The 72,089-nt window shown below is 35.6% G+C and overlaps 5 protein-coding genes and 1 pseudogene across 6 annotated transcripts in view; 3 read left to right on the forward strand and 3 right to left on the reverse strand.

The window, feature by feature from the left end:
* Window positions 1–19,186: 19,186 nt before the first annotated feature.
* Window positions 19,187–22,165, forward strand: LOC113301419 (cysteine and histidine-rich domain-containing protein RAR1-like). The gene is made up of 6 exons (XM_026550202.1): window positions 19,187–19,444; window positions 20,415–20,417; window positions 20,545–20,627; window positions 21,070–21,218; window positions 21,463–21,692; window positions 21,805–22,165. Exons 1-6 carry the CDS (start codon window positions 19,346–19,348, stop codon window positions 21,898–21,900), a joined length of 660 nt encoding a protein of 219 aa, XP_026405987.1. The 5' UTR covers window positions 19,187–19,345; the 3' UTR covers window positions 21,901–22,165.
* Window positions 22,166–22,857: 692 nt separating this feature from the next.
* On the forward strand, window positions 22,858–24,325 carry LOC113301164 (annotated as a pseudogene).
* Window positions 24,326–24,518: 193 nt separating this feature from the next.
* LOC113301165 (agamous-like MADS-box protein AGL61) lies at window positions 24,519–25,369 on the reverse strand. The gene has a single exon (XM_026549931.1). It carries the CDS (start codon window positions 25,360–25,362, stop codon window positions 24,634–24,636), a length of 729 nt encoding a protein of 242 aa, XP_026405716.1. The 5' UTR covers window positions 25,363–25,369; the 3' UTR covers window positions 24,519–24,633.
* A 653-nt stretch (window positions 25,370–26,022) lies between these two features.
* On the reverse strand, window positions 26,023–27,192 carry LOC113305316 (FACT complex subunit SPT16-like). The gene is made up of 2 exons (XM_026554377.1): window positions 26,371–27,192; window positions 26,023–26,253 (listed from the first exon to the last, which is right to left on the reverse strand). Exons 1-2 carry the CDS (start codon window positions 27,190–27,192, stop codon window positions 26,023–26,025), a joined length of 1,053 nt encoding a protein of 350 aa, XP_026410162.1.
* A 37,266-nt stretch (window positions 27,193–64,458) lies between these two features.
* On the forward strand, window positions 64,459–67,409 carry LOC113304666 (heat shock protein 83-like). The gene is made up of 3 exons (XM_026553806.1): window positions 64,459–64,862; window positions 65,268–65,548; window positions 65,639–67,409. Exons 1-3 carry the CDS (start codon window positions 64,577–64,579, stop codon window positions 67,193–67,195), a joined length of 2,124 nt encoding a protein of 707 aa, XP_026409591.1. The 5' UTR covers window positions 64,459–64,576; the 3' UTR covers window positions 67,196–67,409.
* A 1,209-nt stretch (window positions 67,410–68,618) lies between these two features.
* Window positions 68,619–72,089, reverse strand: part of LOC113301621 (ankyrin-2-like) — a 7,882-nt gene continuing 4,411 nt past the window's right edge. Inside the window, exons 9-13 of one of the 2 annotated variants that reach the window (XM_026550404.1) lie at window positions 71,734–71,889; window positions 70,696–70,794; window positions 69,600–69,770; window positions 69,435–69,514; window positions 68,619–68,931 (exon numbers count right to left, since the gene is read on the reverse strand). In XM_026550404.1, coding sequence (XP_026406189.1) covers window positions 68,886–68,931; window positions 69,435–69,514; window positions 69,600–69,770; window positions 70,696–70,794; window positions 71,734–71,889 — 552 coding nt within the window. In that variant the 3' untranslated portion in view covers window positions 68,619–68,885. Of the gene's footprint in view, window positions 68,932–69,434; window positions 69,515–69,599; window positions 69,771–70,695; window positions 70,798–71,733; window positions 71,890–72,089 lie in introns of both variants that reach the window. The other variant, XM_026550402.1, reaches the window with a different exon arrangement.

A 72,089-nucleotide genomic window follows, 5' to 3' on the forward strand; every position in this document is an offset into this window, starting at 1 on the left:
GATAAGTTTAAGTCTCCATATACCTTTTAGTCGATGAAGTTCCACCAGTTCCTTGAGTTGTTCTTCGTCTTTGTATGATGATCGCCATGGAGTCTTGAGCTCAACTACACTTTCTATCCTAGTCTGAGACTTAGCTATAAGTAGACTAGAAATCAAGACTTATAGTTTTGATCACTAACATTGACAAACATGCTAGAGATAGCAACGCATGCGAGTTCGACCGAGCAGTGCTCTAACAATCTCCCCCTTTGTCAATTTTAGTGACAAAACTATCAATACATACGGAATACAAAAATAGATAAATAAACTTTTGTAGCTTCTTTTCCACATGCCTGATCTTCTTGGTTCTTCAACATTACTCGAAATCTTCGTCACTTCCAAGTACTCCAATGATCCCAAAGGTTATAAGTTTAGTATCATCGTTGTTGAAAATACGTATCCATAACAATGAGAAAACAAGAATTCTCAACCATTGTTACACAGTGTCATAGTATTATTACACAACATCAAAGTTCAATTGTATCACAACTTCTACAACAATATTATGGTGATATGTATCACTCCCCCTTAGTCCCATCTCACATGGAAACCACTCCCCCTTACATAATGATCCGAAAACCATATGTATTTGTAGTGTGAACTACACATTAATTATCCCCCTTTTTGTCAATAAAATTGGAAAAGATACGAAAACCAGTGGGATCCTAATGAAATTTCCATAGAGATATTTCATGACCAAAAGAAAGCACATATCAACTTTTTAGATGAAATCATATAACCGAAGCTAAATGCTTTCATCAAGGAATTCATAAAGATACAAGATAACCCTATATAATATTCCAAAAACGCACTCCCCACAAAGATTTGGCAATTAAGCACAAGTTCAATTAAGAACTCTCCCCAATAAAATGTCATTCCCGAAAGAACAACAAGAGCGACCTTACTTTCATAAGAAAAGAAGGATTTCTTTGGACATAACTAGTCACATACGAATATGAATTTGAATCCAAAAAATACTCAATTAAATTAACCACAAGTAGACTCATGATTAATTTAATCGGAAATGCTCAACATAAGAGAATTTACGGATCCGGACAGTATATACATAAAATATGGATCAGGGAAGATCAATACTACGTAATAGACAAGGATTCATTCTATTTTCCATCACTATTTGCCCAATGACATACAATATAAATAATCCTCATAAGCAAAAGTTTATCCTATCTTCCATCAATATTTTCATAATGACATATAATAGGCTTAAAACTTTTGTAATGTCAAAAGTTCATTCATTCTTTTATCAATACATGCATATCGACATATGAAAGACTTAACTTTTGACAAGGTATGGAACAATCATAGTTCACGGACGCAAACACACATATCCCATAATAAATTTGCAATATATAAAACCATAAATATTAGTACTGCAAAAATCATATTCCAAACAACTTTTAGAATTTAAACAAATAAACCTAAAAACATGAAGATGAAAACGTTGGACATAGCTATGTGTAATCACAATAATGGCTATTCCAAAAAAAAAAACTAATTGTTCTTCCTAAAAACACAAGAATAAAATTCTCATAAGAAGATTTACTAGGCAAGATAAAATCAACAAGCTAAAAAACAAAGTAGACTCCTATGCCAAAGTCGAACACGAACTGAAGTCAAATAGACAATTCGAGATCCTTACGAGCCTTGAGGTCTTTGAGCTTGTGATTGACATCATATACTGCTTCTTCAGAGAAGATATCCTCATTGAGAAAATCTTTAACATGTGTCTTTACGAGACCAAGTTCAGAAGTAAACTTTTTCAACTCAGTTCTTAACACATCAAGACTCTTCAAAGTTTCAATAAGCTGCAGTTTTGCTTCCTCAAAATATTTAAGAAAATCATGAACCACTTCAACAGAAACCATATCCTCATTCTCAACATCCTGATGTGTATAGGCATAGTAACATGAGGCATGAGGATGATCATCTTCTACTAGGGTTCTTTTATTCCTTCCCTTGGATACGACACCAATACCTTTGTCAAGAAACCCTTTTGCAAAACCGCTAGAGTTAGAAGAAGACACTATTGACAGACCACCAAAAAAAAACCACAGTATGCGTACGAGACTCAAGGGTTTTGGTATTTAAATGGTTTCTTAGGGAAGGAACTTTTAAGGTTTCTAAAAATTGATTCGTGACAGTAACACAGGTACTCGTATGAACACAATCTTAACCCAACAACAAAGGTACGCAACCGGTCGTATTTTTACGACAAGACATAATTTCTGCTATGTGAAAATTATCACAAGATTTTTGGCTCAATAAATTTTATATCTCAGTAGAGAAACAATTTTAGAGCACAAGAGTAGCATGCAACATAGTTGCAAAGAAAAATTTCTTCGAAAATGAGAAGGAAAAACAAAGAACCTCATTAGACACAGCTAATACTTAAGCAAAGTTGTCTGCCGACAATAGTTTAGTTACAAACGATAAGAAAATAACTCAACTAAACAGAAAACAATTTTAACAGAAGTATACCTGATTATTAACACAACTTACCCAACAAGATTTTTATGAGTAAGTTCTCAACCCTTGTGATTAATTAGCACAAGAATGAGCTCTCATCTCATTAGATGAACGAAGTTCATGGTTGAGTTTCTTTTTCCTTTCAAGTCTAGGAAAAAATCTCTTTTGATGTGAAAAATTATCATAAAACTTACTGTCATCAAAATATGAGACATAGTTTAAGTTCTTACCTGAAGAATTTTGACTTGAGGAGGTTGACAACCTGTTGACAATTTTTTTATAGCCTTCAATTATCTCCTTCAGGTTATTTCTCATATCATCATTTTTGCTCCTTTCTCCTGAGATTTTGTTCACATCAAAGGTAATGTTATCTCCTCTTTTAACAGAAGAAAAGACTTGATCTTTCCTTAGACGATTTTTATTAAGACGTATGTTCTTCTTTTGAGCATTCGAGGAACTGATTGAACTGAATTTCCTGGTAGCATACACATTGTAAGTACGAAAACCAATTGGTTTAGACATACGAATGTCAGTTACACCTTTAAGAATTAAGTCTAAGGTGTGTTGAAGTTGAACAATGAAATTGTTATTCAACCTAGAGTTTCTCTTTAGCTTAACAAGCCCTTTTGAATCACAAAAGAGACATACTTTCTTATCATGAGGGTGATTATAAGGTTTCGTCTTAACATCATTGTTTGAAGATTTCTACCTCCCATTTGATGTGCAACATCCTTGATTAATGGAGATTGCAGGCACATCCTTTTTAATAGGAAGGGATTCCGGTTTTACTTCCGAAACTAGAGCTCTTTTGGTTTCAAGAAAAGTAGATGGTATAGAGGAATTTTTGAAACATCCTTAAATTGAGAGTTTATTCAAGCAATGTTCAATTTCCAAAATATCCTTTTCAAGGCATGCCTCAAGTGGGATACTTGAAGACTGAACTTCAGCGTTTTTGGAATTGCAGTCTCTTACTACACCAAGAAGAACATTGACATAGTTTTTCAACCGATTAAATCTATCAGCTTGGATTCTAAAAAGATTTAGAATCAGTTCACTTTCTTCAGCTGTTTCCCTTTCATTAATAGAGATAGACTCTTTTGAAGGGTAATCGGTATAACACATGTCAGTGTCTGTCTGTCTCGTCAGAACACGTAGTTCGTCTATATTTGAGATTGACGAATATTTTTCTTTAATAGATACAGTCGAGACAGGACTTTATTTCTGGTGATGCGTTTATCAGAGATAATACTCTTGTCCATAGAGTCAGATCGCTACAAACACATACTTGTAAGGTCTTTAAACGTGTTTGCCTGCTCTGATACCAATTGAAAAGGCGGGGGTCTAACAACCACACCCAATATTTCGATTAGCAATCTGTATGGACTAACTCCAATATATTTTTAAGAGAATCAACTAGACAATCAGACTCAATCTTAATAAAAGTATATCAAAGAGTTATATCTCACTTTCTCGATTCAATACTTACTCAAACAAATAGAAATCTGCGAGTCTAATTGAATACAAGAGAAATCAATTGAACGGTACCAAAGACCAATGTTCAAGGATCAATCAATTTCAATCAACAATCAAAGGTTGGATTTCCCAGTTGACCTATTCAACACATAACCTGTGATATTTCAATTATATAACAAACTATAACGCGGAAAAGGAATAACACATACACCAGAAGTTTTGTTAACGAGGAAACCGCAAATGCAGAAAAACCTCGGGACCTAGTCCAGATGGAAAACACACTGTATTAAGCCGCTATAGACACTAGCCTACTACAACTAACTTCGGTATGGACTGTAGTTGAACCCCAATCAATCTCACACTGATCTAAGGTATGCGCTCCTTACGTCTCTGATCCCATCAGGATACTACGCACTTGATTCCCTTAGATGATCTCACCCAAAACTAAGAGTTGTTATGACCCAAAGTCGAAGACTTTAATAAACAAATCTATATCACACAAAAGAGTCTACAGTAATAGATAAATTTGTCTCCCACAGAAATACCTACGAGTTTTTGTTCCGTCTTTTGATAAATCAAGGTGAACAGGAACCAATTGATAACCCGGACATATACTCCCGAAGAACAACCTAGAATTATCAATCACCTCACAATAATCTTAATCGACTAGCGAAATAAGATATTGCGGAACCACAAACGATAAGACGAAGATGTTTGTGACTTCTTTTATATTTTGCCTATCAGAGAAATCAATCTCAAACCAATCTTACGATTGTACTTAGTACGATAGAAAGAGCAAGATCAGATCACACAACTACAAGAAAAGTATTATCGGTCTGGCTTCACAATCCCAATGAAGTCTTCAAGTCGTTAACCTACAGGGTCTCGATAGAAAACTAAGGTTAAAGGAGAATCGACTCTATCTAATACAACTAGTATCACACAAGAGGTGTGGGGATTAGGTTTCCCAGTTGCTAGAGTTCTCCTTTATATAGTCTTTCAAATCAGAGTTTGCAATCAATGTTAGATTAGTAACAAAGCATTCAACGTTCACCGTTACATGAAAACCTGATTAGATTCAAGCTAATATCTTTCAACCGTTAGATTGAAACTTAGATTGTTATACACAAATGGAATGCACATTTATTTAGGTTTGTGTAACCGTAACCAAACGTGTACATTTAGTTGGTCAACAATAGTTAACCAAATGGTTAGCTATATGAACACTTTCATATCAACCATATTCTTTTTTACCATAACTAGTTCAAATGACTCAAATGAACTAGTTAGAGATTGTTCAATTACTTAGATCTTATAGAAGTATACAAGACACAATCGAAGCAAAAACAATTTGATTCACTCGTATCGATTCATGAACTTTATAGCGACGGTTTGTAAACTTTCATTCCTTAGTTTATATAAGTTTAAGTTCACGAATAATCGTTTTTATAAAATAACCAACTTAAGTACGCATATTGGTACGCGGACTTAAGTACCCGAAATAAGTTTGTTTTTAGTTCACAAACTCCAGCAGAAATTCAAGGGATGTAAACTTCCGACAGTATCCGGACTTGGTACGCGGACTCTAGTTCCGGTTTTCCTGAGCAGCAAAGTACGCATACTTTGTTTCAAGGAATAAGGACTTATACACGTATGAGTTACCACACAATGTTTATATCCAACCATGGTTATATAATCTAAACTCTCATTTCAATCATTAAAACATTCTTAGAGGACGTTATGTAGTTGTTGTTCACACACTATTTTCCGTCAAAGCAATTTTCAAGTAATTGAAACTTAATATGACTTTCGTCACTAGTAAAGATGAACTTGGCCAAAGCGAAAGCTTACCAACACATATTTCGAGAAATAGATAAGCGAGATAAACTCGACTCGAAATAGCAAATGTGTATAATCAAAGTCTATATAGCAAAACGACTTTTGTCTCAAGATAGGAGATAGAGTAGATAGACTTTTGAGTGATAGATAAGTTCAAGTCTCCACATACCTTTTAGTCGATGAAGTTCCACCAGTTCCTTGAGTAGTTCATCGTCTTTGTATGATGATCGCCATGGAGTCTTGAGATCAACTACACTTTGTATCCTAGTCCGAGACTTAGCTATAAGTAGACTAGAAATCAAGACTTATAGTTTTGATCACTAACATTGAAAAATATGCTTGAGATACCAACGCATGCGAGTTCGACCGAGCAGTGCTCTTCTGCACTAGTTCATGACGGGAGTCATCTTTGCACATTTGAAAATAGGTACACAGTTCTTTATCCTCATCATTCAGCGCTCCGAAGACATTCGCCTCTTCATACGAATGACTGTCGTGAATCGGCAACCCTGTAAGAGCGACTACGTCTTCTAAAACGATAGTGGTTTCCCCCATGCTATGTGGAGAGTATGCACAGAAGGATCCCAACGGCAGAAAAGTCGTGTTATATCACGAATGCACCTATGTACTTCCCGCTTAAGAAACGAATCTATGGCTTCGTTAATACCTGCCTGGCGGAGAGTAATCACATGACCTGTATTAGAGAGTATGCAAGAGGCCCAATGCGGCCACACCGGGTAAGTTTTCGATTTAGATCGAACGTCGATGGAAGGAAGATCGTAGTCGCCCCGATGGATAGCCATCCGCTGCACGATTTTAAATGCAAAGGCATCTATGGTCTCTGACTCGGGGCGCAAAATCCATCCAGGAGCGGAAGGGTAAGGAAGTACAGACGGGTTCAGAAGGCGAGAGGCTAGGATGTCATCTAGAGGGAAAACATGTTTACCATCGCGGAACTCTCTTATACTTAGGGCGCACTTTAAGGAAGGACCACTCGTAAGTTCAACAATAGTGTATGACTTACCGTCCGCCGGGGTGGGTAAGTTGATCGCGTCCCGATCGGAATACTCGTTCTCGTCAGGGTTCTCATTCCTGGGCTGGTCGGATTTAATAGACTCCTCGGATGAAGAACTACTGGAAGAGCTACTAGACATGGCGAGTGTACGGGTGTGTTAGAAGAAAAGAAGAAAAGCCAAGACTGAAAAGAAAACAAACTGGCAGTCCTATATATAGAGGGTCTTGAGGTTTGGACGTGGCAGTTATGCATGAGGAATGATAACCGTCAGGAAGTGGAAAGAGAAAATCTAGCACGACGGAGGAGTTGGAATGTCGCCCACGACGGCTAACCTGACAAAAGGAAAAAATCCACCACGACTATGGATCGTGGGAAAAGGCGCTCAAAAAGGGTTCTTTGACTATCGGGTCATTTGGAAATTGACCCAATAGTCAGGGGACTAATGTTGATACATGAAAAATATTACCCCTTTAGCCAGGCTAGTGTGCGCTCAAAGAGGAGGCAAGTCCAACATGAGACATGGGGACTTAGGGCTAAAGCCCAAGTCCACCAAGAAAGTGTCTATTAGATGGAAAGGACAAGGGAGGAATTAATAGGAAAGAAGGAGGTTTCATTAGAGAAGGAATGACATTAGCAGTAACTAAAGAAGTTTAGGACACATGGCATGATGTCATAAAAGGAAGGGGCTTTTGGAAAGTCTATATAAAGAAGGACAAGGTACAATGGAAATACAACTCTCTCTCTTACTATTATTAGAAAAGGTGAGGTCATTTGGTTAGCTAGGACGGGTAGAACCTAACGAGAATTTGGGTATTAACAAATAACAAATATATAACATCCTCTAAGAATGTTTCAATGATTGAAATGAGAGTTTAGAATATATAACCAATGTTGGATATAAGGTTTATGTGGCAACAAATACATGTATAAGTCCTTATTTCTTGAACCAAAGTATGCGTACTTTGTTGATCAAGAAAACCGGAACAAGAGTCCGCGAATCTAGTCCGCGAACTTTCGGAGGTTCTCATCCCGAGAAAATCTGCTGGAGTTTGTAGACTCCTTCCGGGAACTTATACTTATATAAACTAAGGAATGCAATTTGTAAAGCGTGGCTATAAAGTTCATGAATTGATTCGAGTGAATCAAATCGTTTTTGCTTCGATTGTGTCTTGTATACTTCTATAAGATCTAAGCAATTAAACAACTCTGTAACTAGTTCATTTGAGTCATTTGAAATAGTTATGGTGAAGAAGAATATGGTTGATATGAAAGTGCTCATATGGCTAACCATTTGGTTAAGTATTGTTGAACCAACAAATGTATATATTTGGGTACGGTTACACAAACCTAAAACGTGCATTTCATATATGTGTAACAAGCTAAGTTTTCGATCTAACGGTTGAAAGATATTAACTTGAATCTAATCAGGTTTTCATCTAACGGTGAATACTAAATGCTTTGTTACCAAGCTAACATTGATTGCAAACCCTGATTTGAAAGACTATATAAGGGAGAACTCTAGCAACTGGGAAACCTAATCCCCAACACCTCCTGTGTGATACTAGTTGTATAAGCTAGAGTTGATTCTCCTTTAACCTTAGGTTTCTTCTTAAAAAATAGGTTAATGGATTGAAGACTTCATTGGGACTGTGAATCCAGACCGATATTACTTTTTCTTAGTTGTGTGATCTGATCTTGCATTTTCTATCGTAAGAGTACAATCGCAAAGATTGACTTGAGATTGATATCTCCGATAGGCAAGATATAAAAATAATCACAAACATCTTTGTCTCATCGTTTGTGATTCCGTAATATCTTCTTTCGCCGCGTCGATTAAGATTATTGTGACGTGATTGATAATACTGAGATGTTCTTCGAGAATATAAGTCTGCTTTATCAATTGGTTCCTATTCACCTTGATTTATCAAAATACGGAACAAAACTCGTAGGTATTTCTGTGGGACACAAATTTATCTATTACCGTAGACTTTTCTGTGTGATACATATTTTTTTATTAAAGTCTTCGACTTTGGGTCGTAGCAACTCTTAGTTGTGGGTGAGATCAGCTAAGGGAATCAAGTACGTAGCATCCTGCTGGGATCAGAAACGTAGGAGCATAACTGTACCTTGGATCAGTGTGAGATTGATTGGGTTTCAACTACAGTCCAGACCGAAGTTAGTTTAGTAGGCTAGCGTCTGTAGCGGCTTAATACAGTGTGTGTTCAATCTGGACTAGGTCCGGGGTTTTTCTGCATTTGTGGTTTCCTCGTTAACAAAATTCTGGTGTCTGTATTATTTCTTTTCCGCATTATACTTTTTTATATAATTTAAATATCACAGGTTGTGCGTTTGAATCAATCAATTAGAATATCCAACCTTTGGTTGTTGATTTACATTAATTGATACTTGAACATTGGTCTTTGGTACCGTTCAAGTGATTTCTCTTGTATTCAATTAGACTCGCAGATTTTTATTTGCTTGAGTAAGAATTGAATCGAGAAAGAGAGATATAACTCTTTGATATACTTTATCAATATTGAGTCTAATTGATTCTCTTGAAAGTATATTGGAGTTAGTCCATACAGATTGCTAAGCGTAATATTGAGTGTGGTTGTTGTACCCCCGCTTTTTCAGTACTGATTTCAGCTGAAGTTTGGATGTGTGACAGTATGCGTACCCGTTTGCGTACTGTCGAACACATTCTAAGTACGGCTACTTAGGTATGCATACCCGTTTCATACTTGAGTGAGTTATGTTTTAAAATCGGTTATGTCATGAACCAATACATTAATGAAATAAGAAATGCAATCTTTTGCGAACCGTGGCTATAATGTTGATGAATCGATTCGAGTGAATAAAACCAATTTTGTTTTAATTGTGTCTTGTATACTTCTATGATAATATAAACAATTGAACAACTCTAGAACTAGTTTCATTTGAGTCATTTGAGCTAGTTGTGGTTAAGATGAATAAGGTTGATATGAAAGTGTTCATATGGCTAACTTCGGTTAACTATTGTTGATCCAACAAGGTGTACACATTTAGGTACGGTTACTCATATATAAATGAAGGTAGATTTCATTTGTGTGTAACAAGTTAAGTTCGATCTAACGGTTGAAAGATATTAGCTTGAGTCTAATCAGGTTTTCATCTAACGGTGAATATTGAATGCTTTGTTACCGAGGTAACATTGATTGCATGATTCGAAAACTATATAAGGGAGAACTCTAGCAACTGGGAAACTTAATCCCCACTCCTCATGTGTGATACTAGTGGCGACTAGAGTCGATTATCCTTTAACCTTAGGGTTTTTTCAAAAACCTTGTAGGTTAACGACTTGAAGACTTCATTGGGATTGTGAAGCCAGACCCAATTATTTTCTCTGTAGTTGCGTGTTCTGATGTTTCCCTGTTGGATCGCATTGAGTACTATCTTTTATAAGATTTGCTCGAGATTTATCTCCGATAGGCAAGATAAAAAGAAGTCACAAACATCTTCGTCTCATCTTTTGTGATTCAACAATATCTTGTTTCGCTTCCATACGATTAAGATTATTGTGAGGTGATTGAGAATACTATACTATTCTTCGGGAATATAAGTCCGGCTTATCAATTAGTTCCTGTGCACCTTGATTTATTAAAAGACGAAGCAAAACTTATAGGTATTTCTGTTGGAGACAGATTTATCTATCTCAATAGACTTTATTGTGTGAGACAGATTTTCTTATCAAGTCTTCGACTTTGGGTCATAGCAACTTTTAGTTGTAGGTGAGATCAGTTAAGGGAATCAAGTGCGTAGAATCCTGCTGGGGTTCAGATACGTAAGGAGCGCAATTGTACCTTGATCAGTGTGAGATTGATTAGGGCTCAACTATATTCCAGTCTGAAGTTCATTGGTAGTAGGCTAGTGTTTGTAGCGTCTTAATACAGTGTGGTGTTCAAAGATGGACTAGGTCTCGGGGTTTTTCTTCATTTGCGGTTTCCTCGTTAACAATTTCTGGTGTATGTGTTATTTCTTTTCCGCATTATGTTTGTTTATATAATTGAAATATCACAGGTTGTGCGTTAAGTTCAATCAGTTCTTGAATCCGGCCTTTGGATTGTTGATTGAATTGATTGACACTTGGATATTGGTTTGTGATACCGCCCAAGTTATTTATCTTATATTCAATCAGGCTCACAAATTCCTATTTGTTTGATTGCGGATTGAATTGAAAAATTGAGATATTGCTCTTGGATATACTTTTCTAAAGATTGAGTATGACTGTCTAGTTGATTCTCTTGAAAGTATATTGGAGATTGTCCATACGGATTGCTAAGCGAAATATTGGGTGTGGTTGTTAGACCCCCGCTTTTTCAATTGGTATCATAGCAGTCAAACACGTTCAAGACCTCATAAGTCTGTGTTTGTAGCGATCTGACTCTATAGACAGAAGTTTTATCTCTATAAACGTACCACCAGTCTTCGATGGTTCAAATTACTTATGGTGGAAAATTACTATGCGTGCTTTCTTCAAGCGCGTGATTTTCAATCATGGGTTTATATAGATAATAGCTATGATCCTCCGGAAGTTACAGATAGCGATGTAACCACTCCAAAGGATATTGGTAAATATGATGCTGCCGAGATTCTTGCTGCAAAGAAAAATTCTGACGGATTAAATGCTATCATCCATGCCATTACCCCAGATCTTCAGCATCATGTGATTACTTGCACTAAGTCTAAAGAAGCCTGGGATATCTTAGAAACTTTATTCGAAGGGAATACCTCTGAAAAGGAAGCTAGACTTCAAAACCTGAATTCTGATTGGGAAAACCTTCATATGGCTGATGAAGATTCATTTGATGAGTTTAATCACAAAGTGTCTGAAATTGTTAATGCGTCTTTTGCATTGGGTAAGACTATTCCTGAAAAGGAAATTGTGATGAAAATTCTCTGATCGTTACCAGCTAAATACGATTCTAAAAAGCATGCTATCGTTGAAGGAAATAACCTTAACACTCTATCAAGAAATACCTTGGTTGGGAAGTTAAAGATCTTTGATCATGAGCATACATCCAAATCAAGAAAGGATATTGCTTTCAAAGAACAAAAGAACACTAAATTACTTGATAAAAGTGAAAGTGTTGGCTTCTCTGAAGATGATCCTTATGAGACTGATTCATCGGATGAAGATCTTAACAAGTCAGTCTCTTTGATCACAAGACAGTTTAGAGATCTTCTGTTGAAGAGAAGTAAACGGTTCACTAGAGATAAACCTAATTCACCAGTTAAACCTCATAATCGTGTTCCTTCTAAAAACAGGGATACTGACGATACTAATGACGAGGATATTCCCCAGTGCTTTAAGTGTAAAGGGTTTGGTCATTTTGCGAATGAGTGTCTGAATCGTAGAAAATACATTGGGAAAAAGGTATTGCCGCAACTCTTGATGAAATGTCTGATTACTATGATTCTAATAAAGACGAAAATTCAAGTGTTGCACTCCTTTGCTAAAATATTGGTTTTGATAACTGTAGCAATACATACATCAATCTTGATATTCTTTCGGAATAAACCTCAACCATTCTGGAAGAAAAAATGGATTTCTCTGCGTCTGTTGGAAATTCTACTTGTAATTCTTCGGGTTCCACCATGTGTCTAGCAGCTTACACAACTGTGGCATCTGAACCATCCTCGTTGTTTACATGTTCTTATTGTACTCTCAAGGGTCAGGAACTCTCAAAATATTTCAAGTACAAACATAACATAATGTATGTCAACAAACTTCAACGAAGAGCAAATCGATTAGCAAACAAGCTCAAACGTGTTCAGAAATCATCAGAGGTATGTAAATCCATCTCTTCTCCCAAGAATTTTATTTCCAAGGAAAAGACTATACCACTAAATAAAAGAAATATGGTGTAAACAGTCTGTTAAACATAGTTTTAAGAATTCCGTTCAAGAAGGTTATGGTGGACAGTTTATTGTTCACCCCAGCAAAACTTAATTGTGTTGTTGGTGTATCTTGTCTCATGTCCTGGTTCAAAAGAGACAATATTTTGCACAATTCAGGCTTTAGAATTTTTTTATTTTATTGTTTTCGCCTGTTTGGAATTCTTCCATCTTTTTATATCTAATTGGTATTGAAAAGGGTTTCCCCGTTAGTTTCATAAAAGAGGGTTAATATCGATAATTCTGCCTTCTCTAGGGTTGTGAGTTGTGCGTACGTGAATTTTTTGTTGTTTAAAGGTTCTGTAACCCTACATTACTTTTCATACTCTGAAAATCTCTTTTTATCACAAGATAGCTTGTTGAGTCTGATTTGTGATTTCCTCCCACAATCTCATTCTTGAATGGAGACTCCAAGCATTATGTCTTCTGATTGAAAAGATGTTAATGTGATTGTTAAGCCATCAATCATGAAGGAAAAAGATAAATCTCCCTTTACCTCAAACTTTGAAAAGAAAAAGAAGGAATGTGAGGAAACCAAGAGTTGTTCCTTCAAATTCCCAGAAGTTTTCTGGTGTTCTTGAAGAGTTTAAGGAAACAAGAAATGAGATCCAGCAAATAAAGGCAATTGTTTTGAGGACTCACGAAATTCAGAAGGCCCTGGTTCGGCATCAATCTAGAAGGTTTGTTGGAATTGACTCTTATCTTCATGAACCTTATGTTCCCATGTTTGTTGACGACAAGGAGTTCGGGGACGATAAATATTTTTTTAAAGGTCTCAATGACTAGGAAACTTCTTATGAGAATGTATTCTTCTGTTTTAAGAAGGATAACTAGGGTTTGGAATAGCAATTATTGTGAGTACACATAGCTATTACTAACGATTTTTTATCTTGCAATGTTTTTAGATTTATTTATTTAAATTCTAAAGTTTTTGTGGAAGAATATTTTGCTGTATTAGTCTTTATTGGTTTTATATATTGCAAATTGTTATGGAATATGTGTGTTTACGTCCGTGAACTATGATTGCCCATACATGCTCAAAAGTTAAGTCTATCATATGTCTTTGTGCAAATATTGATGGAAGATAGAATGAACTTTTAACTCCAAAGATTAAGTCTATTATATGTCATTGTGCAAATAGTGATGAAAAATAGAATGAAAATTTGATTATTCCGCAGTATTGGTCTTTCCCTGATCCACATCTTTGTGAATCTACTGTGTTGTTCCGTAAGTTTTCTTATGTTGAGCATGGACAATTGTTTTAATCATTTTCTTTGTGGTTAATTCAATTGAGATTTTTGGATACGAATTCATGTTTCATGTGATTTGATTATGTCCAAAGAAATCCTTCTTTTCTTGTAAAAGTAAGGTCGCTCTTATTATTTTTTCGGGAATGACATTTTATGGAGAAGAGTTCTTATTTGTACTTGTGCTTAATTGCCAAATCTTTGTGGGGAGTGCGGATATGAAATATTGTAGGAGTTTTCTTGTATCTTTATAAACTCCTTGATAAATGCATTTAGTTTCGACTATATGATGGCATCTAAACAAAGTTGATATGTTATCTTTGGGTCATGAAGTATCTCTATGGAAATTTCATTAGGATCCCACTAGTTTTCGTACCTTTGCCAATTTTTGTTGACAAAAGGGGGGAGAATTAACGTGTAGTTCACACCACAAATACATACGGTTTACGGATCATTATGTAAGGGGGAGTGGTTTTCATTGTGAGATAAAGTATTGACTAAGGGGGAGTGATACATATCACCATAGTATTGTTGTCAAAGTTATGGTACAATTGAACTTTGATGATGTGTAATAATACTATGATATTGTATAACAATGATTGAGAGAAACTGTTTTCTCATTGTTATGGCTATGGATCTTCAACATCTATGATGCTGAGTTGAACACGTTCAAAATCACTGGAGTACTTGGAAGTGACGAAGATTTCGAGTAATGTTGAAAAACCAAGGAGATCAAGCATTTAGATGAGAAGCTACAAAGTTTTATTTATTTTGTAATCCATATGTATTGATAGTTTTGCCACTAAAATTGACAAAATCGGAGATGGTTAGAGCACTGCTCGGTCGAACTCGCAAGCGTTGCTATCTCAAGCTTGTTTGTCAAGTTTAGTGATCAAAACTATAAGTCTTGATTTCTAGTCTACTTATAGCGATGTCTCAGACTAGGATAGATTGTGTAGTTGAGCTTTAGAATTCACGACGTTCGATCAATTGAAGACGAAGAACTACTAATGAGAGCTTGTGGAACTTCATCAACAAAAGGTATGTGGAGACTGAAACTTATCTATCACTCAGAAAGTCTATTTCTACTCTATCTCCTTCTTGAGACAAATTACTACTCCCTCCGTTTCTGGAAAAGTTTTAGCTTCACTTTTTCAATTTGGCCTATTTTTAGGCTAAAATGGAAAAGTGAAGGTAACACTTTTCCAGAAACGGAGGTAGTATATAGTATTTGATTTATACACATTTGATATTTCGAGATGAGTTTAACTCGCTTACATATTTCTCGAAATATGTGTTGGTAAGCTTTCGCTTTAACCAACTTCATCTTATATTCTTGACGAAAGTCAAAAGATTATCATATGAAAATCGCCTAGTAACATCTTATATGATTTTTATGAGACAGTCATTTGATGTAGACTCGGAATGTTTCGTATTGATCATTCGCTCACTTGAAAATTGCTTTGAAGCTAATAGTTTATGTGAGACAGCTATTGTCGTCTTCTAAGAATGTTTCAATGATTGAAATGGAGTTTAGAACATTTACCTTAATTGGATTATTATAGACATAGTATGCGTACTTGCATATATGTTGATCCAAGACCGGTGTAGTATGCATACCCGTATGCGTATTGGCAAGGTCAGGTGAAGTCTGGGAGCCTTGGTATGCGTACCCGTATGCATACTGGCGAACTCAGTTGAAGTCCGTCAACTTTGGTACGCGTACCCGTATGCGTACTGGTTTCAACTGAAGTTTGGATGTGTGACAGTATGCGTACCCGTTTGGGTACTGTCGAACACAATCCAAGTCTGGCTACTTAGGTATGCGTACCCGTTTGCATACTTGAGTGAGTTATGTTCTAAAATCGGTTATGTCATGAACCAATACATTAATGAAATAAGGAATGCAATCTTTTTCAAACCGTGGCTATAATATTCATGAATGGATTCAAGTGAATCAAATTGATTTTGTTTCAATAGTGTCTTGTATACTTCTATGAGAATATAAAAAATTGAACAACTCTAGAACTAGTTTCATTTGAGTCATTTGAACTAGTTGTGGTTAATATGAATAAGGTTGATATGAAAGTGTTCATATGGCGAACTTCGGTTAACTATTGTTGAGCCAACAAGGTGTACACGTTTAGGTACGATTACTCATATCTAAGTGAAGGTACATTTCATTTGTGTGTAACAAGATAAGTTCGATATAACGGTTGAAATATATTAGCTTGAGTCTAATCAGGTTTTTATCTAACTGTTAATATTGAATTCTTTGTTACCAAGGTAACATTGATTGCAAACCCTGATTTGAAAAATATATAAGGGAAAACTCTAGCAACTGAAAAACCTAATCCCCACACCTCATGTGTGATTCTAGTTGCGACTAGAGTCGATTCTCCTTTAACCTTAGGTTGTTTTTCAAAAACCCTGTAAGTTAACGAGTTGAAGACTTCATTGGGATTGTGAAACTAGACCCAACTATGTTCGTTGTAGTTGCGTGTTATGATTTTCCCTTTTCTATCATATTGAGTATTATCTTCTATAAGATTTTCTCGAGATTGATCTCCAATAGGAAAGATAAAAAGAAGTCACAAACATCTTCGTCTCATCGTTTGTGACCACAATATCTTGTTTCGCTTCCATATGATTAAGATTATTATGAGGTGATTGATAATACTATGCTGTTCTTCAGGAATATAAGTCCAGTTTATCAATTGGTTCCTGTGCACCTTGATTTATCAAAAGACGAAGAAAAACTTATAGGTATTTCTGTGGGAGACAGATTTATCTATCTCAATAGACTTTTCTGTGTCAGACAAATTTGCTTATCAAGTCTTCGACTTTGGGTCGTAGCAACTCTTAGTTGTGCGTGAGATCAGCTAAGGGAATCAAGTGCGTAGAATCCTGCTAGGGTTCAGAGACGTAAGGAGTGCAACTGTACCTTGATCAGTGTGACATTGATTAGGGCTCAACTATATTCCAGTCTGAAGTTCATTAGTAGTAGGCTAGTGTCTATAGCGGCTTAATACAGTGTGGTTTTCAAAGATGTACTAGGTCCCGATATTTTTCTGCATTTGCGGTTTCCTCGTTAACAAATTTCTGGTGTCTGTGTTATTTTTTTTTCGCATTATATTTGTTTATATAATTGAAATATTACAGGTTGTTCGTTATGTTCAATCAGTTCTTGAATCCGGCCTTTGGGTTGTTGATTGAATTGATTGACACTTGGATATTGGTTTATGATACCATCCAAGTTATTTATCTTATATTCAATCAGGCTCGCAAATTCCTATTTGTTTGATTGCGGATTGAATTGAAAAATTGAGATATAAACTCTTTGGTATACTTTTCTAAAATATTGAGTCTCACTGTCTAGTTGATTCTCTTGAAAGTATATTGGAGTTTTTCCATACATATTGCTAAACGAAATACTGGGTGTGGTTGTTAGACCCCCGCCTTTCAGACATATCTAACTTTATAGCCATCAACCATTTTTTCTTAATTTTATTTTTTTCATTGTATCTACCCATTTATGAGATAATACTATATTATCAGAATTTGACGACCTTGCAGAAAAGCTGCTTGGAACAAACTTATTATTTTGTTCAAAATGGGCCTTAAACGATTGGTTATAATTTTCGAAACAATTTTGTAGGAGGTGTTACATAGGCTTATAGGTCTAAATTCTGAAGCATTCCTAGGACAAGTAACTTTTAGGTTATGGATATTCTCCTTTTATGACATCACAATTGCCACAAAAATGTTAGCACACAACCAGACTTTGCATTACCACCAAGGTAAATGAATTCAAGAGAGATAACTTTAATCTTCCGTCCAACTGTATACAATGAGACACCTTCGACTCTATCGCATATTACCTGGTTACCATTACAGTCTTTGGGTCATCTTCTTCTGTTAAACACACTTAATAATAACCTGAGCGCAAATCCAACTTGGTGAAGTACTTAGTCTTGGCTAATCTATCGAACAAGTCCACCTGTTTTGAGAATGGAGTTGGAACTAGTTTCCACAATGGGTTTTGGCACCCCATTAGGAGACCGATTTATTGGTCGGATGCAGTTTGCTTGGAAATCATTTGTCCAAACAAGGAATTGAATGTTTCATATTCAATGATGGAAAGGAGATTGGTTAATCCTGAGTGTTGCCATACCGACCACTGTAATACCTCTTATTAGCTTCAGGTGGACGACTATGATGAAAACTATGGTGATCGGGTTATGTAGAAGGCTAGCAATAGTGATGAGTTTATATTGAAGGATACTTATAGAGATTTATCTGGAGCTATGGTGGATGTATACTAGACTAAGATGGTTTGGTTTAAACATCATATACCGAGACACTCTTTTATATGTAGGTTAGCTTGTCATAGAAATTTGAAAGTTAAAGATAAATTGCAGAGATGGGGCTGGTTGAGAATGAAAACTATGTGTTGTTTTTAAATAGTTTTCCTATCATGTGTAGAAGGAAATAAATAAAAGATTTTTCAATTTTGAAAGAAAGAGTCCAGAGGGGTTGGGTTTTTTGATTTTTGATTTTTTTTGATATTAGACTCAAGTGTATTGCTTCTTATTTTTCAGATGCTGACATGCATCATATCATAAGCTTTCTAGACATATGGGGAATAAATTGCGGTCACAAGAAGGATATTAAAAAGGAGTGGGCACCAAGTACATCACCAACTTTTTTGTTCGACAAAAATAGAACTTTGCGATTTCTATCTATTTTGCCCGAAAGATATTATGAGAACCTCGATAACAGAAAAACAAGATCAAAATACACTAAATATCAAGGTAAAGATAGTTGTACCTGACTTCACGAATCCCCAAAGCGAAGTATTTTAGTCGTAGACATTATTATGTTTATCAGAGGAAACCTGGATCAATAGATAATGACTCTAACAATCAACTAGGACACAAAGTGTCAGTGATTAAATTTCCCAATGGAAAGAGCTTCTCCATTTTTGCTTAAAATTCAAACTAAGATAACTTAAAAATTAAACAAACACTTTCTCTGTTTACTTGAATGGCCCGGTTACGGACCATGGATTGGTAAGCCCTTTTTGAATTTTGGTGACCCCCTAACTATCATGAAAAACAGTTTTTTTTCTTTTCTTTTCCTTTTCTTTTCTTTTTTTCATTTTGTGGAAGGTTGAAAAACAATCCTCGGTATACAGTACAAAACTTTATTTTTCCCAAACACTAGACTGTTGCCTCAATTTAAAGCAGAAGAAGTAGAAAAAGGAAGAGACTAGAATTTTGTAGAGAAAGCAGAGAGAGAGACGGAGAGAATGGAGAAGGGATCTAAGGTGAGATGTCAGAGAATAGGGTGTGATGCAATGTTCACTGAGGATCAAAATACTGAAGATTCTTGTACATATCATGCATCTGTAAGTATCTCTCTTTGATCATCATCATCTCTCTGTATTTCTGTTGTTATGATTCAGAATTGGGGGATTTTTAGTTGCCCTAACTTATTAAACCCGTTGCCCCATAATTGTAATTCAAACAGTAGGATAATTTAGATGTTTTCTGTTTTTAGGGTAGTTTCATGAGAATTTGAGAAACTGGCTGGCCCAGAGTTCAAAACTAAAAGAGCAATTTTAGTTAAGATTGAAATTACATAGCATTGACTTTGCAGTAAATTGTTTTGTAAACAAATTGGAATTTTATAGTAAGGGATGAATGAGTTAGTAAAGCTGGATGTTAGGGGGAGATTGAACTTCGTATTTTTGTTTACATCAGTTTCAGTTTAGAATGAGTTTTCAAGTCTGTTTGTTCGTTTGATTATGCCGCTTTTTTGAGTAGCACTATTGTTGCTACACATTAAGGGTGTACCCAGATTTATCTCACTGATTTTGCATCACGTAGTGGAGGGTTTTTTTCTCTTTTTGCAAAGATGAGGGGTTTTTTTTCCATTACATGACCATCACATACGATTCCTCGTTTTATTATTCTTCTTATAGTCCTCTGCAAACGAGCTTGGAGTGAACACTTGGAACTCACTAGATATCATAGTTCGCTTTCTAATTAAATCCGCTGCATAATTCGCTTCACATACGTGTTATATATGAAAGGACTCTTACTTCTCCCTAAGATTTGAAATATTATTCCATATACTCTTCAAATTTCATGGAGTAGCTGCTTGGCTAGCATTAAGGAGGTACACAACTGATTTAGAATCTGTTCGAATACATATTGTAGTATAATTGAAGCCCCTACCAAGCTCCGATTATGGACACACAGAAACTTTGGAGCTTTCTTATCATGATTTCCCTTTCTGTTTGTTTTACTGATATTCAACTTTGTTTTCCCATGTGTTGGTGTCACCTCAACGGAATCTATTGCATCAATCTAAAGGGGGTAAGTTCACATTATAATACATTCAATTCTCTAGAACAAGTTCATTCTTTTTGCAAGTTTTTCAAGTGGCTTCTATGTTTTATATTTTGATTCCTCGAACTCAATCTTAAGCTATTATGTTATGCAGCCAATATTTCACGATGGTACGAAAGAGTGGAGCTGCTGCAAGCAAAGGAGTCACGATTTCAGCTTATTTTTAGCGCTTCCAGGGTAAGGAATATTCGGCAATAACAATTTGCTTTAATTTGGAATTTAGTATTTCACTTGGTGTAACCTAGTATAGTACAGCCTATTCGCATGAGATGCGCCCATTCGTTCAAGTATCTCAAACGTGCAGTGGATGGTTGCAACTTGCAACCAGTTATGAAATGTGATAAGATGTATGATTTGTTGTTCTTCCTTTGAAAACACAGATATAAATGTACGCCTCCTTAGATACCCCCGCCATATAGAGTTTAGTCGGACTGTCCTCTTACAATGACCATACAAAACAATGTTTATGCCTTTCTCCAGTGTGCGCCCAGGCTCTCATGAGTCTCATTCCAATTGAGCTTCTGAAGCGGCTTAGGCCTATGTGTGCCTACTTAATTTTAGTTAGTATTATGTTAAATTAATTATTCAGGCTGCTCAGGATTTTCATGTATTAATGAAGATGCAAGACAGGTAAGCATACAACGGAAAAACCCGTGATTGTAAAAGCTGCACCGAAGAAGCCAGTTCCCTTTGTTGCTCCAGCAAGCACTACCTCATCAAAGCTGGATTGTTCAAGATGCCGACAGGGCTTCTTTTGCTCAGAACATGGTAATCTATATTTTAGCTCAGTTTGTTAATTTATTTACCACAGTAATGATGAAAGGCTTTTCGTGTGTTATAAATGTGGTAATTATGCTGAAAGTTTGAATTCGTCAAGCTTTTAATCTGGTTAATGATAAAAGTTCATTTTCTCTGTTATTAGCCAATTTCGCGTTTCTGATCCGCATATTTCAATACCTGAACCCAAACTGGCTCTCAAACATTGTTTTTTCCTTGTATTTTATTTGAGTAGGTTCACAAGCTAAAGCAAACACAACTATGCCTACTTCTCCTATCCTCCCCAAGTGCAGTACCGACGTTCAGGAAGTCACACCCCCTCCTGCAAAAAAGATAATCAACATTAATGAACCTCAGACTTGCAGGAACAAAGGATGTGGCAGAACCTTCAAAGAAAAGGACAACAGTGATGATGCATGTAGTTACCACCCTGGTCCTGCCGTTTTCCACGACAGGATGAGAGGGGTAAGAAATCTATTTATTCTTTTCCTTTCGATTTCATCGTCTCTCATATACATTGTGGTTACTCCAGCTGCATTGGCATATGCCTCACATTGTCTACCCATGATTTTTGCAGTGGAAATGCTGCGATGTTCATGTGAAGGAGTTCGATGAGTTCATGGAAATACCTCCATGTACAAAGGGGTGGCATAGTTCAGATCCAATTTCTTAACAGGCATTCACGCAGAGATGATTCGTGAACAAGAAGATATTGTAAGTTTATCTCTTGATTTAGATTAATTATAGGTCGAGGTTGCAGTTCCTGCTGGCGCTTATAGAGGATAATCCATCTATGTCGTGTCTAATTGTATTTCACGAGCTTTCCTATCTTCTAATTTTTTTTAAGAGAAGTTTATAAAATTATGAGGGTTGGTTATTTGAAATGTGGACAATTACTTTTAAACTACATTGGAAAGAAATACACAACATCTAAGATAAGTCGGAATGTGCAAATTGAGTTAAACAAATGAGTGGGCCTTGAGTGAACAAGTCTAGCTCATAATGTCGTGCAGTAGAAGAGTAAAGGTGCTGCTCGAGTCTGCTAGAGATGTCATTGCAATAAAAATAGAGTTGCGCAATTCTACTTTTGGTAAAGTGGAATCGAAGAAATTCATGCAACTTCAAAGAAATACTAGGTCACCAGATGTATATGCTACGACAAGTAACAAATTTAACAAACTTCCATTACAAGTAGCAACAATTGGAAAACAAGATGATGTAAGACTAAGCAACAACTTGTTATATTACAGTTGTAAAGGCTATAAATTCTCACACTATGATAAGATGAAGCAGTGGCAGATGAGCAGCAATGGCTTTTACAGGATACAACAGCTTCTTCTCGTATTATGATTATTATCACCCAATCTTTTTAGTAGTTCTGGCAGTTATAGCCTCTTTCACCATTTCTGGTCTTGTCCCCCACACTGTCCATGTTTTTGTTGAAAAATCATTGGTGAAAGTAAAGAAGATGGAGCTACATGGCTGAACTTGCTCAGATTTCCGTTCGTCCTCATCAAAACCAACTTTCCAAATGCCCAATTCACATTCAAACCGCAACAAATGGCCTATTTCTCTAGTATTTTAGTAGTATCCTTATCAATTATTAAATTCGAAACTCTGAGCTCACATAAGTTGTCTTGTATGTATTGACTTGGCCTTGTTTAGTTTTGGTGCAAGTTCATTTCTTCTCCATCCTCCCTTTGTTCGTTCTCTTATTCTCAGCATTTGACTTAGATATGATGAATACGGAAGTAGAAGTGATAATTGTTGGTGCTGGTCCATCGGGATTAGCAACATCAGTATGTTTAAACCATCTTTCAGTACCAAACATAGTCTTAGAAAGAGAGGACTGTTTAGCTTCACTGTGGGCGAAGAAATCTTACGATCGTCTTCATCTTCATAAACCCAAACACCTCTCAGAGTTACCTTACATGCCGTTTCCTGCCAATTATCCAACTTACATGTCCAAGGACCAATTTATCATCTACTTGGAGGACTACGCTGCCCGTTTCAAGGTAAATCCATTCTACAACCGACTAGTTGAATTTGCAGCTTTTGATGAATCCACCAAGAAATGGTGTTTGAAAGTCAGGAACCCGGATTCCGACTCTGAAGGGTACGTATGTAGGTTTTTGGTGGTGGCTGCGGGACAAAATTCCGACGCGTATGTACCGGAGATCAAAGGCTTGGATAGTTTCAGAGGTGAAGTTATTCACTCCATAGAGTACAAGTCTGGGGAGAGGTATGCCAACAAAAATGTTATGGTTGGTGGTGCTGGAAATTCCGGTATGGAGATTGCTCTTGATTTATCAAGTTTTGGTGCCAAGACATCAATCGTTGTGCGTAGCCCGGTATGTAATTCATTTTCCGTTGGTTAGACAATATTATGTGCTTGTAAATGTTTCTTATTCAGCTATTGCAATCCATATTTACTGACTTTACCGGTTGATGTGAACTTGAAGATTCACATAATCAACAGAAATATGTCTCTTATAGGATTTACGTTACTGAAGTATTTTCCAATCAACTTACTGGATTGGTTACTCTTCTTTGCCGATCTTGTAATATTTGGCGACACAACCAAGTACGGAATTGCAAGACCCAAAGAAGGTGTCCTGCTGATTCAGGTACCAATTTCTGTGTGTTGCGTGGGTTTATATGTTATCCTTGAACTAAATATTGAAGCGTTTTCTTTTTTGTCCTTGACAACAATGCTAAAGGTTTTGCCACCGATAAAACGTGTAACCGGAGACTGCGTGGAATTTGCAAATGAGAAATCGCATCAATTTGATGTCATAGTTTTTGCAACAGGGTTTAGGAGATCAGCAAATAAGTGGCTCAAGGTAATGTAAACTGGATTTGGATTCTGCATTTTAAAGAACGTCGCATAATCTCCAGGAGAAAAACTAAAAATTAATTTCTGTTTCTTTCTTTCAAAGGATGGGGAATACATTTTGAATGAAAATGGAAGCGCACACTTTTCAAACAGTTGGAAGGGGGAAAATGGTAGCGAAAAGAGGGTTGTTTGCCATCGCAGAAGATGCAAGGAATGTAGCTAATGATATCAAGACCCAATTGTGAAGCAGGCGCCCTTATACCATTACAGATACCCTCAATGATGTCTTGTCTGAATTTTCATTCTGTCACTGTACATCTCCGGCGAGGATACTTCCGATGTCTAGCGGACAGCTGTTGTGCCAGCCAGATATAACAGCTAACATCGGAAGATCAACCGGAATTAGCCTCGCCGGAGAAGGAGCAGCAATTGTAACAATTCAATACACTCAGTTTTCAGCACACAAAATACTAAAGGTTAAAAATTTAACCTAAAAATCCCAACTACGAGATAATTGAATTTCAATACATACAATTTCTCAAAAATAAATCCATCCCTACATAATCAGTACTAGTAGTACTCATCAGAAAACATGTCCGCAGTGATTTCTTGATCAGTTGAAGTTGTAGTCCCAAAATCATACTCTTGAGAATCAAAACCAAAGACTAAATCATTAACCATCTCTTCATTCAGATAATCATTATCAACAATTTCATCATTACCAGCCGGTAATTCCATCAACGCAAGTGACTTATCTTCATACGAAGATGAAGAAGAAGCTGTGTTACTGTTCATCTTCAAGTCATTAGATCTCTGTGCGACGCACTTCTGGAGTTGTTCCATATCACTTTTCATCTGTTTTAATTCATCCAAACTCAATCCATCAACATATGTATCCCACCAAGATTTATCATTGCAAACCCCCAAATCACAATTTATCAGAGACTCCATGAAAACCCCTCTTTTCTTCTCAGCTTCTAATTCTTTTTCAACTTCCATATACCTCCCCTGTTCTGGATCGTCATGATCTTTCTGATGAATTTCAGATGCTTCACCATTAACAAATCGATCGAGTAGGAGACCACGATTCCCACAAACATATGGTTTTCCGGCAGGAGAAAAAGCAATCAGTGCAACTTGTGCACCGGTTAAAACAGATAATTCAGTTGCCTTCTTGAACAAACCCTTTCGTCTTTTGGAGAATGTAACTTGTAATCTTGATTTGTCTTTTATTTTTTCAATCTTAATCCTCTTACGACCATCACCTCCTTTTTTCTGTTTCTTCATCTCAATCATCATCACTTGATTCATCATCATCTCCTTAATTCAGAACAGAACAGAGCGTTAACCAGCAAATACAAGTAGGGAGTAGTACATGGAACATCTACCTTATATAGAAACTCATATGCCGAAAAAAGGAAACCCAAAAAATAGCCGTTAAGAATTGCTAGAATTAGAAAACACGGTAATGAAAAAACAAAGGGAATTTTAAACCCTTAATAGAACTGAGAATAGAAGTTGATCAAAAGTGTCCAGTGGAGAAGTGGTAATTGCTGGTGCTGGCCCATCAGGAATAGCCAAACACCTCTCAGAGTCACCTTCCTGTCATTTCCTGCCAATTTATCCAACAAACATGTCCAAGGACCAAGTACCAATTTACCGCTTACTTGGAAAACTGTGCAGCCTGTTTCAAAGTAAATCCATTAAACAACCTCCAAAAAATGCAACATACTTTGCTCCAAATGTCGGGGCTGCTATAGTTCCTAACACATCTGGCCGCCCAACAAGTGCAAACTTGCAATTCATACGAGATTCACAAAAACAGTCTTAAATACTAAAAATTGACTTCAGATTGGCATATAAATGAGTAAATCAGCATAAAGTAAGTAATTGTTAAACAATGATAAACTACAACTATTTAAAGTAAAAATGTAAAATACGGATGACCTTTTATGCTCCTCATGTTTCACTCTCCTCTTCTGCGCTATCTGATCCACACTTATCAAACAACTTCTCCCATGGGAATTCCTCTTTGTCTTCCCCGAACTCAGATTCTTCTGATTCGTAGGAGTCGGAAGAAAGTGCAGCAGCAGCACTAGACTCAAGGTCAACAGACCTCCAGCAACCTTCTTCGATGAAACCCTGAGGGTTCCTTCTAATACCTTCAAGTATGTCGTTCCAGTTATGCTCCTTCTCATTCTCATAGTATTTGACACTTAATATGCCAAACCACTCTTAGATGACAGCGACCGATGTTGAGGGAATTGAGTTGATTTGGAACACATTACGTGTGAAGTCCTTCAATACGATTGTCATATCGATTTCCCCGAGCCGAAGATGTGCCAAATTAACAAACTCGATCTCTGTCAGTGCAACCACAAAGAAAGGTGTTTTTACGATCCCAGCTAGGCAAAACGTTGTCAGGGCGAAGACTCCAGATGACCCATGAAATTCGTTCTTCTTACGTGGTAATTCAAATGGAAGGATATGTGACTTCCACTTAGCTTCAACTTTTTTGACAAACTTATGGAAATCTTCGTTGTATTCTTTGTATTTCCCAATCTTATCTAAATCATCAGCGGATTTCTTCTGTCCCACAACGGTCTCCACCAACTGGAATTGGATATCATTTGCTTGTAGAGTCCCCTCCACATTGATGGGTACGTGCAAGTTAAAGTGCAAGAGAGGCGGCATCCACTCGTCCTTAGATCGGAAAAATGCATGCTTTACATTATTATAAATAAAATCTATCTGCACAGGGGGACTGGATATTGTATATCGGAACCCATTTACATGGGCTTCAAGAGTAGCGCTGTTGGTCATTTTCTCTTGCTCTTCTACAGAGTAACGAAGTGCTACGTCAGTTAACTTCGTAATCTCAGAATTTTGTGTTTCCAACTGCAGGTCCTCTTTGTATGAGAATGGCAGAGTGGGAGATTTTTTAGCACAACGCTCTTCCTCTTCCTTAGGGATATAAACCCCCCATTCAGGATAATATTCTTTGTAGAAGAGCTGACCCTGCTCCAGCCTCTTGGAAGTTGCATAATTTACAACCCTACCCAGTTTTGCCTGCTCATACCTACGGACCTCCTCCTGATACATCTCTGGGTTGTCAGAGTGGCGAACCATTGCGTTTATTTGTGCTGGACATCGTCTACGACATCGTTTCATATGCTTGCGGAAGTTCTTAAGTTAGATAGCAGCATTATCTTTAGTTCCTTCCGAGGATTCATGCACATTAGCCATCGAGTAGAAAGGGTAAACCAAATCTCTGTCTGGAATCAAAAATGAAAAGGAAAATAAAAATTCTTATGCAATTTGAACAAAAAAACATTTCATGAATCTTTTGCAGGAATAAGAGAAAAAACAATTTAAGAGTAAAGATTCAAACTTTATGAGACATCAAGCATAATTACGGCTCCTTTCGGCAACGATACAAGTATAGAGATTAACTTATTAAACTTTATCAGACTACTATTAAATCATATATTGTGACATTCAACTTTAGCAGTGAATTTTCTTATTAATCGCAAATGCAAATACACATTGGTTGATGTACATTATTATCCATTAAAAACTAAATCTCCTTCTGGAAACAAATTGCAGAGAGTTTCAAACACCTAAATCGATTCATAAGGAAATGAAGGGGATCTTCATTCTTGGATATTTCTCCCCGCCAAGTTGGATCCTTTTTGTATGGGCTTATGGAAACATTAGATGGGCTTATCCCATGATCTACCAGCTAGTTAGTTAGAGGATGTCCTAATTACCCTTTCATCTTTAAAAACCTAATGACCAAAACTTAATTGTACTTTGCTTCTTCTTCCCCTCCTCCTCTTGTTAGTCAATTTCTTTTTTCAATTGAAAACCATTTCATCGTCTTCGACAAACCTCAATTATGGTTGCATGAGTACATGTTCTTTTTCTTTTCCTCTTTTTAACCAAATCAATTTAGATTCGGCAAACCCATATTTTTCTTCTTCTCTTTTTTGTGTTTGAAATGGGTCAAATTGGTTGAAATCGTAGAAAATATTATGGTTGCAAATTCACTTATCATTACGTGTTTTAAATCCTAACCGTAAAAGCTAAAAACAACATACAAAAACATTAACGGTTGGTTATATAACAACCGAACATACAATCAAAATCATATTTCAAGAGTTTAACCCTGAAAAGCTTGAACTCATAAATTTTCTCTTTGCACTAAAATCATACGACATAGTCTCATAAGATATAATGATAAACGTCGTGAGTAAATAGGATAAATCAGTCTTTACATACCTCTTTGTTGATGAAGTTCTAGAAAATGTCTTTGTTTGTTCTCCAGTTTTCAATGTTTGAGGGTTATTCAGTGATGTTTGATACTCAACTATCGTACCATAATCCTAGTCCGAGACTTGACTTTAGTGGACTTGAAATCAAGATATAGTTTTGTACATCTAACATTAACAACAAGCTTGAGATAACAAACCTGTAAGTTCGACCGAGCGATGCTCTAACACTTTCTGGTTAGTTTCCATCTTTTATTTTGCGATATAATCAGATTTGTTTCTTGATATGGTTAAAGATTTGCAGAATAGAAGCTTTTTGTAGTGAAGATTGAAGAATACTTTTAGTTTCTTGATTCCAAGGAAGGAGACGATTTAAGAAATAAAATACTTGAGGCCTAGGTTCATGGTGCTTACAAAATTGTGTTAAAATCGCTTGTTGAAAGATTCAAAATTGCTTTACCAACTATTATACATTCTCAATAGTCGGCTTTTATTAAAAATAAACAGATTTTAGATGTGGTTTTGGTGGTTAATGAATTGATAACTCTTGAATAAGAAGTCGTAAGCCTGGTCTTCTTTATATGGTTGATTTGCAAAAAAAAAAAAAAAATCTCAAGTCAATTGGATTTTTTAGATGAGATTTTGAAGATGATAGGTTCTGGTGGTCAGTAGAGAAGTTGCCTTAAATGTTGTGTGGTAGTGCTTCTAGTATATTTATTAGTTACAAAAGAATTTGACAAGGAGACCCTCTATCTCCATTTATTTATTTAGTTAGTTGGTAAAGCACTTACTTTCATGATTAAAGAAGTGAAATGACGAGAGTACCAAGTACACCGTAATATTTCCGATATCAACCTATAAGTCTGATACCATTGTGTGATCAAATATAGATAGAGGCTGTCAAGAAGATGACAACAACAAGGTATACCCTTGGTATATAGATTAGGTATCTAAACCAAACCTAACTATAGGGATCAACCCAAGTGTTTGGATTAACGTACAATGTATATACTTTTTCTTATAACTAAAACAATAATTATAATCGTGGAAAGTAAAATAAAGACACAACAAGATTTTGTTAACGGAAAACCACAAATGCAGGAAAACCCCCGGGACCTAGTCCAGTTTTGAATACTCTGGGAATTAAGTCGCTATACAAAGACTACTACCAACTTAGTATAGTTGAGACCAAGTAAACTACCCCTAGTTACATAGTTTTGTCAGTATCCATGCGCTTATAACCAATCTGGACATCGCTCGCGAGTCTTCAGTCCATTATCTTAAGTTGCATCAGCTGATGTGAAGACTTCAAGCGCTTAACTCATTTGGATCGTTTTCCGAAACAGTAAAGGACTAATCTGTTCGGTAACCAATCTTCCAATCTCAAAAAGTAAATCAGAGATTATATTGTCAAGTTCAACAAAGGATCTTCCGTTTAATCTAGGAAACTCCTTTGTTGGATAAGATCTAGATTATCAAGATAACTAGATCTAGGTATACAAACTATCATATTTGGATACTGAAGAGTACTACCAAATGATAGATTTTCGATCTACTACGAATAGCAATAAGATATATATCATAGTAAACAAGATCTAGTCGGATCACATGCGATCAAGTGTGTTCACGAAGTCAAATCACAAAGATACGAAACCAATAAGAAATCTTCTTGTCTTAATATCTTCAAAGTACCTGCACAAACAACCTTGATTCCCTTGTAATCGATCATGCACGGAACAGAGTCTGCTAACAGTGGATGATCATTGGCTTATCTTCAGATCTAAAACAGATCTGATCTTTGTCGATCATTGATCTAGTTCGAGTGAGCTTGTATTAGAAGAGAAGGTTCTCAGAATAAAAAAACTAGGTGGGTTCAAGGTTCAACCACCGTTAGTCAGTCAAATCAATAATCGAAAACAAAAATAACAATGCAAATTCTAGTTTCCCACCGACTGTACTATCTATACGCTTCTTGGTCCCGTAGAAGTCTTTAAACTAGCGGACATAAGATATTCTCCTAATTAGGTTACTCTCCTCTCCAATATAGCATTACAAGTAATATTATTAGTCGGTTACAGCAGCGACTACAAAATTAATGAAGTTGTCAGCCTGCCTCAAGATAAGGTTGTAAGAACAACAAACTTCACCATTTATATACCAAGGTAGTTTGGACACCAAGGAATTTCCAAAATCGAAAATATTCTCAAGATATGCAATAAACACTTATTTTTGGTTTTATCTAATTCCAACCAATGTCCAACTGTCATACCGAAATCCCTCTTGGATTACCACTCAATATTATCTAGCATACATGATACTTAACTAATTAATACATCTTCCATATATATGTTTTGCTTGCTGGAAAAACTGTATTTAAAAATATTAACAAATAAATTCTCAAATATTTCGGTTTGGGGTCTCACCTTGAGTATAAAGGAATACCTTTGAAAAATAAAAGATAATATTTGTATACATGTTCAAACTACTCAGAATGTCGACATCTTGAACTTTCGTATTTGCGAATGCAACTTCCGAAATCACACAAACCCTAAAGTGTATATGAGATCGGAAATTAGTGTTTCCATTGGAATCAGTTCTACTAGAGATCCCCAATAAGTATGGATCGGTTCTACTAGAGATCCATAACAAGGATCGGCCATGTTAGAGATTCCCAATGTATAGGGATCAGTCTTGTTGTAGATCCCCAATAGGAACCGGATCACCGAACCATTGATTTCTTTCAACTACGAAACAAGTTCGTATGTCTACTTCCTTAAACTCTTGCAATCAAACATAGTTTTCTAGGTATGAAATCAATCCTAATTTCATTACACAATCTAGTAACAACTACAAAGTTAGTGTCTATGTTGCAATTTTGAAGTTCAAAAGATAGGCATTATATTTCGTAATTCAATATATACAAAGTTGTGAAACAACTTGTATATTCTTCCCTTGACACTTTGATCACAATAACCGCCTCTTAGCTCATTCTTCATACGCTTGATTCCAAGTTTCAACGTCACAATAACCTGCACATATTTAAAAATAATGTTATTGTTGAAGCATTTGAATGACAAAAGCTTTACTTCCCCTAAAGGAAAGCTAGGTAGATATTCAATCCAAAAATATTTATTAGTCCCTTTGTTGGAGAACTGCTCGGTCGAACTCGCAAGCGTTTCTATCTCAAGCTTGTTTGTCAAGTTTAGGTGATCAAAAGTATAAGTCTTGATTTCTAGTCTACTTACAGCTATGTCTAGGATTAAGATAGAATGTGTATTTGAGGTTTAGAATTCACGTCATTCATCGATTGAAGACGAAGATCTACTGAGGAGAGCTTGGAGAAACTTCATCAACAAAAGGTATGTGGAGACTAAAACTTATCTATCACTCATAAGTCTATTATATTTTATCTCCTATTGAGACTAAGTCGTATAGCTATATAAACTTTTACATTATACACATTTAATATTTCGAGATGAGCTTAACTTGCTTATATCTTTCTCGGAATATGTGTTGGAAAGATTTTTGCTTTAACTATGTTCATCATTATTCTTGACGAGTTTAGTTGAAAATAATTTATTTGTTCGAAACTAAATAATAAGTCAAAATAAGATCATGTGAAAATTGCCTTGAAACATATTACATGATTTGTGTGAGAGTCATTTGATGTCTACTCGAAATGCTTAATATTGATCATTCGATCACTTGAAAATTAATTATAAGCTAATAGTATGTGTGAGACAGCCAGTGTCATCTTCTAAGGATGTTCCAATGATTGCAATGGGAGTGTAGAACAATTAACCATTGTCTGGATATAGCACAATATGCATACCAGTATGCAAACTGTTGTAGTATGATTCAAGTCCGGAAACCAAGTTTACATATTAGTATGCAAACGGTTTTAACTATTAAAGTCCGGGAACCAAGTTTTCATACTAGTATGTGTACGGTTTTACCTAAGTTCGGTCTGGAACAACAGTATGCATACCCGTTTGTGAACTGTCGTACATGACCAAAGTTCGGAACTTAAGTTTGTGTACCCGTTTGCAAACTAAGTTGGTTTAAGTTCTAAAATCGGTTAAGTATGATTTCATACTCATGAAAAAATACATTTATAAATTAAGGAATATAATCTTTGCAAACTGTGGCTAAATGTTCGTGAATTGATTCTTGAATAAGTATTTTGTACAATCATGAATCAAATCCGATTTTGTTTAGTTTGTGTCTTGTATACTTCTACGAGAATATAAACAATTGAACAACCATGAGTAACATAATTATATTCATTTGATTATCAATTGATCTAGAATTATTACATGAATATGGTTAGTTCAAAAGTGTTCATATGGGTAACTTCAGTCAACTATTGTTTAGCCAACTCAATATACACGTTTAGGTACAGTTAACCATATCTAAATGAAGGTATATTTCATTTGTGTGTAACAGGCTAAGATCGACCATCTAACAGTGGAGAGATATTTCTTTGGTTTTAATCAAACTTAGCTTGAATCTTAAATCAGGTTTTCATCTAACGGTGAATATTGATTGCTTTGTTTCTAAGCTATCAAACCCTGATTTGAAAGACTATATAAGGAGAACTCTAGCAACTGGAAAACCTAATCCCCAAACTATTGTGTGATACTAGTTGCGACTAGAGTCGATTCTCCTTTAGCCTAGTTTTTTCCTAAAACCATTATAAGTTAACGACTTGAGGACTTCATTGGGATTCTGAAGCCAGACCCAACTATTTTCTCTGTAGTTGTGTATTCTGATCTTACTTGTTCTATCATATTGAGTACCATCTTCTCTAAGATTGGCTCGAGATTTATCTCTGATGGGTAAGATATAAAAAGTAATCACAAAGCTCTTCGTCTCATTCTTCGTGATTCCACAATAACTTCTACATCCATATAGTTAAGTTATTGTAAGGTGATTGATATTTCTAGGCTGTTCTTCGGGAATATAAGACCGGATAATCAATTGGTTCCTGTTCACCTTGATTAAACAAAATACGGAACAAAAACTTCGTAGGTATTTCTGTGCGAGACAGATTTATCTATCAGAATAGACTTTTTTGTGGAAGACAAATTTGTTTATAAATTCGTCGACTTTGGGTCGTAGAAACTCTTAGTTGTGGGTAAGATCATCTAAGGAAATAAAGTGCATAGAGTCCTGCTGGGATTCGGAGGCGTAAGGAACACGATTGTACCTTAATCAGTGTGGGACTTGGTTAGGACTCAACTACATTCAAGTCTGAAGTTAACTTGTAGCAGTCTAGTGTCTGTAGCGGCTTAATACACTGTGGTGTTCAAATCTGGACTAGGTTCCGGGTTTTTCTGCATTTGCGGTTTCCTTGTTAACAAAACTTCTGGTGTCTGTGTTATTTCTTTTTCGCATTATATTTGTTTATATAATTGATATATCACAGGGTGTGCGTAGTTCAATCAATTGGTAAATCCAACCTTTGGTTGTTGATTGAAATTGACACTTGAACATTGGTCTTTGGTAGCGTTCAAGTTATTTTTCATATCAATCAGGCTCACAGATTTTTATTTATTTGATTGCCGATTGTATTAAGAAATTGAGATGTGTCTATTGGATATATTTCCTTGACTGAGTCTGACTGTCTAGTTGATTCTCTTGGAATTATGTTGGAGTTAGTCCATACAGATTGTCGAACAAAATATTGGGTGTGGTTGTTAGACCCCCGCTTTTTCAATTGGTATTAGAGCAAGAAAACATGCTAAGACCTCATAAGTCTGTGTTTGTAGCAATCTGATCTTAGGGACAGAAGTGTTATCTCTATAAACGTACCGCCAGTCTTCGATGGCTCGAATTACTTATGGTGGAAAATTGTTATGCGTTCCTTTCTTCAAGCACATGATTTTCAATTATGGGTTTATGTTGTTAATGGCCAATGGTTACAATAGACGGTGTAACTGTTGCAAAGGATATTGGTAGGTATGAGTCTGGAGAGATTCTCTCTACAAAGCGAAATTCTGAAAACTTAAACATTATCATACATGCCATTACCTCATATTTTCAACACCATGTGACTACATGCACTCGGTCTAAAGATGCTTGGGATATCTTAGAAACCTTATTTGAAGGGATATCTCTGGGAAAAAAGCTAGGATTCAAAACCTATGTTCTGATTGGGAAAACCTTCTTATGGCTGATGAAGATTCATTTGATGAGTTTAATCACAAAGTGTATGAAATTGTTAATGCATCTTTTGCATTATGTCAGACTATTCCTGAAAAGGATATTGTGATGAAAATTCTTAGATCGTTGCCAGCCAAATATGATTCTAAGAAACATACCATCCTTGAAGGAAATAACCTTGATACTCTTTCCAGAAATACTCTTGTTGGGAAGTTAAATATATCTTTGATCATGAGCATACATCCAAATCTGGAAAGGATATTGCTTTCAAAGCACAAAAGAACCCTAAATTACTTGACAAAAGTAAAAGCTTTGGCAACTCTGCAGTTGATCCTATTGAGACTGATTCATCAGATGAATATCTTGACAACTCAGTCTCACTGATCACAAGAAAATTTAGAGATCTTCTTTTGAAGATAAGTAAATTGTTCAGAGATAAACCAAGGTCATCAGTGAAACCTCATGACTGTGCATCTCCTAAAAATAGGGACACCGTCGATACTGATAATGAGGATATGCCACAATGCTTCAAGTGTAAAGGTTTTGGTTATTTTTCTAATGAGGGTCCAAATCATAGAAAATACACTGAGAACAGAGGTCTTGCTGCAACTCTTGATGAAATGTCTGATCACTATGATTCAAATGAAGATGCAAGTGTTGCACTCCTTGGTGAAAATATTGAATTTGATAATTGTAGCAATACGTACATCAATCTTGATATTCTTCCTGGAGAAACTTCTTCAACCACTTTGGAGGATAAAATGAATTTTCCCTATCTAGTGAAAATTCTATCTCACATGTTTCAGGTACCTCAATTTATTTATCAGCATGCTCAGCTATGGTGTCTGAACCATCCTCCACTTTGAGATGTTTTTATTGTACTTTTAAGGGTCATGAACTCCCAAATTGTTTCAATTACAAACATAAAATAAGATATGTCAACAAACTTCAAAGGAAAGCAAATCGATTAGCAAACAAGCACAAATTTTTTAAAAAGTCGAATTCATCTAAGGTATGTAAATTCAAATCATCTTTGAAGAAGTTAATTTATAAAGAAAAATATAGACCTCTACAGAAAAGAACAAGGTCTATACAATATATGAAAAAGGGTATTAAGAATTCCTTTAAGGATCGTATGGTGGACATATTATTGTTCACCCCAACACAACTTAATTGTGTTTAAGGTGCATCTTGTCTCATGTTCCCGAATTTAAAAAGAGACAAGATATGTGTACAATCGGGTTTAGGAAAAGAAATTTGTTTATTTTTCTTTTTGTTTTCTGGAATTCTATTGATATTTTCATAATTGATATTGAAAAGGTTTACCCTGTTTTGATTATTAAAAGAGGGTTAAAATCGACAAGTTTGCCTTTTTAGGGTTATGAGTTGGTCGAACGTGAATCCAACTTACTCTGTATATACATTATGCAACCCTACATTCCTTTTCTTTCTCTAAAACTCTTTTTATCAAAAGATTGCTTGTGGATTTAGTATCGTGTGTTTTCTTCACAATTCCTTATCTTGATGGAGACTCTATATCTTCTGATGGAAAAAATGTTAATATGATTGTTAAGCTATCAATCATGAAGGAAAATATAAATCTCATTCCTTTACAACTTTGAAGAGAAAAATGAAGAATATGAAGAAACCAAGGGCTAACCCCTCAAATATTCAGAAGTTTTCTGGTGTTCTTGAAGAGTTGAAAGAAACAAGGAGGGAGATTAAGAAAATAAAGTCTATTTTTCGAAGAACTCTTGAAATTCAAAAGGCCCTGGTTCGGCATTAGTCTAGAAGGTTCGTTGGACATGACTCCTTTCTTCATAAACCTTATGTTCTAATGTCTGTTAACGAAAAGGAGTTCGGGGACGATAAATAATTTTTCAAGAATCTTAATGCCTAGGAAACTTCTTATGAGAATTTATTCTTGTATTTTAAGAAGGATAACTAGGGTTTGGAATAGAAAATATTGTGATTACACATAACTATTGCCAACGATTTTCATCTTGAAATGTTTTAGATTTATTTATTTAAATTCTAAGTTATTTGGAAGATGATTTTGCAGTATTAATCTTTATTGGTTTTTGCAAAAAAATTATGGGATATGTGTGTTTACGTCCGTGAACTATAATTATCTCATATATGTCAAAAGTTAAGTCTATTATGTCTTTATGTATTGATAAAAGATAAAATGAACTTTTGAATATTTCGCAGTATTGACCTTTCCCTGATCCACTTCTATGTGAAATTACTGTATGGCTCCGTAAGTTTTTAAGCATTTCCGATTAAATTAATCATTAAGGTTCTCTTGTGGTTAATTTATTCAAGTTTTCTGAATACAAATTCATGTTTCATGTGATTTGCTAATGTCCAAAGAAATCCTTCTTCTCTTGTAAAAGTAAGGTCGCTCTTGTTGTTCTTTCGGGAATGACATTTTATACGGGAGAGTTCTTAATTTAACTTGTACTTAATTGCCAAATCTTTGTGGGGAGTGCGGCTGTGGAATATTGTAGGAGTTATCTTGTATCTTTATAAACTCCTTGATGAATACACTAAGTTTCGACTACGTGAAATCATCGAAACAAAGTTGATATGTTATCATTTAGTCATGAATAATCTCTTTGAGGATTTCATTATGATCCCGCTAGTTTTCGTACCTTTTCCAATTTATATTGACAAAAAGCGGGAGAATTATTTTGTAGTTCGCACTACATACATATGGTTTACGGAGAAAACACGAATTAAAAGATAAAGGTATTACATTACATAACCGTCTCTTAGCTCATTTTTCATACGCTTGATTCCAAGTTTCAACGTCACAATAACTTGCACATATTCAAAAATAATGCCAGTTTTGAAGCATTTGAATGACAAAAGCTTTACTTCCCTAAAGGAAATCTAGGTAGATATTCAATCCAAACATATTTGTTATTCCCTTTTATAGAGCTCTGCTTGGTCGAACTCGCAAGCGTTGTTATCTCAAGCTTGTTTGTCAAGTATAGGTGATCAAAAAAATAAGTCTTGATTTCTAGTCTACTTATAACTATGTCTTAGATTATGATAGAATGTGTAGTTGAGATTTAGACTTCACGACGTTCATCGGTTGAAGACGAAGATCTACTGAGGAGAAGCAACTTCATCAACAAAAGGTATGTGGAGACTAAAACTTATCGATCACTCATAAGTCTATTATATTCTATCTCATATTGAGACTAAGTCGTATACCTATATAAACTTTTACATTATACACATCTGATGTTTCGATCCGAGCTTAACTCGCTTATATCTTTCTCGAAATATGTGTTGGAGAGCTTTTTTCTTTAACTATCTTCATCATTATTCTTGATGAGTTTAGTTGGAAATAATTTATTTGTTGTAAACTAAATAATAAGTCAAAAGATGATCATCTGAAAATTGCCTTGAAACATCTTACATAATTTGTGTGAGAGTCATTTGATGTCGACTCGGAATGTTTCGTATTCATCATTCGATCATTTGAAAATTACTTATAAGCTAATGGTATGTATGAGAAAGCCATTGTCTTATTCTAAGGATGTTTCAATGATTGAAATGGGAGTGTAGAAAAATTAACCATTGTCTGGATATAGCACAATATGCATACCAGTATGCAAACTGTTATAGTATGATTCAGGTCCGGGAACCAAGGTTGCATACCAGTATGCGAACGTTTTTAACTGTAGAAGTCCGGGAAACAAGTTTTCATACCAGTATGCGAAAGTTTTTACCTAAGTTCGGTCCGGAACGACAGTATGCGTACCCGTTTGCGAATTGTCGTACATGACTAAAGTCCGGAACTTAAGTTTTTGTACCCGTTGGAAAACTAAGTTGGTTAAAGTTCTAAAATCGGTTAAGTATGATTTCATACTCATGAAAAAATACATTTATAAATTAAGGAATAAATCTTTGCAAACCGTGCTAAATGTTCGTGAATTGATTCTTGAATAAGTACTTTGTACAATCATGAATCAAATCCGACTTTGTTTCAACTGTATCTTGTATACTTCTATGAGAATATAAACAATTGAACAACTCTATGAGTAACACAATTAGAATGATCTAGAAGTGTTACTGGTTGCTTGTTAACAATTCTGGATAAGGTCCCCGGGTTTTTCTGCATTTTTGGTTTCCTCATTAACAAAATATTGTTGTGTCATTTACTTTACCTTTCCGCAATTAGAATTTTTGTTATTATAATTTAAAGTAAATTACACAAATGTTAACTCCGTACATACTTGATAGTGATTCTATAGAGTTTGGTTAAGTTCGAATCTATTATCAAGTATCATACTTCGTTGTTGTATTCTCTCGATCTTGTATCCATAGTCAATCACACAAGCTATATTGTTGTCGTATTGTCTCGATCTTGTATCCATAGTGAAAATGCGGGGGTCTAACAACCACACCCAACAATTCGTTTGGAAATCTGAGAGGACTTACTCTAATATAATTTCTAGAGAATTAACTATACAGTCAGACTCAATCTAGAGAAAAGTATATATAAGAGTTTAATATCTCTAACTCTTAATTCAATCCGCAATCAGCAAATAGAAACCTGCGAGCCCGATTGAATATAAGAGGAGTAAACTTGAACGGTACCAAAGACCAATGTTCAAGGATCAATCAATCTCAATCAACAACCAAAGTTTGGATTTCCTAATTGATCGATACCATGCACAACCTGTGATATTTCAATTATATAACAAAATATAATGCGGAAAAGAAATAACACAGACACCATAATTTTGTTAACGAGGAAACCGAAAATGCAGAAAAACCCTGGGACATAGTCTAGTTTGAACACCACATTGTATTATTCCGCTACAGACACTAGCCTACTACCAATGAACTTCGGATTGGACTATAGTTAAACCTTAATCAATCTCACACTGATTCAAGGTACAGTTGCACTCCTTACGTCTCTAATCCCAGCAGGATACTACGTACTTGATTCCCTTAGTTATCTCACCCACAACTAAGAGTTTCTACGACCCAAAGTCGAAAACTTGATAAAAAAATCTGTCTCACACAGAAAAGTCTATAAGATTGAATAAATCTGTCTCCCACATAAATACCCAAGAGTTTTTGTTCCGTCTTTTGATAAATGAAGGTGAACAGGAACCAATTGATATACCAGACTTATATTCCTGAAGAACGGCTCAGCTTTATCAATCACCTCACAATAATCTAAATCGTATGATGGCGAAACTATGGAATCACAAACGATGAGACGAATATGTTTGTGATCACATTTTATCTTGCCTATCGAAGGAATTAATCTCGAGCAAATCTAGAGAAGATAGTGCTCAAATGATATAATCGGGCAAGATCAGAACACGCAACTGCAAGAGAAATAGTTGGGTCTGGCTTCACAATCCCAATGAAGTCTTTAAAGTCGTTAACCTACAAGGTTTAGAAAACCCTAAGGTTAAAGGAGAATTTACTCTAGCTTATGCAACTAGTAACACACATGAGGTGTGGGGATTAGGTTTCCCAGTTGCTAGAGTTCTCCTTTATATAGTTTTCAAATCAGGGTTTGCAATCTAAGTTACCTTGGTAACAAATCATTCATTATTCATTGTTAGATGAAAAACCTGATTCAACCAAGCTAATATCTTCCAACCACTATATAAAACTTAGCTTGTTTGATGAGTGCCAAATATTGCATAATTTTATATCTTTTTATTGGCATTTATCTCATCTTTTGTGCTTTAATTCTCCATTTTATCCCAAATTCTGATTTTCATTGTTTTCAAGTATAATTACGTTTACTAATTTAATTTTGTGTTTTTAGGTAGTAAATAAAGCTTGGATGCTTAGAGAAGCAAAATGAGAGGAAAATTAGTGGCCAACGGCAGAACAGAACAGGGTTCCGCTAGAAGAGTGTAGCAGAAATACAACAAACTGTTACAATTCGTCTGTGATCTTGCTTGCAATCCGTTTCCACAACCACACCTAGCAGTGTCTTAGAGGAAGAATTGGGCTTGAAAGAAGTCAAGTCAAGGCCATAACCTGTTTTCACATATAGTACATCAAAATTGGATATAATGCATAACGCCCTAGCATCGCCTCTTTTCTCCACTAATTTCTCTTCACGACCAGGAAACCTAATTCATTTTTCATCATTTTCATATCTTTCTTCCCCATAAACCCATACCATTCTCTACTGCATCCACCAAACCACTGCAAATCTACCTTTTCTCTTCCCCATTTTACACCCGAGTCCTATTTGGTCTCCTTGTTGTCCACACCTTTAGCTACTCAATTGAAGCTACATCTAACTTCACCATTCACATCAAGAAGATTATTTAGGTATGAAGAGATACGATTCAATGTCAGAGAACGTGAAGAGATGAATTTAATTTTTCAACCATCAATGGAGGATAATACATACCTGAAGACATGGTTCTCTGATTTGCATGGTGAGTGGTAGATAGTGGTTAATATTAATTTGTACCTTCTTATATTGTATAATGGGATTGATTAGAATTGGGGGAAACAGATATAAATAGGGAAGGCATATTTATAATGAAAAAAAGCCCGGAGTAGCCGGTGCAATATGCAATAGTAGTTTAGGTTTTAATTTCAGTTTTTATTATGTTCTAAAAAATCTCTGCTAGGGCAGAGATGAAACCCCTTCTTAATTAGCATTATTTGGTTTGATTTTATTTGTTCTTCATGGAATTTTATTGATAAACATGTCTTAATCTCTGAATTACAATAGATTACTTTCACCTTGTATGTGATGCATCTTTGGTAGTTAGGTTAATTCTCTATTGGATGTTCAAGCTTATATAAATTGATTTAGTTCAATCTGTGATTATCTATGCCCTAAAAGATAGGTAATGCTAGGGATTGGCATATTAGCTAAGGTTAAGTCATACATATTGGTAGTGATTTATCACATCTTCAAGGGTACTTGAGGCTAGAACCTCTATAGTTCCTTGATTAAAGAGAGAGCAAGTTTTCAAATCAGAAATTTCTATGCATTTAGGTGATGGATTCAAAGCCCTAGTTCATCTTTATTTTGCCTTTTGATATTGTTGCTTTAGTATAATTATCGATCTCTAGTCTTGTGTTTCATCAACATCATCTAGTCGTATCGACGCACAACCAAAACCATTTTGTCACTCTTGTTTGAATCAGTTTAAGTAATACTTTAGAATCAACTCTACACCCACCTTGTCCCTGTGGATCGACCTGTTCTTGCCCTGTGTTGCTTATCGACACTGTGCACTTGCAGTTTAATATAATTGTAGGCATCTTCTAGAAAGCCTACCAAGTTTTTGGCGCCGTTGTCGGGGACTCGGTGGCGGTGTAGTTGCTTCTTTGGTTAAATTTACTGATTTTTAGTATTACCCTGTATATATGTCTTTAGATTTTTATTTTTTTCATGTTGTTAGTGTAGTCTTTCTGTCTTCTGTTGTATTTTTCTGTGGTGTTATAGTGTAACCTAGTAGTTAAACCATCTGTTATATATCCTGCATCATTAGTATAACTTAGTATACCTCTTTCCATATCAAGTTTTCTATCTTTACATGATGTAACCTTGCAAGTTTTATATCCTGTAAAAATCCTTTTCTGAGTAGTGTTAAAAGTTGGGAAACATTTGTTCATTGTTCTTACGTTGGCATATCTTAGATATAGGTCAGAGAATCTGTAGCTGTGCCTTTTTAGCATGTTGTAACTTTAGTTGTGGTAAACTGTTTTAGTACAACTTAGATTTAGATTAGAAAATCTGTAGCTTTAACTTAGTAAATGTCTTAGCCCTGTAAATACTAGTTAGTAGCTTTTTATATAACTGCATTCTTTCAGTTCTCTTTGTTAAGTCAATCTTTTAGTTAAGTCTCTTTCGTTCTTTCCATCACCTGCATCATCTAATATCTTGCATAGTTAACACTGTCTTCGTATCTAGCTGTAACCTTTAATCATCCTGTAGTTTTTTCTTTCTGTCATTTTTGCATTCTGTCCATACATGCATCTTTGTTTATCTTGCATCTTGCTCTCGTTGAACCGTCTGTCATTGTATGCTGTAGTTTTCAGTGTTGTAACTCTGTAACTTCTGTGAAATAGCTAGTGTAATTTTGTTGAGTCTCTGTTGTTTGTAATTCTCTTAGAATACAGTAAAACCATCTGTAAATTTCCATTAAGTTGATCTTTGTCATCGTGGTTACTGCCTGCTACTCAGTTAAAACCTCAATGCTTGAGGTACTTGAACATTGAATCTGTAAACCTGATTTGTCACATCACAGCTTCATGTGCTTGCTTCCTGAACTTTATGCACTTGAGCTGACTGAATCACAAATAGTTTAAACTTTTACCCTTTGTGTTGTGCAATCATATGTTAGATTTAAATTACAGTCAGTAGCTGTCAATTGGTTTACATCATATTTCTGGGTCTGTAACTTTCCGTCCCACTTGAGTTACTTCTGTTGGTTGATCATATGCCAGCATAACTTAGATTTTGCTAAGGATTGTATGTCACCTGTGCTTGGAGTTTCAGCAAGTGTGTAGCGGTTTTTCTAGTTCACTGCTACTCAAAATCTTTAATCACCCTGTAAAATTTCATTCAGTGCTAGTGCTTTCTTATTTTTACTTCACCTATACCATTTCTGGGAACTGAATTTCCTCTTTTGAGCCCAACAGGTGCTTGAAATCTCTGATGTGCAAACCCAAGGAGGAGAAGAAAAAGAGCGAAGCAACCTGGGTGTTGTGCCTAAACCCGGTTTTATACCGGCGGTATTGTCTCTCAACCCTTGCTGTGTTTGATGAATATATGAATGGTATACCATGCTTTGAGTGCTCATTAATAATTATAGGACCCTGGTATCCATAAGCATGATTCTGTGGCATTTTTGTTGGTCAGCTGAGATTGTTGTTTCCCTGTGTTGTGCTAAACCTGTACGGTTGTGCATCTCTGAATCATTCTATCTACTAAGCATCATCTCCGACCTAAGTTTTCTATTATGGGCCTCTAAAACATGTTCAATAGTGTGTCCCTAGGATTTGATAGGAGCTTTGTGACCAAATTGATTGTCTAGCTAGGCCTCATCATCACTGCCTATCTGAAATCCCCTTTCCTGTTGTTGACTCACCTGTACAACTTGAAACAATGGGTGAAGCTATGAATTTTCCTCCCATGTCTCTCCATGAGAACATGTATCCGACAAGAACAAGTCAGCTCTCATGCATTGTGTTACCCCAGACTGATGGCCCGTTTGAATTGAGAGCGGATATGATACAAATGCTTCCAATATATCGAGGGGTTGAATCTGAAAACCCATATCATCACGTAAGGGAGTTTGAACAAATTTTTCAGATAATGCAATTTGAAAATATGTCCGAGGACTCTCTAAAGTTGCGTTTGTTTACGTTTTCTTTAAAAGAAAGGGATAAATCATGGTTTTACAATCTGAGACCACGGTCAATCACCACTTGGGACCAACTCACAACAGAATTTTTCAAAAAGTTCTTTCCATATCATAGAATTATGAGCATTCGTCGAAGTATTAACTGTTTTGTCCAGTTAGACGGAGACACACTTTTTCATTATTTTGAAAGGTTTAATGATTTGCTGTTGGAGTGTCCGCACCATGGCTTTGAGAAGTGGAGACTGGTCGCCATTCTTTATGAAGGACTAGACTTTAATTCTCGAGCCTTGGTTGAGTCTATGTGTAATGGTGAGTCCATTGAAAAAACTGTGGATGATGCGTGGTCATTTTTAGCTGAACTTGCAGAGAAAGCCCATCAATGGGAATCCTATAGGGAAACTAGGACAATGTCACATGATATGGGTGATCTCCATGAGTCAAATGTTGATTTTGACTCTGATACAAACATAGAATTCTTAATTAGGAGGGTTGAAGCTCTAGAGAGGTGCACAACTGAAAATTCTGATGTACCCAAGTTATGTAACCAGATTGAATTCTCTTTTTGTATCTTGTGTGATTGCTTAGGACATTCGACTGAGAGCTTCCCTGAATTGCATGCCATAAAGCAATCTAAAATGGTACGTGCCAATACTTTCCGTCAAATGCATGAGAATAACCTATACTCACCAACTTGTGAACTAGGAAGGATAAACAATCTGAATCTTTCATGTACTGCTGGCCCTACGCAAGTTTTACAACCTGCAGTGAGTCAAGTTGTCATTGTACCAAATGAGAGTGAAACATCTGATAAGCATGTGGGCAATAAATGTGAAATTTTGTTTTTCCCAATGAGCTTAATTCTGAATATAGTGTTTCATACCCTATTGCTGAAAATGTCAATCCGTATTCACTTATTTTAGAAGCAGATGTATGGGCGAAAAACACAAATGGCTTTGGTGGAGTAGGATTTTCATGTATTTATGATGATGACGATGATGATGCAATGCTAGAGGAGGTCGTTAATTATAAAAATGAAATTTCAGAGTCTTGTAATTCTGAAATGCTAGACCATAATGTAGAGACCTGTATTGATAATGTCTCTTCTAATATTGATATTCACCGCAATCGATATCCTGATGATTTTGGTACTGGTTTGGGTCTTGTACAATTATTCTGTGAAGGTGAGCATGCTACACAACTTGTTTGTGACTTAGGGAAGGCTGAATTTTTTGTTGACACTAACGATCTTTTGCATGAAAATAACTTTAATGTGTCTGATTCTTTGCCTAGGTCGCAATGTGTTGCTTCTTCTATTTCTGAATTGGGGTTTGTTGATTTGTTCTATGAATGTGAGCATGCTGCAACACTTGTAGATAACTTAGGGAAAGTGTGTGATGGTACTAATGATGTTACACACGAAAAAAAACTTAGATGTGCCTGCCATCCTTCCTAAGTTACAGTCTGATGGCTTTCCACCCGGTCTAGATTTGGTTTGTAACAAAATTATGAAACCAACTTTTCCAAGAGAAATTAATCTAGGATTGGAACTGTGTGCCTCTCAAGTACTCTTGGACCATTTTGCAGCTAAATATGATACATTTGATGAGCCACAGTTGGAATGTATATCTCTTCCTGTCCATGCCAAAGTCCATTTCGAATTAGACCTTGTGCATGATGAACCCCTAAAACTGTCAGATTTTGCGTCCAAAAGCATATATGTTGAAAAATCTAGGTTTGGGGGTAACATTTTGTCTGGAATCCTCACTTGCATTTTTGTTCTATTATAATTGTGTAAGGCTACCAAAATTTCTGCATTCTGTCTTTTGGGTTGATCCCCAACTCTTTAGATTGTTAATGCATGGTGAATTATCCCTGTATATATTCCAGTAGGTAATTTCTATATCTTCTTGTATATATGTGTGCTAATCCAATATGACATCAACTGAGTTACTGTTGGATTGTAACCATGAATAATGAAGCCCTTATCTTGCTCTCACCGACATAGCGGTAATCTCTTTCCTTTTCCTCTACTCAGCATGGTTCTCTTGGTATGTTGTAGTATAATTTTGTTCATCTTTTGGAACATCGAGGACAATGTTTAGTTTAGGTTTGGGGGTAAAGAGTAAAGACCTTGACTGTCACTGTGCCTATCATTGAAACTTAACTCTGCCATGTTAAAAAAAAAAAAAAAGACTGAGTAAGTTATTGAGCTCATCTGCCTTGATATGTGATGCCTGCGCATATATGTTAGGGTTCTCGATCTAGATGATGAGGTACAAGTTTGATATCTTTCTGATTCTAGCACTACAACTTGTGAGTTCGATTTACATTTTTTTGAAACTTTTTGAACATGTGATCTGAACTTGCACTTGCACCGTCTATCAAGCATGTATAGCGTCTGATTTGCATAATCCGGTAGACTGCCAATCATCTAGAACACCGATGCTACCTCTTGTTATAATGTTGATGTAACGTATCCTTTTGTTCTATGAAAAGTCGTTGTAAAGTATGTTGTAAAATGTTTCTCTTTTGTCTCAGAATGAGAGAGTAGTCGATGTAAATAAGAGTCATGTCTTGTCATATGTTGTAAATAGTCTTATAATAATCAAAGGAGTGTGTAGCTATCTTGACTTTGAATCGGTTCAACTATGTCTTAGTATTGGCAGTCATGACTTAGGTTGATAAATCAGTTGTTATGCATGTTCACGATAGAATTATCTTATCACATGTTAACTATCGAACTCTTGGATTTCAAAATATTTTTTGTGCTGGAATCAGTGTGTGTCACTTGTACCTTTGAAAGCTAGATTGACAGATCCATTTTGTTGTGAGCTTAAACTGAAATGCAGGTGTTACACATCATACAAGGTGAGCTCTATTTTGACCTAGAACTTTGTGGGTATGTTCTAAGAAAGCCCTCACGAGACTTCAACTCGTCCACTAGGGACACTTAGTGGTTTAAAAGGCTTATTGCATTCGCTAAATGCAATCGAGAGACCAGCGACAGTGGTGTAGGTAGGATTTCCTTAGTGTTTTTTTTACTTGAGGACAAGTAGAATTCAGGTTTGGGGGTATTTGATGAGTGCCAAATATTGCATAATTCTATATCTTTTTATTGGCATTTATCTCATCTTTTGTGCTTTAATTCTCCATTTTATCCCAAATTCTGATTTTCATTGTTTTCAAGTATAATTACGTTTACTAATTTAATTGTGTGTTTTTAGGTAGTAAATAAAGCTTGGATGCTTAGAGAAGCAAAATGAGAGGGAAATTAGTGGCCAACGGCAGAACAGAACAGGGTTCCGCTAGAAGAGTGTAGCAGAAATACAACAAACTGTTACAATTCGTCTGTGATCTTGCTTGCAATCCGTTTCCACAACCACACCTAGCAGTGTCTTAGAGGAAGAATTGGGCTTGAAAGAAGTCAAATCAAGGCCATAACCTGTTTTCACATATAGTACATCAAAATTGGATATAATGCATAACGCCCTAGCATCGCCTCTTTTCTCCACTAATTTCTCTTCACGACCAGGAAACCTAATTCATTTTTCATCATTTTCATCTCTTTCTTCCCCATAAACCCATACCATTCTCTACTGCATCCACCAAACCACTGCAAATCTACCTTTTCTCTTCCCCATTTTACACCCGAGTCCTATTTGGTCTCCTTGTTGTCCACACCTTTAGATACTCAATTGAAGCTACAGCTAACTTCACCATTCACATCAAGAAGATTATTTAGGTATGAAGAGATACGATTCAATGTCAGAGAATGTGAAGAGATGAATTTGATTTTTCAACCATCAATGGATGATAATACATACCTGAAGACATGGTTCTCTGATTTGCATGGTGAGTGGTAGCTAGTGGTTAGTATTGATTTGTACCTTATTATATTGTATAATGGGATTGATTAAAATTGGGGGAAACAGATATAAATAGGGAAGGCAGATTTATAATGAAAAAGAGCCCGGAGTAGCCGGTGCAATATGCAATAGTAGTTTAGGTTTTAATTTCAGCTTTTATTATGTTCTAAAAATCTCTGCTAGGGCAGGGATGAAACCCCTTCTTAATTAGCATTTTTTGGTTTGATTTTATTTGTTCTTCATGGAATTTTATTGATAAACATGTCTTAATCTTTGAATTACAATAGATTACTCTCACCTTGTATGTGATGCATCCTTGGTAGTTAAGTTAATTCTCTATTGGATGTTCAAGCTTATATAAATTGATTTAGTTCAGTCTGTGATTATCTATGCCCTAAAAAGATAGGTAATGCTAGGGATTGGCATATTATCTAAGGTTAAGTCATACATATTGGTAGTGATTTATCACATCTTCAAGGGTACTTGAGGCTAGAACCTCTATAGTTCATTGATTAAAGAGAGAGCAAGTTTTCAAATCAGAAATTTCTATGCATTTAGGTGGTGGATTCAAAGCTCTATTTCATCTTTACTTTGCCTTTTAATATTGTTGCTTTAGTATAATTATCGATATTTAGTCTTGTGTTTCATCAACATCATCTAGTCGTATCGACGCACAATCAAAACCCTTTTGTCACTCTTGCTTGAATCAGTTTAAGTAAGACTGTAGAATCAACTCTACACCCACCTTGTCCCTGTGGATCGACCTGTGCTTGCCCTGTGTTGCTTATCGACACTGTGCACTTGCAGTTTAATATTATTGTAGGCATCTTCTAGAAAGACTACCAAGCTTGTTACACACAAATGAAATGTACCCTCATTTAGGTTTATGAACCGCACCCAAACGTGTACACCATGTTGGCTCAACAATAGTTAACCGAAGTTAGCCATATGATAACTCTCATATCAACCATATTCATCTTAACCATAACTAGTTCAAATGACTCAAATGAAACTAGTTAAAGAGTCGTTCAATTGCTATATTCTCATATAAGTATACAAGAACACAATCAAAACAAAATCAGTTTGATTCACTCGAATCAATTCATGAACATTATAGCCACGGTTTGCAAAGATGGCATTCCTTATAATATAAATGTTTAAGTTCATGTACACAACCGATTTTAGAAAGTAACCCACTCAAGTACGTAAACATGTACGCATACTTGAGTAGCCGGACTTGAGTTTGGTTACGCCAGTACGCATACGGGTGCACATACTACAACACTTTCCAAACTTCAGCGGATTTTCACGGACGTGAACTTTCCGCCGGTATGCGTACGGGTACGCATACTTCCCCAGACTTCATCAACCACCAGTACGCGTACGGGTACACATACTTCAGGCTCCCGGTTTTGGACCTGCACAATAATGTCATTTCCACACTATGTTTATATCCAAACATAGTTACATGATTCTAAACTCTTTATTTCAATCATTGAAACTCTCTTAGAGGATGTTATATAGTTGTTATTCACAAACTATTTTTTATCAAAGAAATTTTCAAGTTATTGAAATTATCATAATGAAACATTCCAAGACTTCACCAAACGATTGTATCACACAAACCATGTGGGATGTTACTCGGTAATTTTCATATGATCTTATTCGTACTTTCGTCACGCATGTAAGATGAACTTGGCCGAAGCGAAAGATTGCCAACACATATTCTGAGAAATATATAAGCGAGTTAAACTCAGCTCGAAATCTCAAATGTGTATAGTAGAAAACTATATCGTAACACGACTTATGTCTCAATATAGGAGATAGAGTAGAAATAGACTTTCCAAGTGATATATAAGTTTCAGTCTCCACATACCTTTTGTCGATGAAGTTCCACAAGCTCTCCTTAGTAGTTCTTCGTCTTCAAATGATGAACGCCGTGAAGTATAAAGCTCAACTACACAATCTATATCCTAGTCCGAGACATTTAAATAGGCTAGAAATCAAGACTTATAGTTTTGATCACTAACATTGACAAACATGCTTGAGATAGCAATCTCCCCCTTTGTCAATTTTAGTGACAAAACTATCAATACATATAGATTACAAAATAAATAAAAACTTTGTAGCTTCTCATCCAAATGCTTGATCTCCTTAGCATCTTCAACACGACTCGAAATCTTCGTCACTTCCAAGTACTCCATGATTCTAAACGTGTTCAACTCAGCATCATAGTTGTTGAAGATCTGTAGCGATAACAATGAGAAAACAAGTGCTCTTGATCATTATTATACAGTGTCATAGTATTATTACACAACATCAAAGTTGAGTTGCATCACAACTTTGAAAACTATACTATGGTGATATATATCACTCCCCCTTAGTCAATACGTCATCTCAATATGAAAAGCACTCCCCCTTACATAATGATCAGTAAACCATATGTATTTGTAGTATGAAACTACACATTAATTCTCCCTCTTTTTGTCAATAAAAATTGGCAAAGGTACGAAAACTAGTGGGATCCTCATGAACATTCCATAGAGATTCTTCATCACCAAAAGAGGAAAACATAACAACAAATTTAGATGCAATCATAAAGCCGAAGCTAATTGCATTCATCAAGGAGTTTATAAAGATACAAGATAACCCCTATAATATTCCACAACCGCACTCCCCACAAAGATATGGCGATTAAGCACAAGTTCGAAAACGAACTCTCCTCCATAAAATGTCATTCTCGAGAGAACAACAAAGGAAACCTTGCTTTTACAAAAAAAGAAGATTTCTTTGGATATAATCAAATCACATGAGAACATGAATTTGTATCCAAAAATCTCAATTGAATCAACTACAAAAATAATCAATTCAATTGCACATGCTCGACATAAGAAAACTTACAGAGCAACAAAGTAAATACACAAAGATGTGGATCTTGGAAAGATCAATACTGCAGAATAAACAAGAATTTACTCTATTTTCCATCACTATTTGCACAATGATATACAATAGACAATTCTTGTAAACAAAAGTCCATCCTTTCTTCCATCAATATTTGCATAATGACATAAAAGGATTAACTTTTGTTTGTCAAAAGTTCATTCTATCTTTTATCAATACTTTCATACCGACATATAATAGAGATAACTTTTGAACAAGTATGGGACATTCAAGGTTCACGGATGTAAACAACATATCCGATAACAATTTGCAATATATAAAACCATAAAGATCAAAATTGCAAACATCATCTTCCAAATAACTTAGAATTTAAACAAATAAATCTAAAAACAATAAAATGAAAACGTTTGGAACTAGCTATGTGTAATCACAATAATGGCTATTCCAAAACCTGGTAATCCTTCTAAACAAAAACAAGAATAAAAATTCTCATAAGAAGTTTCCTAGACATTGAGACCTCTGCAAAATTCTTTATCGTCCCCGAACTCCTTATTGTCAACATCCATGGGAACATACAGTTCGTGAAGATATGAGTCAATTCCAACAAACCTTCTAGGCTGATGATGTCGAACCAAGGATTTCTGAATTTCAAGAGTTCTCATAACAATAGACTTTATTTTCCGAATCTCTTTTCTTGTTTCTTTCAACTCTTCAAGAACACCAGAAAACTTCTGAGAATTTGAAGGAACGGCTCTTGGCTTCCTCACATTCCTTCTTTTTCTTTTCAAAGTTGCAGGTAACAAATATCTCTCTTTTTCCTTCATGATTGATGGCTTAACAATCATATTAACATCTTTTCCATCGGAATACATGATGCTTAGAGTATCCATAAGAGTATGGGTTTGTGAGAGGAAATCACAATTTAAACTCAACAAGCAGTCTTAAGATAAAAAGAGTTCCATAGAAGGAAAAAGGAATGTAGGGTTACGCAACCTTTAAACAGGTTCGTACACGAACAATCCACAATCCTAAAAAGAGTAGAATTGTCGATAATAACCCTCCTTTATTGATTGACATGAAATTCCAATTTTGCAAAATCTAAGAAAAGAAGAAAACAAAATTTTCCTAAAGCCTGAGATGTGCACAATCTTGTCTCTTTTGATCAGGCACGTTAGACAAGATACACTAAACAACACAATCAAGTTGTGCTGCGGTGAACAACAATCTGTCCACCATGTTCCTTTTGGAAGGAATTCATAGAACCATGTACATCAAAACGTTTAGACCATACATTCTTTTCTAATGGTCTTATCTTATCTTTGGAAACTAACTTCTTCGAAGAAGACAAAATCTTACATACCTCGGCAGTTTTTTGAGCGAGTTTAAGCTCATCTTGCGTTTGTACTTAAAACACTTTGAAAGTTCATGACCCTTGAGTGAACAATAAGAGCATGTCAACGCATACAATGATTCAGACGCCTGGGATGTACAAGCTGCAAGACACATGGTGGAACCTGAAAAATCAGACAGACAGTTTCCAACAGAAAGGTTAATTTTTTCTTCCAAATTGGTTGAGTCTTCTTCTGAAAGAATATCAATATTGATGTATGTATTGCTAAAATTATCAAAATCAATATTTTCACAAAGAAGTGCAACGCTTGATTTTTCGTCTTTATTGGAATCATAGTGATCAGACATTTCATCAAGAGTTGCAGCAAGTCCTTTGTTCCCAGTGTATTTTCTGCGGTTAGGACACTCATTTGAAAAATGACCAAAACCTTTACACTTAAAGCACTGAGGCATATCCTCGTCATCATCCCTGTTTTTAGGAGGAATGCGATTGTGAGATTTAACTGATGACCTGGGATTATCTCTGGAAAACCATTTACTTCTCTTCAATAGAAGATCTCTAAACTGTCTTGTGATCAAAGAGACTGACTTGTCAAGATCTTCATTTGATGAATCATCCTCAGAAAGATCATCCTCAGAGACACAAACACTTTTGTTAGAGCACTGCTCGGTTGAACCCACCAAGTGTTGTTATGTCAAGATTGGTTGTCATATTTAGTTTAAAAACTCGAGTCGCTATTATGTAAACTACAGTCAACTTCGATAGGTTAAACTATAAATGATAGAAGTATTGTGCTCCAGTTACTCACAAAGAGCTAAAGATGGATTGAAGACAACAAAGACATCATCCTTCAGCTTGAGGTTAGTAACTATGACTTGACTTGTTCCATATCTATCTTGTGTCTTTCAAATCTTTTAAATTGGAAAATATAACATGCAAAGTTATACTATTATGATCAAAATGCTAAGGAATTTATTGAATTCCGAAGTATAATGTTTATCTTTAGAACTTCGTAGATATGACATCGACATAATCTTTTGGATGCTATTATGACTATGTATACGGGTAAAGGTGAGGATTTCATCCTAGGAAACAATGTTTTACATGTGTGTTAAGGAAGTAAATTCATGAACTTGTTTTGTGAATCGAAAAGGAAATCGCCAGGCGTTATTGCTTTTGTTATTCATTGCATATCTTATGAACAACCAATATGTGTGATTTAGTATAACCGTTCATGACTTGTTTGTGTTCTTGATAAAACTATTCACAAAGGTATGACTTTTATTAGTGAAACCGATCTTAAATAATCACCTGAGATGGTATGAGCATGTACAAAAAGTTTTTAGTATTGGGGAACCGATCCTATGAACATGTGCAACAATGGGGAACCGATCCTATGAACATGTCCAATCGGCCTCAAGAAATCTCAACCCGATCTAATTTATCGAAAAATAGATTTTCGAATTTCCTATTATTCTAGAAATATTAGAGATACCGAAAATATATTTGGTTAATGTGGATACATGAATAATGTCAACATTAAGAATTGAGCATGTTATTTACAGAAATTATGAAAATCGAATTTTGCTATTTATTGCATATCTTGAGAATATTTTCGGTTTTGGAAATTCCTTGGTGTCTAAACTTCCTTGATCTATAAATATCTGAGTTTGCATCTCTAGCAAACTAATCCTTCGTGACAGAAAATTTCCTCAATTGTGTTGTTACTGGTGTAGCCGCCTATTCGGAGAGCAGAGTAACCTAATTAGGCGAAATCTCTTAGGGCCGCTCAGTTTAAAGTCTTCTTTGGGGTTGAGAAGCTCTATTAGTACCGTTAGTAGGAAACAATAAGATTGCGTTGTTATTTCAGTTTTCGACTATTGATTTGTTTGACTAACGGTTGTTGAATCTTTGATTGCACCTAGTTTGTTTATTCTTGAGAACCTTGTCTTCTGATATAAGGCTCACTCAAACTAGATTAAAGATCAACGTTTCTACGGATCTAAGTCTTTCTAGATTCATTAATTTTCCATTGTTAACAGACTCCGTTTTGTGCGACAAATCAATAAGGAATCAAGTTTGTTTTTTCAGGCTGTTACTTTGAAGATTAAATCGAAGATTTGAAGACTTATGTTCTTGTGTTTTGATTTTTGGTGTAACTTTCTATGACTTGATTTTCCGGGATCAAAGAGGTTGTTTATTTTCAATAAATATAACCCTTTTTAAGATCAACAAGTAGTTTGTGTGATTCTATCATAAACCTTGTAATCAAGACTAATTATTTTGGTAATCATTGTCTTGTTTGATCTTGTAACTGAGGAACTTCGGATCTGGTAACAGGTCTTAAAAATTGAAGAATCCTTAACTGTGCTTATATCATATATTTCGGTATTGTGATTATAAAGTGAGTTTTGTTACCAAACAGTTTATCCTTTACTGTTTGGAATACGATCCAAAGGAATCCTGTCTTGAAAGATTGAACCATTAAGAAGATAGATTAGGTTTAAGTACTAAAGAGAACGCCTGTTCTGCTAGGATATTGAATATCAAATATCTATTGAGAACTTAGGTTCTGCTAGATATTATCGAAACAAATATCTATAGAGAAATTCGGTTCTGCTAGATATTGTCAAAACAAGAATACTGCTGAAGCTGAGTAACTAGGATTTAAGTTTACTTATTAGTGTCTACACGAAGTTCCAGGTTTACTTTTTGTAGCGTCTTAATTCATTGAGTATTCAAATCTGGACTAGGTCCCAGGGTTTTTCTATAAGTTTATAGTTTTCCTCGTGAACAAAATTCTAGTATGTGCTTTACTTTATTTTCGCATTATAATTGTTTTTATACTATAATTAAAGTAATTACACTTGTACGTTAACTAGGCACTTTATATTTATCTTATAAGGTTTCGGTTATCAAGTGAACACTTTGTTGTAGTATTGTATCGATTTCATATCCATAGACGATCACACAAAGTGTATTGGATTTCTCCACTTGTCTGATATAATTATTCACATGTTAGGTCAGTCCGGACTAACCCTTTTTTTAAGTGGACACTGTGTTAAAATATTTCTTGAGTGATTGTTGCTCCATGAGAGGTTTATACACAGTAGAGATTGAATAGGTTGTGATCAAATAAAAATATTGTGGTGTATTTGGGTACCCTCGTCTTTTCAATTGGTATTAGAGCAGGCAAACACGAAAAGATATAACAATTTGTATTTGGTATGATCCAACCTATAAGTTTTAAATCAAATGGTTGATTCAGTTAACATACCGCCAGGGTTTGATGGCTCAAACTATCTATGGTGGAAAATGGCAATGGAATATTTTCTTCAATCTCGTGACTTTAACACTTGGGTTTTAGTTACTGATGGATATGAACACCCAAAAGTACTGGTCAACGACTCAACCACTGAGTTTAGACTAAATGAATTAAAGGAGTTCAATAAAGAATAAAAATTTCTTGCAAAGAAAAATTCCGATGGATTGAATGCCACTATACATGCTTTAACTCGAGACCTCCATCATCATGTAACCAAGTGTAAAACATCAAAGGAGGCTTGGGATATTATTAATATCGTATTTGAAGGGAATGCCTCTGAAAAAAGAAGCTAGGCTTCAAACCCTATCTTCTAAATGGGAAAACCTCCGTATGGATGAAGATGATACCTTTGATGAGTTTGATCAAAAACTTTCTGAAATAGTGAATGCCTCTCACGCTTTAGGAAAAATTATTCCAGATAAAGTTATTGTGTGTAAAGCTCTAAGGTCTTTACCACCAAAATACAAATCTAAAAAGCATGCCATCATGGAAGCAAATGATATTTCCACACTATCTAGAAGCGCTCTAGTTAGTAAATTAAAAATCTTTGACCTTGAATATCAATTCAAGAATGAAGAGGGTATTACCCTTAAAGTTGTAACTAAGACTTGTTCTTCGGATACAAAAATTGAGAATTGTAGTGTTGATACGACTGCACGACAACTTAGAAAGTTATTAAAACAAAATAAAAGGAGTTCTTAAAAAGATGATCTTATCCTTCTAAAAAAACACATAAATGTGTAGATAATAAAGAACAAAGTAATTGTGATAGCTCTAATTGTTCCAAGGATCAAGAGAACAAAGCTTTTCATGCAACTGTTGAATGCACACCTGAAAAGGATACTAAAGTAACTCTAGATTCAAAGGCACTTGAATGTGATAAACTTTGCAAATAGAATGAAAGTCTTAAAAGGGACTTGATATTCTATATAAGGATATAGAACGTGTAAGAAATGGTCAAACTTATCTTGAAGTCTCGAAAGAATACAGAAAACAAAAAGGTGATGATCGAGAAGCTCCAGAGCCAAAGGCACTCGACTGTGATCTTCGTGGAGAGAATGAAAGATTGAAAAAGGAACTTGATGATCTGTATGAGGATATCGAAATTATCAACAATGAGCAAGATTATCTTGGAGCCATGAGAAGTTACAGAGAGCAAATCGATGAAAGTCATGATCGAGAAAGAAAACTATATACAGAGTTGGAGAACCTAAAGAATACTGAGGTAAGTAATTCTACCGAATCTGAAATTTCTTTAGATTATAAAGTTCAAATTGATAAATTTAAGGTTGATCTAGATAATGCTCTCGAAAAAATAAAAATGTCGGAGAAAGAGAATATGAGTCTAAAAACGGACTTAAAAAAGTTCGATAGTAGCACAAAACAACTTGACTCAATGTTGAAGTCAACTAGAGTTCCTCGTGACACGCGAGGATTGGGCTACAAAGGTAAACAAACTTTGAATACTAAACAGGAAACGAAGTTTGTAAAGCCTAAAGACTCTGCTGAAGAAATTGCTTCAAAAGTTGCCACAAAAGATTGCTCTTCCATAAAAGAAAAATCTGTAGCACCTTCATCTTCAGCAAAAGATGGAAAACGTAAAATCCATCGAACTCCAATGAAAGAGAATCCACAACAAGGTAAACTAAACCCCATGTTTCATATGTTACTAAGCATTGCTCTTATTGTGGAAATAAAGGACACTTGGAAAGAGGATGTAGATTCCATAAAAGGAATGAGAAAGCCATAGATGCACGTGTTTCCGCAAAATTGGTTGAACTCAATAATGCTTCTCGTGCTAAATCAGGACATCATTGTTCTAAAAATGAGTAAAAGAATTATTATAATGATAGTTCAAAATTTTCTTATCAGGATTCTAAAAAGTTTTCTCATTATCGCTCAAACAATAAAAGAAGAGATAATTTTGTAAAGACAAGATCTGATATTCCAAATTGGAAAAAGACTAACTCTCAGAGTTTTCAACATTTCAGTTACCCTAATGTTTCCTCAAGAGATTCATCTTGGATTTCAGGAGGAAATAATAGGAAGAACAAAGCTGCTTTTGTAAAACCCATTTCTAAATGGAGTCCAAAGTCTTCTCTAAAGACAACCAGGAAGATATCAAAAGATAGTCATAATGATGGCACTCGAATGATAAGTTCCAATACTCATGACATTCAAACTATTGTGCTAAACGTTCTTGATCAAATGAATGTATCTCCGTGTTGTCATCGTTATATGAGATAGGTCTCATAATCGGTTACCTTTTTATGATTTTGTGACTTTTGATTTAGCGGATTTCATATCTAACTTTTTGGGTTGCTTAATCAAATAATCATAAAAGGATGATGACAATTAATCCCATATGTGAGTCACGATTATATTATTATCAATTTATTTCTCATAAGTTGTGTATATAGTATACATATGAGTCTTTGGTATTAGCTTATTACTATTGGCACGTAATAGTTAAAACCATTTCAACCTTTCTCTGGTAAAAGTTGCTTTTGATGTTCTTATGTCTTTACGAAAGGATGAGAAAAACAATGAGGAAAAGAGGATGCGAAATTTGAGGTAACAAATTTGTTAGTTAATCATTTTCCTGTTTAAGAAAAGCATAATTTTATTTTGCTTTTGCTTAACAAATTTTCGGTACAATTGATGTTTATTCCATTATTTGTGTATGGATGTATGTGTGATTCAATTGGTTCCGGTTAAGAAAAACTATTGTTATCTTGGTTTATTGTGTGGTATCAATTGTTTAGGCTTACGAAATTTCGGTGCAATTGCTAGTTAACTAACCTAGTACTTGTCTAATCGAATGCCTTAACAAGAAATGCTAGTTAACTAACCTTGTACTTGTCTTGTTTAAAATTGAAAGGTCTAAGTTTATGGATAATTAGAACCTGATGAGAAAAATAGAGTTATCTCTATTTTTGTCTTATCGAATAAGCGATTTTTTTTGTACAATCGGTTTAGCAAAAGAACTAAGGTGCTTAGTTGATTTTTGGTTTACTAAACTAAAGTGGAAAAATTGTTTCGGAAAATTGTTTCCTTGGTAACATATCAAAATAAAACTACTTGTAGTTTCGGTTTTGATATTGGTTATCAGAACATGGTGTGTGGAACCCCCGTGCCTAACTTTACAGGTTGCAAGTCTATTTTGAGATTTGTAAGATTCTTTTCGTGTTGTCCTTTATTTTCGTTTCTTTGTCATTTTGTGACAAAAGGGGGAGAAATATATGGAGTAAACAAGTGATACTGTCATTGATTTTATATTGATTTTGGTATCGCTAAGGAAAAGAACATTGGTGCTTTAACGTTTAATCTAAACGAAATAGTGAAAGCACAAACTAAGGGGGAGTAACATATCATATTAAGTGGTATAACAAAGACGTGCAGATTTAATATATACCTATCTTCCTTAGGGGGAGTATTAGCTTTGTTATTATAATGTCAACATCAACATTTTTGAGGATTGAATGTATGCAGTTTAATGTGATGTTGAATTCGGGAATCAAGCGTATGCGTAATGGATTCTTGTAATTTGTTTATCCATATGATGTAAGAGTTTTGTCACTAAAATTGACAAAGGGGGAGATTGTTAGAGCATATCTCGGTTGAACCCACCAAGTGTTGGTATGTCAAGTTTGGTTGTCATATTTTAGTGAATCAAAACTCATGTTAAGAGTCCCTTGATTATGTACTAGAGTCAACTTCGTATAGGTTAGCTTGAAAGTATTACGATATGATACATTACAAGTATTGCGAAGACTTGAAGATATGAAGAAGCAAGGAGCCACAACGACAACAATCATCCTTCCGCTTGAGGTTAGTGATATTTGACTTGAACTGTTTCATTCCCTAACGTATCTTTCAAGTCGTGCATATTGAAAACAAAACTGCGAAGCATGTTTGAACTCTAGATAGACATAGTATTAAGGAATACAATACGAGGTTTATTGCTTAATCATTAAACTTTGCAGATAAGACATCGCCATAATCATTTGAATGCTATTGTGGTTATGTATGGGTATGAGGTGAGTATTTCATCCTAGGGAACAATGTTTACATGTGTTCTAAGGAATTAAATTCATGAACTTGGTTTGTGAATCGAAAAGGAAATCGCCAGGTGTTATTGGTTTTGATATTCATTGCATATCTTATGAACAACCAATATGTGTGATTAGTAGAACCGCTCATGACTTGTTGTGTTCTTGGTAAAACTATTCACAAAGGCCTGACTTATGTATTTGTATGACTTTTACTAGTGAAACCAATCTTAAGTAATCACCTGAGATGGTATGATCGGGTTTGTGATTTTATGTCTGACCAAATCTTGGAAAAGGGGAACCTATCCTAGTACGAGGTGTTGTGCATCACAAAGGGGAATCGGTCCTTGTATGAGGTGCAACAGGTTTATGGCAGAAAGGGGAACCGATCCTATGGACATGTGCAACACATTCAAGTTAGATACCATATATATGTGGGGAACCGATCCTAGTACCTAGTCAACCGAATTTTGGAAAGCTAGTGTGATTATGCACAGTACTCAGATGGAGGTAGAACCGAAACTTGTTTTGGTAGAACTGTTAAACCCATGATTTGTGATTGAATGTTATTTGATCAATCACATAGTACTTTAAAGTCATATGAACCAATTCTAAACTTGTTTGGAAGTGTGGCGAATCGGTTTCAAGGTTGTAAGTATGAAAGAGAACTTACAAAGTTAGGATGTCGACATACTTTGACACGTGCTGTGAATATTTATTATTTAATTGTTCAAAGTTATTCCTTAATAGCTAAGGGAAGAGAATCCCAGGATCGAAACATAAATAAGTTAAGAATCTTTTAATTAAGATTATTAATTTCATTTTTAGGAAAATAAGAATTAGTAATGTGCATTTACTAATTAAAGATTTTCTGACAGATTTCGATCATTATTTTTGGACAGAGCATTTCCAGGAATTATGGAAACCGAATTTGTGCTTTAATGAATATCTTGAGAATATTTTCGGTTTTGGAAATTCTTTGGTGTCCAAACTTCCTAGTCTATAAATACTTGAAGTTTGCATTTCTAGCAAACTAATCCTTCGTAACAGGAAACTACCTCTTGCTGGCTGCTACTGGTGAAGCCGCCTATTCGGAGAGGAGAGTAACCTAATTAAGAGAAATCTCTTACGACCGCTCGTTTTAAAGTCTTCTTTGGGATTAAAAAGCTCTATTAGTACCGTTGGTGGGAAACTAGATAATTGCGGTTTATCTTTTGTTTTCGATTGATTTGATTGACTAACGGTGGTTGAACTTTGATTGCACCTAGTTTGTTTATTCTTGAGGATCTTATCTTCTGATATAAGATTCACTCAAACTAGTTCAGAGTTTCGACAAGGATCTTTAGACTGTTGTTAGTTCTAAAGACGATCTTGTGATAATCCATTGTTAACAGACTCCGTTATGTACGTGATTGATCACAAGAGATTCAAGTGATTGTGTGCAGGTGTTTATTAAAGATCTAAGAAGATTTGAAGACGAATAAGATATTGAAGATTTCTGATTAGTGGGTTCATAATCTTTGGTGTGCACAGTACTTGTTTCGGTAAAAAAAGGATCCAATTAATTGTCGTTTTTATCCTTGTGATAGAATTGGATTGATTAATTGAGTAGATCCGCATCAACACAATTCTTTGGATTAAGAGTGTTGATTGCAAAATATTAACGATTACTTTGGTAATTGAACATAAGATAGATCTAAGGACCTGACGAAGGAATTTATGTTAAGATAAACAGAAGAGCCTTTGTCCGACTCATATCACTTGGTTGAAGAGAGTTGATACCAAACAGATTTGTTGTTCTTTTACTGGTTGGAATACGAACCAAAGGAATTGTTCCAAGTACGTGACTTATTTATAAGTTGGAGGCGTGGGAATTCAGAGGAACTAGGTGAAATATAGGTTTAGTTGTTTGGTCTCAACTATACGAAGGTAGGTTTAATTTTATGTAGCGGCTTAATCCTGAGAGTATTCAATTCTGGACAAGGTCCCGGGGTTTTTCTACATTTGTGGTTTTCCTCGTTAACAAAATCTTGTTGTGTCATTTACTTTTATTTTCCGCATTATAATTGTTTTATTATAATTAAAGTAAATCACACAAACGTTAATTTATATTTACTTGATAAGTGAATCCTTTTGTGTTTGGTTAGGTCTGAACCTTTTTATCAAGTAAACATACTTCGTTGTTGTATCGTCTCGATCTCGTATCCATATACGATCACACGAAGTATGAATCGATTAGTTGCATTGTCTCAACCCAGTCCATAGACAATCACTTTTGGAGAAAGGACTTGTATGTAGGAAAAGTTTTATATTGAGGTATAATTGGGTACCCTCGTCTTTTCATCACTAGTAATAGAGTTTCATATATATAACTTCGCATGTTGTGTTTTCAATATTAACTACTTGAAAGTAACGTAGATAAAAATGGAAACAAGTCAAGTCTTGTATTACTAACCTCAAGTAAAAGGATGATGTATTCGTTGATGTCGGTACGTCTTCAGAATATTCAGGTTTTCAGAGTAATACTTGTATGTATCAACATTTATAGACTTCCTAGTCTAGTTTAACGAAGTTATCTCTAGTAATCTAATCAAGCGACTTTGAGTTTTGGTACTAAAATATGACAATCAATCTTGGCATACCAGCTCAATAGGTTCAACCGAGCAATGCTCTAACAGCAAGCTCAACAACAAAGACTTATTTCTGGTTTTCTGGTCAATAATACATGTAGGATAATTAGTCACTTGCAATTTGCGGATGAAATTCTTATTTTTCTTGATGCTGACATTTGATCAAGTGAAGATTAACTTCGCAAAAAAATCAGATTCTTGGTGTGGGTTTTGAAGGAGTTCTTTTCCAATTCTCTATAATTTGAGGATGTTATTCATGTGTGTTACCAACTATTTATTTGGGTCTTCCGCTGGGAGATAGATGTTGAGGTATTGCTAAGTGGGATAGAGTGGCCCCCATAGTGAACACATTGAAGGACTCTCTTTGGTCATCCAATTATAGGCTTTCTAGTTGGAAATAGCCATCTGCTTAAAAGAAATGATAAGATTACACTTATTAATGGTGTTCTTGCTAGTCTACTTGTCTATTTACATGTATCTCTATGAGATGCCTCTTTCTATTTTTAAGAAGTTAAAAAAGATTATGAGAGACTTTCTTTGGCATGGTAATATATGGGTAGAAAGAACTCTCATTTGGAACGTGGAGTGCTTTGTGTAGAAGGGAGAAATTTGGTGATTTGGGGATCAAAAGTCACAAAAAGATGAATCGGGTTTTGTTGTGTAAGTAGTCTTGGAGGTATGATGTTGATGAAGGTGCTCTTTGGAGAGAAATTATTATAGAAAAATATGGCTCAGATGAGATTAGTTGGATTGCTAAAACTCTTAAACGTTCTCATGGTTTAACTTTTTGTAAGGTTATTATGAAGTGTAGCCATTTCTCATGAAGCATGTTCGCTTATAGTAAATAATGGTTACTTGCAAGATTTTGGGAAGATATTTGGTTGTATGATAATCATATTATGAACAGTTTTCCTAACTTGTGTCTTGTTGATAGATCTAAATACATGGAGGTAACCGAGATAGGTGTTATGGATGATAGTGATGTTATTTGGAAGTTGCGTACTCCTAGAAGACTTAATGCTATTGAAAACACCGAGTTGATGTTGCTTACTACTGATTTGATCTCGCTTTCTTTTTTACTTCAGACTTTGAAGATAAAACTCAATGGTCGTTAGCTTCATCAAAATTGTTTTTCTATCAAGACAAGAGTAGTTAGTATCGTGTATCGGTATCGTATCAGCGAGGTGTGATACACCTAGAGAAAAGATTATATCAAACTTCATCGGCGATACACAATTAACTTTGTAACTTTACAATTTATAGGTAGACGTGCATTATGTTACTCAAAGTTTGAATGGAAGACATTTATAAAAAAACAACAAAACTAGTTTTACTGCTGAATTTGTATGTGATGAAAATTTAAAACAAAAAGACAAAAAAAAAACATTGTTAAATACATTTGTATCCTTAATATTTCGCCCGATATATCGATTCGATACGGTCGATATACTAGGAATACTCATATGTTGCCGATGTTTTGTGTGTCGTCGATGTAAAGGTCGATACAAGGTAAATTCTGATATTATCGGCTGTTACGACCGATATGTTAACTACATTGGTTAAAACTATGTATCATAACGACTAGAGATATGCTTCGAAACGAGTAGAGATGTGCAGTAGAAGGTGAGGTAAGAACTGATGTTATTTTCACCTTTATATGGGAAAAATTGTTTCTTTCTTTGGAAAATTGCCCGTGGCATATTAGTATATTATTGACTAGAGATATGCTTCGAAAAAAAGGTATGGATATACCAGCGGATTGTATTTATTTTTAATGAGCATGAAACCATTGCTCATATTCTACTTCATTGTACATTTGATAAAAAGATATGAATTAAATTCCAAGAAAAGCATAATTGGTTCTTTTTAATGCCGCCCGGCATCTCTATTGCTTTACAAGTATGGCAATTGTCTCATCCGTCTGCAGCTACTACTATGATATGGAATTTTATTCCGGTGTGCTCCTTTTTTGAGTTTTCAATGATTTGGGGTGGTATAAGCCTTTTATACCTTCTCTTTTTGGATCAATAATATTTTTATCTTTGTCAACTTTAAAAATAAATTAAAATTGTTGTTGAAAAATCTATAACCAATCTATAACCAAACATAAACAGATTATCGGACAAACCAGACATAAAAATTTGAGTCAAACCTTGCGTTCATCCACCTAAAATAATCGGGCAGGGCGGACAATCCCATAATAGGCCATCAGGTGCTCATGGCCTCCTCCGGAACTAAGACGGCACATGGCAAGCAGGCCTGCGGGCATTCTGTACACTTTTGACCAAAACGGACCCTTCGGCCCGCATTAAGAATTCTCTAGAAAACGACAACTCATTCCAAACTCCAGAAGACCAACTGCTTCAAAAGACCGCCAAAAATAAAGAAACCGAGAAACCAGTAGAACCCTCTAGAATACTCCCGAAACCTAATCCCACCATTTATAAACCCAACCTCACTATCTTGATTCTTACCAACGAAAAAAAAGAAGTTATATTCTCATCGCAATCACAAAATCAAAATCCCGATCACGAAAAATCTCTCTCTGTGTGTGTGAGTAATTCTAATGGCGAAAGTAGAGATGGCAGGAGAAGCACCAGAAACATTTGCGTTTCAGGCTGAGATTAATCAGTTGCTGAGTTTGATCATCAATACTTTTTACAGCAACAAAGAGATCTTCTTAAGAGAGTTGATTAGTAATTCATCCGATGCTTTGGATAAAATCCGATTCGAGGGTTTAACTGACAAGACTAAATTGGAGGCTCAACCTGAGTTGTTTATCAGAATTGTTCCTGATAAGGTTAACAAGACTCTCACCATTACTGATAGTGGTGTTGGGATGACTAAAGCAGGTACGATTTACTAAACCCTAACTGTTTTTGATTGTACTTTTTCATTTTTGATTTTGATTTGAATTTTATGTTAACTCGGTATGAATCGGTTATACTGAGTCGATTTTGTTTTTGAGACGGGTCGTAGATCAGAAACTGTTTATTAATTTAATACTGCAAATTTTCGATTACCTTGAAATTGTTGACTACCTTTGATCGGTAAAAATCCGTATTGTGTGTTCAAAATTTTGCTAGAACCGAGTCAGTGAGGAGATAGTACCGAGTTGACTGATCTCACCTCATTAATGAATGGTTCACTGAAATTCCTGAAAATTTCTAGTTGAATTATGACAACAGGGATGTCTATTTGGATTGTTTTATTTGTGATCTTGGGTTTTGATTGTAACTGCCATTGGGATTTTGCAGATTTGGTTAACAATTTGGGAACAATAGCAAGATCTGGAACAAAGGAGTTCATGGAGGCATTACAAGCTGGTGCAGATGTTAGTATGATTGGACAATTTGGTGTTGGATTTTACTCTGCTTATCTTGTAGCTGAGAAAGTTATTGTGACAACTAAACACAATGATGATGAGCAATACATCTGGGAGTCTCAAGCTGGTGGATCCTTCACTGTCACTAGAGATGTAGATGGTGAACAGTTGGGTAGAGGAACTAGAATCACCCTCTTCCTCAAGGAAGATCAGGCATGTAGAATTGCCTTGTTTTGGTAAATCGATAAAGTTAATGTTTGTTTACTGTTCGGTTGTCTGACTGTTGGTTGTTTGTTTATGCAGTTGGATTACTTGGAAGAGAGGAAGATTAAGGATCTTGTGAAGAAGCATTCTGAATTCATCAGTTATCCAATTTATCTCTGGACTGAGAAGACAACTGAGAAGGAAGTGAGTGATGATGAAGATGATGAGCCAAAGAAGGAAGAAGAAGGAGCTGTTGAGGAGGTTGATGAGGGGAAAGAGAAGGATGGTAAGAAAAAGAAGAAGGTGAAGGAAGTTTCTTATGAATGGGAATTGATCAACAAGCAGAAACCAATTTGGTTGAGGAAGCCAGAGGAGATAACAAAAGATGAGTACGCTTCTTTCTACAAGAGCTTGACTAATGACTGGGAAGAACATCTTGCTGTCAAGCATTTCTCTGTGGAAGGACAGCTTGAATTCAAGGCAGTTCTCTTTGTGCCTAAGAGAGCTCCTTTTGATCTTTTTGATACCAAGAAGAAGATGAACAACATCAAGTTGTATGTCAGGAGGGTGTTCATTATGGATAACTGTGAGGAGTTGATTCCTGAGTATCTTTCGTTTGTGAAGGGTGTTGTGGATTCGGATGATTTGCCGCTTAACATCTCTCGTGAAATGCTTCAACAGAACAAGATTTTGAAGGTCATCAGGAAGAATCTTGTGAAGAAATGTATTGAGATGTTCACTGAGATCTCTGAGAACAAGGAGGAATATGCTAAGTTTTATGAGGCATTTTCGAAGAACTTGAAGTTGGGCATTCACGAGGACAGCCAGAACAGAGCTAAGATTGCTGATTTGCTCCGATACTATTCCACAAAGAGTGGAGATGAGATGACAAGCTTGAAGGACTATGTCACCAGAATGAAGGAGGGACAGAAGGATATCTACTACATTACTGGTGAAAGTAAGAAGGCTGTTGAGAACTCCCCATTCTTGGAGAGACTCAAGAAGAGAGGCTACGAAGTTCTGTTCATGGTTGATGCTATTGATGAATATGCAGTTGGGCAGCTGAAGGAGTACGATGGAAAGAAACTTGTCTCTGCAACAAAGGAAGGGCTGAAATTAGATGATGAGACGGAAGAAGAGAAGAAGCTGAGAGAGGAGAATAAGAAGTCTTTTGAGAGTCTTTGCAAGACCATCAAGGAAATTTTGGGTGACAAAGTGGAGAAAGTTGTGGTTTCTGACAGGATCGTGGATTCTCCTTGCTGCTTGGTGACTGGAGAGTATGGATGGACAGCAAACATGGAGAGGATAATGAAAGCTCAGGCATTACGGGATAGCAGCATGGGATCTTACATGTCAAGCAAGAAAACCATGGAGATTAATCCTGACAATGGAATCATGGAGGAGTTGAGGAAGAGGGCAGAAGCTGATAAGAATGATAAGTCAGTTAAAGATTTGGTGATTCTACTATTTGAGACTGCTCTGCTGACTTCAGGGTTCAGCTTGGAGGAACCAAACACCTTTGCAGCCAGAATTCACAGGATGTTGAAGTTAGGCCTGAGCATCGAGGAAGAAGAGGAAGCTGCTGGTGATGATGCTGAGATGCCTGAGCTCGTGGAAGATGCAACAGAAGAGAGCAAGATGGAGGAAGTTGATTAAGGACTTGACAGTCTGATGGTCTAGTGGTCATTCCAGTGCTCTTTTTGTGTGGTGGTAGTCTATTGATCTGTTAAAATCTGGGTCTGTTTACTCTTTTCTTTTTTTAGGTTTTAGTATCTAGTCATGTCATGAAGTAGCAGTTTTTGTTGATAATCTATGGTTGTGTCCTTTCTGAGTATCCTTATAAATAGAAGTGTTTCTTTCTATGCTCAAATTGTGTCAAGTTCCAATTTCAATCTGACCATTTGCTGATGTATATGCAGTTCGATACAACTCATTGTGATGACATGTTCCTTATAGAGAGCTCTCACTGTAGGATGTAGGCTAACACTAATGGAAGTTGATGAAATGGACGTCTGTCAGAGTAACCACCCCAACTGAGCAAAACACCTTTGCAAACAAAATACCACTAATGCCTATTCTAGTATAGCTCAGTTTTATTTTGTATTTCCATTGCGAATCGTGTTGCTGTTAAGAGTGTTACCTTGTTGAAAGAACTGATTCTATAGTCTATTTAGTCACAGGTTTACGACCTGGTTGTCTGCCTACTACACAGGACCACAAAATCTCGTTCGACCAGGGCACATCTTTGGCAACAATACATGCTGCAAGATGTTCATGAATCCAACACCTCATGAAAATAGAAATTGTACTGATATTCCATGACTAGCCAGGACTAGAATGTAGTCAACAGACGGGCAAGCAGGATTCAGGTCTCATTTCATCACTCTAATTAGTCAAGAGCGAACCTAACATGCTCTGCCTACCTTGCAGTTAAATTATTTTTTTTTGTCAAGTAGCTGAAAATATGCCTACCTGTTAACGAAGTGTCCAATAGTTGGTCTTAACCTACTGTACAAATTTGTGTCGAAAAATTATGGTTAGAACCCAGTCGCACCTTTCACTCGCTGAAAGGTATTGGAAGTGCATCAATTTAATCTCACGCTTTTCTTTGAGAAGAAGTCTCAGAAGTCTAATGCCACAACGAAATCAAATGTTAAAACCAAATCACCCATATACATATCGCTATAATAGTAATAACAATCCAATATAATGAGCAAAATTGAATTTCTACTCTAATAAAACATTAAAGTTAAGCAGAAACGTCATTGGTTGTTCCTCTGATAAATGCATTCGTCTGGTTCCTAATAAAACCTTCCCTATCTTACAGGCTTAGATGTTCAAGGTTTAACCGAACATCCTCTTAGAGTTACCCTTTGATGTCTCATTTCTTTCTGTGAAATTCTAGTGTTTGATATTTGTATTAGCACATTTAGAACTCCTCAATAACAGATAAACACACTGTAGAAACGTGAAAACAATCCCTTGAATCATGGTCCTTAGCATTGTAGTACCAAAATAAGAACACATGTCCAATGCAAAGAAGATCCAAGCTTACAAAGTCTATCAAAAGAAACAAAGAGGTAAGCAGGGATGACGCCTAGGATGTCTGAAGTATAACAGTAACTGAAAGGCAGAAGAAGTTAAATAGAGTTCACTTCATCAAAGAAAATTCCAAGTGTGATAGAAAGGTACTAATGAAAGTAGGTAAAAAACCCTCTGGCCGGTTGCAAACAGCTGTGATGTTAACAAAACCCCTTTCAGTACTACATGTACAAAAGTTGGTCACAACAACGTCTTCTAGTCGAGATGATATTGCTAGTCTACTATCATCACCATCTTCTTGTTCCTATGGTCGCCGGGTGATCAACTTCAATCTGGCTTCATTAGCATCCCTGTAAGCACAAACAGGAGAAAGTTAACAGAAAATATGCCAGACTGTAAAACAAGAAATATGCCAGAGTGTAAAACAGGAAAATTAAAAGAAAAAAATGAGAAGTTACATTGTACTTGTTATTCTGCTTCAGACAAGATACAGATACATTTGACAGAATAGAAATGAGATTTTTCCCAAGTCCTACCACTTGATAGAGTTTATGGACAGATTTGAGCCTTCTAAACATGTTGTATTATCTAATGATTCTGTAAACCACATTTCTTAAAAATGTGGTTATTCTAGACAAATTTCTTTAGAAAGAGATTAAGACGTTCCAACAGGAAAACATAAAGACACTGATATCTAGAGAACATAAGGGACCTTCAGACAACCAAATTGGTTGCCAAATTTGAATAGGAATTCAAGCACTTCAATTATATGTCTTGATGGTCAACAAATGATATAATTAATAAATATGACACATGGAAATAGAATTCTTAATAAAGGTCGATAAAACTGAACCTGAATGCATCTACAAGCTCCTTGTTTTCAGGATCCAGCGTCAAACCTTTAAAGAAGGCATCTGCTGCTTCACCGTACCTCTGTGATAACAAATACAACAAAAGAATTAAAATGTGATTTGTCTCCAAAAAATCGAAAAAGCAAAGCAGAGGAAAAGACACGGACTTTCAGAATGTTGAGTGCTACGCCTGCCCTGTAGTATGCCTTTGGCCAATCAGGCCTTAAAGATATGCATTCAGTTGCATCCCTTAATGCTTCAGTTCCTTCATGCATACATGCATAACACGCACTCCTATTGGATAGTAGAGTGGCATCTGTAGGAGCAACTTTCAATGCCTATATTTTCATCACCAAAATTCAATTGTTAAAGCAGACATAACTCACAACACACAAGAGGAAACCCAAAAAATAAAATTATAAGAATGAAAACGTAAAGTAATAAACAGGTAGTTCAGACAGTAAGAAACTAAGACTTGAAACAAAATCTGACATAGGTAAAATTGGCTGGCTGGAAAAATCTCACGAGGTCTTTTACAAATCTTTTAATATTTTTTCCCTCCATACCCAGAAATGGAGTTGACAATGTTAATACAGTATTTTGTATCCCTTAAGAGTGCCCTAATTAATAGAGCGTGTCCATGATCATTAAAACAGTAAGGATATACAAACTTAATAATGCAATTCAATTTTGCAATTGATAAGTCACTAATATGATTTAACCACCATAGATCTATGCACTACCAGAAGCCCAGAAATCTGAAACAACTACTACTAAACTTTTTAAAGATCACAATTATGGCAGCTTTCAGCCTTATGTCTACTTCAAGAGCATACACTCATTCTGCTATATAATGGAAATGTGATGACCGCTTAGTTTCTCATGTGGTTAACTAAGTTTAACGCAATTTGGTTGCTCCATCTGAAAAACTGTATATCTTATTGTTCTTTATGATGGAACTACAAATACTCATGGTAGAGTTGGAAGAAAAGGAAACACCAAATAACGGTATTGAACTTTACCTGCATATCATACCAAACAAGCTGATAACTAGCACTACACTCATCTACCACTATACTTGTTGATTGTGGGTCAGAAATATACATGTAAAGCTTGAAGACATATTCACCTTCAGTATACACTAATAGGCTATATAAATTAACTCATCAAACTAAGTTTACTCTTACAAATCACCACCGAAGTGTTATTCAATTACCATTATGTTATTGAGGGATCATTTGCTTCAAAGGTGGAGATAAATACCTCTGAATAGCAGAACATCGCCAAAACATACTTCTTTTTCTTAAACGCTTCTGCGCCCTTCATTTTTCTTTGAAGAAATGTTTCAAAGTCTTCAGGTTTCTTCTGTTTGAAAGTTCGGATTTTGTATTGTTAAAGAATTCATAAACAAACTGGATGTAGAAGGCAATTAAGATTTAAAATGGTGGCGATGATAACAAAGAAAAGGAGATGTATGAAATGATAACTATACATATCACTGGTTTATCATTACATGACACATGTTATACATTGATGTGCGTACTTTACTTCATTATTCATCCATCCCTTCACTTCCTTTAATGTTCTTATATTCTTCTTAAATTGCTGATTTTTTCTAAAAGATTTAAGCCAAGAAGTGCAGGTGAGCTCTAAAGCCTTTAGTCCCTTGTCCTTATAAACTCTCCAATCCTTACTGCTAAAAGATACAAAGGTCCAGAATTTTTGATAAAATTTGGGCCTCTACTTAGTTAAATGGCTATCCCATAGCAAACTGTTGTAAATGTACATCTAGTTCTGAACATAAGGGCTTGTTCACAAGTAATAATTGTCAGGCACCTGCAATGTTTGATATGATGCAAATGACACAATAGCTAGACGTGCATGTCGAGCGAAGTCATCTGGCCAGTGATATTAGAATCAGCTATATAGGTTGGTATATCAGTAATATTGTAACTCTGCATTGCAGTAAACAGGTCGGATAAACTAATTTAGAGCTTGATGGATATTGTAGAACTTGTAGATGGACAAGAAGTAGCCAAATAATAGAAATGGCATATTCATACCAGCGGTTGAGAAATTTTATTATCCACTAAGGGGGTGTGGTAGGATAATAGACTGGTGGGCAATCAATAGAGGTTGATATACATATGGAGGAAAAAGCAAGATCATGAAGGATTACTACAGGTGCAAAGAGACAGAAGCATTTCCTGGTATGTTTCTCGATAAATAAGAACCTCCAAGTCTCCAACCCTAAACAGATAGAATCCAATTCATCAACTGTGTAAGATATAAATAGTGTACCTTCTTCTTTTTGGCGATCTCAGAATGCACATGCTCCATAAGTCCACCAATGGTCCAATTCGGATATGTTGGAATGCGAGAAGTCACAGGAAATAGAATCTCAACAATTTCATTTTTACCATCTCTAGCAGCCATTTCTACTGCAGTCACCCCTTCCTGTGTTTTAAAAATAGAAGAGAAGTTTGATTATATAAGCTGGATCATAGGAATAAGATAACCCGACATCTGGTCAACCCAGTTCTCTCAAATGGTTTTGCCAATTCTCTTGACTTCTGGTAGAAAAATCAGTCACATTCAACCAGCCTGCAACTTGCATTCTCAAGATATAGGTTTTCATGCAATAAGTGGGGCATCTT

This window comes from Papaver somniferum, chromosome 8 (assembly GCF_003573695.1).
Source record: "Papaver somniferum cultivar HN1 chromosome 8, ASM357369v1, whole genome shotgun sequence".
Taxonomy (NCBI): domain Eukaryota; kingdom Viridiplantae; phylum Streptophyta; class Magnoliopsida; order Ranunculales; family Papaveraceae; genus Papaver; species Papaver somniferum.

Excerpts from the sequence above, each read along its gene's own strand:
- LOC113301419 (XM_026550202.1), top strand. The coding sequence starts at position 19,346 with ATGGAGAAGGGATCTAAGGTGAGATGTCAGAGAATAGGGTGTGATGCA. Across the intron at positions 20,628-21,069 it reads TTATTTTTAGCGCTTCCAGG|ATGCAAGACAGGTAAGCATA; the intron begins GTAAGGAATATT and ends GTATTAATGAAG. Across the intron at positions 21,219-21,462 it reads CTTCTTTTGCTCAGAACATG|GTTCACAAGCTAAAGCAAAC; the intron begins GTAATCTATATT and ends TTATTTGAGTAG.
- LOC113301165 (XM_026549931.1), bottom strand. The coding sequence starts at position 25,362 with ATGATGATTGAGATGAAGAAACAGAAAAAAGGAGGTGATGGTCGTAAG.
- LOC113305316 (XM_026554377.1), bottom strand. The coding sequence starts at position 27,192 with ATGGTTCGCCACTCTGACAACCCAGAGATGTATCAGGAGGAGGTCCGT. Across the intron at positions 26,254-26,370 it reads GGGAAATCGATATGACAATC|GAGCATAACTGGAACGACAT; the intron begins GTATTGAAGGAC and ends GAGAATGAGAAG.
- LOC113304666 (XM_026553806.1), top strand. The coding sequence starts at position 64,577 with ATGGCGAAAGTAGAGATGGCAGGAGAAGCACCAGAAACATTTGCGTTT. Across the intron at positions 64,863-65,267 it reads TGTTGGGATGACTAAAGCAG|ATTTGGTTAACAATTTGGGA; the intron begins GTACGATTTACT and ends GGGATTTTGCAG. Across the intron at positions 65,549-65,638 it reads TCTTCCTCAAGGAAGATCAG|TTGGATTACTTGGAAGAGAG; the intron begins GCATGTAGAATT and ends TTGTTTATGCAG.